Source organism: Haliotis rubra, unplaced genomic scaffold (genome assembly GCF_003918875.1).
Source record: "Haliotis rubra isolate DU_JTF1 unplaced genomic scaffold, ASM391887v1 Scf301, whole genome shotgun sequence".
Classification (NCBI taxonomy): Eukaryota; Metazoa; Mollusca; class Gastropoda; order Lepetellida; family Haliotidae; genus Haliotis; species Haliotis rubra.
This window is the reverse complement of record NW_025766971.1, coordinates 165674-237762: the sequence shown is the minus strand read 5'-3', so window position 1 is coordinate 237762 and position 72089 is coordinate 165674. Positions and strand designations below refer to the sequence as shown.

Genomic DNA, 72089 nt, shown 5'->3' with positions numbered 1-72089 from the left:
GTGGTGAAGACAGGAGTCGGTAAGGTGCTATGCTATTGTGATCAATTTTAGCTGCAGATATGTGTGGTTGAATTCTGATTCCAAGTGGTGGAACCAGGCTTGGCAGTTTAGGAAACAAGTTTTCATAGAGAGGGTTGAAAACACAATTGTATGCTGGATTGGACTGATTTGAACGTAGTTTTAGTGATATACTGCAGTGAAAGTTTAATGCGGCGTTGTTCAAGGAAGGTTCGTTTGCCTCTGCATATAGACTGTCTACGGAGAGGTCCAAAGCTCCCAGGCAGAGCCTCAGGCCTTGGTGGTGGATAGATTCTAATTTTTCTAAATTGCTTTTGCAGGCTCCACCATAAACAATGGAGCCGTAGTCTAGTTTAGAGCGAACTAAAGATCTGTACAAGTGAAGGAGGGTAATCTGATCCCTCCCCACTCTGTATTTGAAACGACTTTTTAGTAAGTCCAGAGCCTTCAAGCACTTGGTTTTCAAATATTTTATGTGTGGCAAGAATGTCAGGTGGCGGTCCCAGGAATTTGGCCTCTTCTACTACCTTGATGGGAGTACCATCTAAAGATAGGTGTTACGCAGTGTTCTATAAATAAATATTTCAAAACTGTGACTAATCTATTTCAACTTTACTTCTGTTTTGTTTTGTACATTTGTATACAGATTATACACTATTTTGTATTGCACATATGTATACAGATAGTACTCTATTCATTTACTACAACGCAAAACTATTATTGGTCAGTTCGTCAAAAGCCCGACCGCTAATGTCCGAAGTTCTATCAAATAATGTTGAAAACTGCTATCGGAGAAACCGCGTGCAGGTTCAGCTCCACGTGTTTCACGCAATCAAATCTTCCGAGAAGTACATTGCGTTTGTGCGAATGTTCGTTTGTTTGAAAACATAAACGCACGCGAATATTCTATGTTTACACACACAGTTCTCCCACAACAATAGGTCTGGATCCTTGTGTGGTCTGTATTTACGACAAAAAGTGAATACAATTTGTTTTGGATTTTGAAAACTTAAAAGCCATTTTCATTGGCCCATTTTTGGATGTTGTTAAGGCAGAGTTGTAGCTGTAGAGTTTGAAATCGTCCACGGAAAGGGACCTATCAACACAACTGTTCAGGACGTTAGTGAGGCTGTTAATTTTGATGCTAAAAAGGGTGACAGACAGGATGCTGCCTTGAGGGACGCCCTGATCTTGGTGGAAATAATCAGACAATGTGGAACCTACCCGTACTTGAAATTATCTGTCGTTTAAAAACTGAGATATGAACTGAGGTAATCTGCCCCTCAATCCATTTAATGTAAATATGTTAAGATACCATGTTTCCACGTTGTATCGTATGCTTTTTCTAAATCGAAGAAGATAGATACAGTGTGTTGTTTGTTGACGATGGAATTTTTGATGAAAGTTTCCAGACGCACCAGATGGTCAATGGTACTTGGGTTTTTTCGGAAACCACATTGGAGGTCACTAAGGAGGTTATTGGTCTCCAGGTACCAGATTAATCGATTGTTGACCATGCGCTCCCTGGTTTTACAAACACAGCTAGTTAGTGATATAGGACGGTAGTTTGAGGGATCGGTATCATCCCGGCCAGGTTTTGGTATAGGGATGATAATGGCGTTGTGCCACGAAGGAGGAAAGTTGCCGGTTGTCCAAATGTCATCAAATATATTGAGTAGAGTTTCCAAACTTGAATCAGGAAGATGTTTCAGAAGCTGATAATGAATATCATCAGCTCCTGCTGTAGCGTCGTGAGCCTGCCCCAGTAGTGTCGTAGAGTGTAGTGTCGTAGAGTCTAGTGTCGTAGAGTCTAGTGTCGTAGAGAGTAGAGTAGTGTTATGTTGTGTAGTGTAGTATATAGTGTAGTCTCGTATAGTGTAGTGTAGTGTCGTAGAGCGTAGACGCTACACTCTACAAGACTACACTCTACGACACTACACTCTACGAGACTACGCTATATACTACGCTACACCATACGACACTACACAAGATAACACTACTCTACGCTATACGACACTACGCTCTACGAGACTACACTCTACGACACTAGACTCTACGAGACTACACTATACGACACTACTCTCTACGAGACTACACTATACGACACTACACTATACGAACCTACACTCTACGACGCTACACTCTACGACACTACCCTCTACGAGACTACACTATACGACACTACATTATACGACACTAGACTCTACGACACTACACTCTACGACACCACGTTCTACGAGACTAGACTCATATGACACTACACTATACGACACACTACGCTCTACGATGCCACACTCTACGAGACTACACTTTTACGACACTACGCTCTACGACACTACGGCTCTACGAGACTACACTACACCATACGACACTACACAACATAAAACTACTCTACACCATACCAGACTACACTCTACGAGACTCAACTCTACGACACTACGCTCTACGACACTACACTCACCCACATAACACTAAACTCTACGAGACTACACTCACACCATACGACACTCACACAACATAATCTCTACTCTACACTCTACGACACTACACTCTACGACACTAAACTCTACGACACTACTCTCTATGACACTACACTCTACGAGACTACACTACACCATACGACACTACACAACATAACACTACTCTACTCTCTACGACACTACACTCTACGACACTACACTCTACGACACTACACCATACGACACTACGCTCTACGAGACTACACTACACCATACGACCCTACACAACATAACACTACTCTACACTCTACGACTCTACACTCTAAAACGCTACACTCTACAAGACTACGCTATATACTACACTACACCATACGACACTACACAACATAACACTTCTCTACACTCTACGAGACTACACTCTACGACTCTACACTCTACAAGACTACACTATACGAGACTACTCTCTACGACACTACGCTCTACGAGACTACGCTATATACTACACTACACCATACGACACTACACAACATATCACTACTCTACGCTCTACGACACTGCACCATACGACACTACACAACATAACACTACTCTACGCTCTACAGCACTACACTCTACGAGACTACTCTCTACGACACTAGACTCTACGACACTAGACTCTACGACACTACCTCTACGAGACTACACTATACGACATTACACTATACGACACTACACTCTACGACGCTACGCTCTACGAGACTACGCTCTACGACACTACACTCTACGAGAGACTACACTACACCATACGACACTACACAACATAACACTACTCTACTCTCTACGACACTACGCTCTACGACACTACACTCTACGACACTACGCTCTACGACACTACTCTCTACGACACTACACTCTACGAGACTACACTACACCATACGACACTACACAACTTAACACTCACGCTACTCTCTAAGACACTACGCCTACGACACTACACTCTACGACGCTACACCTCATACGACGCCACACTCTACGAGACTACACACTATACGACACTACACTATACGACACCTAGACTCCTACGACACTACACTCTACGACACTACGCCTCTACGAGACTCAGGACCATACGACACTACACTATACGACACTACGCTCTGCCGATGCCACATTCCCCTACGAGACTACACACTTTACGACGCTACGCTCCTACGACACTACGCTCTACGACACTACTCTCTACGACACTCACACTCTACGAGACTGCAACACTACACCATACGACACCTCACACAACATAACACTACTCTACTCTCTACGACACTACGCTCATACGACACTACACTCTACGACACACTACACCATACGACACTCACGCTCTACGAGACTACACCTACACCATACGACCCTACACAACAACATAACACTACTCTACGGTCTACGACTCTACACTCCTAAAACGCTACCATCTACAAGACTACTATATACTCACACTACACCATAATGACACTACACAACATAACACTCTCTAAGCTCTACGAGAGACTCACACTCTACGACTCCTACACTCTACAAGACTCACACTATACGAGACTACTTTCTACGACACCTCACACTCCTACGAGACTACGCTTATATACTACACTACACCATACGACACTCACACAACATAACACCACTCTACGCTCTACGACACTACACTCTACGTGACTACTCTCTACGACACTAGACTCTATGACACTAGACTCCTACGACACTTCATGCTCCTACGAGACTACACCTATACGACATTACACTCTATACGACACTCACACTCCCTCCGACGCTACAGCTCCTACGAGACTACGCCTCTACGACACTACGCCTCTACGACACTACGCCTCTACGACACTACTCTCTATGACACTACACTCTACGACACACTACGCTCCTACAAGACTACACCTTATACGAGACTACACAACATAACACTACTTCACTCTACGAGACTACGTGTATACGAGACTAAACCCTATGACACTACTCTCTATGACACTACCTCTACGAGACTACACTACACCATACGACACTACACAACATAACACTACTCTACTACCTACGAGACTACACTACACCATACGACACTACACCATACGACACTCACACACAACATAACACTACTCTCTACTCCTCTTACGACACTACGCTCTACGACACCACACACCTACGAGACTACACCTCACACCCATACGACTCCCCTACACAACTTAACACCACTTCTAACCTCTACGACACTACGCCGCCTCTACGACACTACACCATACGACACTACACTCATACGACGCTACACTCTACGACACTCACTTCTATGACACACTACGCTTCTACGAGACTACACTATACGACATTACACTATACGACACTACACTCTACGACGCTACGCTCTACGAGACTACGCTCTACGACACTACTCTCTACGACACTACGCTCTACGACACTACTCTCTATGACACTACACTCTACGACACTACACTCTACAAGACTACGCTATATGAGACTACACAACATAACACTACTCTACACTCTACGAGACTAACGTCTACGAGACTAAACTCTATGACACTACTCCTATGACCCTACTTCCCTTACGAGACTACACTAGCACCATATGACACTACACAACATAACACTACTACTCTACTCTCTATGACACTCACACTCTACGACACACTACTCTCTACGACACTACTCTACGACACTACACTCTACGAGACTACACTACAACCATACGACACTACGTGACACAACATAACACTACACTACTCTACTCTATGACACTACACTCTACGACACTCAAGCCTCCCATGACACTACATACACTCTCTACCACACTACACTACCTCTACGAGACTACACCTTATATACCCACACTACACAACACAACATAACACTCATTTCTACTTTCTACGACGCTATCCCTCTACGACGCTATGCGTTGCCTCTACGACACTACACTCTACGACACTACACTCACTACGCTCTACGAGACTACACTATATACCACACTACACAACATAACACCACTCTTACTTCTACGACACTGCGCTCTACGACACCTTCACACTCTACGACACTGAACTCTACGACACTACACTCACACTCTACGAGACTACACTATATACTGGTTACACTCACATAACATTACACTACTCTACACTCTTACGGCACTACACTACACTATACGAGACTACGCTTATATATATTACACTAGCACCAACATAACACTACCTCTACGACACTACACTCACACTCATACGAGACTCACACACTATATACACACACTACACAACATAACCTCTACTCTACTCCTCATGACGCCACACTCCCCTACGTGACACTACACTCTACGACACCTACGCTCTACGACACTCATTACTCATTGCCACAATACGACACTACAGAAGGCACACTACACTACTCTACACTTTACGACACTACACTTTACACTGTACGAGACTACATTATATACGAGACGCTACACAACATAACACTACTCTACACTCCTACGACACTACACACTACGCCACTACACTACACTATAAGAGACTAAACTCTATGACACTACACTACACTATACGAGACTATACACTATATACTACAGCTACACCATCTGACACTACACAACATAACACGACTCTACTTCTCTGAGATGACACTACACTCTACGACACTACACTACACCATACCATACGAGACTCTACACTATATACTACACTCACACCATACGGCACTACATAACATGACACGACACTACACTCTACGACCCTACGCCTTCCTACGACACTGACCCCTACGACACTACGCTTCTACGACACTACACTACACTATACGAGACTACACTATATACTACACTACACAACATGACACTCACTTTCTACACAAAAGAACACTACACTATACGAGACTACACTATACGAGACTACACTATATACACTACACTGCACTACACCCTACAACTTCTACAATGTTTAAATGCCAATCAGCCAGAACGCTATAACAACACACGCGCGTGTACGCACGCACGCGTATAGACATGCTGTACTCATGCATATACTTACGTAGGATATCATTGCCTAGATTGAGGCTTGCTGCTCCAGGTTGTGCGTGAAAGGAAGGGCGTATTTCTGTGAAAACAAAGATGAGAGCATGACGTTACCTTCTGTATCCGAAAGAACGTCAAGGGTAAAACAGGGGTAGCCTAGTGGTTTAAGCGTTCGCTCGTTACACCTGGGTTCGATCCTCGACATGGATTCACTCTGTGAACCCCATTTCTGGTGTCCCCGTCGTGATTTTGCTGGAACATTGCTAAAAGCGGCGTTAAAACGTACCGACTCGCCTCACTAGAGGAATCCACTCTTTCTTAATGTACAACGCTGAAACTCTAGCTTCAGTAACAGAAATCTAATATCAAACCTTTCTCTGAGTTGTCCATGTCATCCAGGGAAGAGAACAGTGTGGTGTCCGTCTCCTCGGAGATGTCCCACATCAAACTTCTTCGATATCTGATCCGTCAGCGTCTCCACCAGACTGTCACTCTTTACAAAGTCAATGTAGGAGAGTTGTTTAAATTTCTGATCCTGCGAGTAATACTCTTCTTGAAGTTTATCAAGTTTACTGATGCGATGATCGTCTTCATATAAAACCTTCATCAACTTCTAAAAATCTCGTCTGCAGCTTTCTTCTTTTGGAAGAGAGGCGTCAGACGTGAGTTTCTCAATCTCAGAATCTCATCTAGCTGTTTCTTATTTTGACGCTCTAAAGCATCTGATATCATTTTAGAAACAGCATCATATGCAATCCTGACCTTGCTTTCGAGTGCCATTTTCTCCAGCTCGAATTTCTCTCGGTTTTGTTTATACCTTTGAACACAGTCTTGTAATCAGCTTCCTTTTCTGCAGGTCTTGTATAATGTCTTCCATCTCACGGGTCTGAAACAATTGAGTTAGTGAGTTTAGCAGTTTCCGGAATAGGAACCACAGATTGAATGGGAACCATCATACGAGTATCTTGTTTAATTTTAGAGTATTTCCAATTTCCATTTAGGCATCGGTTCGGGTTTTGACAAATGTTCAGACTTACCTTGTGTTCGTTGCCTTTTTAGGTCTGAAACAATAATTGTCAATACTGTATATTTGTATAGATATAAAACGTCAAAGCGAGAGCATATTCATTCTTCATTATCTGAGGAGCAACCCATGCTTATCCTAATATTCGATTAACAGGATCGGATGGTCAGACTCGCTGATTTGGTTGACTTACATGTCATCGTATCCCAACTGCGTAGATCGATGCTCATGGTATTGATCACTGGATTGTCTGTCCAGACTCGATTATTTACAGACCGCCGCAAAATAGCTGGAATATTGCTGAGTGCGGCGTTAAACACCATGCAGCCGAACAAAACAGCATGATGGCAGATAAAACAGTGTGCGTCACATCAACACATATAAACAGAGTGAGTGAATTTAGATTTACGCCGCTTTCAGCAATACTCCAGCAATATCACGGCAGGTGATTACCAGAAATGGGCTTCACACATAGCACCCATGTGGAAATCGACCCGGATCGAGGCTACCTCACCGCCCCCGTGATTATGAAGAGGGTCTGTCCTTGTAATTTACCTGTTCTGTTGATGGAATTCACAAGCCTCTCCTTCCAACTCTCCGACTTACAGACGTCAATGTAAGTCAATGTTTTCAGCGCACTGGGGATCTTGCAGGGTTTCAGTAGTATTGGAATAATGTCTCTCTTCTCCTCCACCGACATTGACACCATTATGCCAGTCTCCCACCGCCATTTCTGGTGTCCCCGCCGTGATGTTGCTGGAATATTGCTAAAAAGCGGCGTAAAACCAAACTCAGTCAGTCAGTCAGTCTCCCGCCGACACCAATCACTATCCATAAAGTATGGGGACATGATGAGCACATATTTCGATGAGTTTTCAATAAATTCATTGATATTTTCCATAACAAGTTCGCTAGGGGAAAGTAACTCTATGGTCCACACATTTCAGTCCGATGTCAGGAGATTCCAGATACGTCATCAGCGCTGTTGAAGCTGATGAAGGCGTCATACATCTTACCATCTGATGGGGATGTGGGGTTGAGGTCCTGATCTACGTTAGTACTTCAGTCTGCAGACGCCTTACATTGGACAGTCACACTTGAAGATTACACGAAAGAGCTCACCCTGACATAAGACACGAATGGAGTTATTTGACGAATTACATTTTAACATATGGTATATTTTTCGGATTACACTTTCTTAGTAAAGTACAGATTTTAGTACTTTTTGTAATCGCCAGCACACAGAGTCAGCCGCCTAACCTGCTCAGCCACCACGGCTTCCGCTTTGTGTGCTGGCGATTACGTGCCTCAGGGTGTGGGTTCAGATCCCGGATGGTACTCAAAGCCAACAAAAGAACTAGAATCTGTACTTTTACTAAGAAAATGTAATCCCAAAAATAACATATGTTACATTTGACCACTTTCTAAATGGCATTGTGTATTCATAGGTACATGTTTTTGTAAGCATTGGGGTAGGTTTTAATCAGCATACATGCGCTAAATACCTACTTGGAAAAATACATTATTCAGAGGTAAGTTTGGTTTTGTTGTTGTTAAACGCTTGCAATGGGTAGGTAAGAATTGGTCTTCCACCAAACCATGCTTGTCGTAAGAGGCGACTAACGGGATCGGGTGGTCAGGCCAGCTGACCTTGGTTGGCGCATATCATCGTATCCCAACTGCGTAGATCGAAGCTCATACTGTTGATCACTGGATTGTCTGGTCCAGACTCGATTAGTTCCAGACCGCCGCCATATAGCTGGAATATATAGCCCCTTTCCGTAACCTCCAAGAAGGCTTGTCCCGGAATAACACGAGTTGGTCACGAATGGGAGCAATTTATCACATTCCATAAATGGCAAGTGTTCTCTGTTTAGAAGCTGTTCGCCTCGAAGTTTCAACCATTGTTTTTTCAGGCAAGTCGCAAGGGATAATAAGTCCTTTATTAGTATCAATAGGAAACTAAAGTGAGTGCATATGCCCCCAAAATATAAGACAGAGGCCAAAATATTGTGGGAAATGTGTGGCCTTACGCCTTAAACATTACACACAACTTTTATGCAGTACACTGGTGTTTCGTGTATTGCATGCATGCGATGATGCGTGCGTGAGTGCGTGCGTGCGCGCGGTGGTAGTCTGTCCTTCACAGTCCCCTGAACGCATTACTTTCCCTTACTGCCAAGTCACCCCGCAAAGCTTAAGCCCTAAATGAAGCAAGTCTAGATTTCCTCACTGGGGCTCCTTTTCATTTTAAAATGAGTATATTTGTTACTGGCAAAATTATATATATCTCAGAGATCAAGCGTTAGTTTAGAGTGGTGGTGGTGGTTGTCCAAATGCAGTTAATCTCGTCCGAACGTGGGCGTTTTTGGCATTTTTGTCCGTGTCCGTTTTAATGCCGGTTTATATTGCTGCCACCCATACCGCAGGTACGTGGGATAGCCTTGTGGTCAAAGTGCAGTGCCCACAGCCCACCGAATACACGGGTTCGATTCCCCACATGGGTACAACGTGTGAATCCTACTCAGGTGCCCCCTATTGATGGCATACCAAAGCGGCCTTACAAGACCCGGGTCTGATTCCCACATAGATACCGATGTAGAAGACCATTTCAGGTGCCCTCTATTGATGGAAATTTACTAAAGCGGCTTACAAGACCCGGGTTCGATTCCTACATGGATACCGGTGTGAATCCCATTTCAGGTGTCCCTATTGCTGGAATATTACTAAAGCGGCTTACAAGACCCGGGTTCGATTCCCCACATAGATACCGATGTAGAAGACCATTTCTGGTGTCCCCGCCGTTTTATTGCTGGAATATTGCTAAAACCAAACTCACTCACTCACCAAAACCAGCGTACAACCTTATTTCTTCACAGTTAAACACGCACCCATACAAAGTATACTACTACCCATCCAGGGCCGTAGGTAACTTTTCTTAATAGGGAGGGCATTATCCATTGACAGAGTGTTAGATCAATACTTTGATGTACAAAAATAATCTGTAAACAGATTTCTAGTGGGGCAACTGACCCCTGCCCCTGGGCTGCCTACGGCCCCGCCATCAAAAGTTTAGGACTTATTTTTATAGTGCGTCTGGCTCAAAGGAAGCGGACCGATGAATTGCAATCTAACTCGAAAACTAATAAACATATAATACTAAATGAAGTCTGCGCTGATCATAATCAAAACATCCGACCAACTCTGTGATGTTTGCAGAATTTATGTCCTAAAATTTAAAAAGTTGTTTAACAACCTATCATTTGAATTTTGACACAGTTCACTATTTGTTACGAGGGAGGAGTGCAGAGAAAGGGGGCAGCCAGATGTTAGAGAAGCACGTGCACAAGTGCCGACAAAGTTATTGATTCATTAACCTGTTCTGTGCCGTCTCCATCCTTTCTCGCACACCTGGCTGTCCCTTTCTCTGCACTCCTCCCTCGTAACAAATAGTGAACTGTGTCAATATTTTAATGATAGTTTGTTAAACAACTGTTTTATTTTTAGGACATAAATTCTGCAAAAAAACCACAGAGTTGGTCTGACGTTTTGATTATGATCAGTGTTTCATTGAGTATTTTATGTTTATTAGTTTTCGAGTTAGATTGCAATTCATCGGTCCGCTTTTGAGCCAAACGGACTATAGTGTAAATGTAGCCACTTACTTCAGTCAACTGTTCTAAACTAGATTTTGCAAAATATTCCATACTGTTTAAAGGTACTGTTTACACGTGAACTGATGTATTGTAAAACAAATTCGTAACGTTGAAAAGATTATTGTCATGAGATCAATAAATGATGAAACCCAGTGAAAATTGGTGAATTCTTAACAAAACTTTACACCAAAACGCAGCTGTTCACATGCACGATATTTGCCAGTGTATGAAATAAGCCAAAACCCAGCCCGACATTTAGGCTGGTACCTTCTAAAACGTACCAGCCCAGAAGATATTTAACCAGTCCTTCTTAAATACTAAATAGACAGTGCCAGTGGACATGTTTATCTGAATATTTTATTCCACCCATCAATCGGGCTGGCTAACTGTAAAATTAGGGACCGTCCGGCAGAAATCTAGCCCGTCTCGGTCGGTCGGACGTGCCTTATTTAATACACTGTCTTTGCAATACGCTTTGTCAGCAATTAGATGCATGATCCTCGTGCAATTCATCTGCATAAGGTTTGCAGTTGGTTCCCCAAGGTAGTGGAGAAATTCATCTTCGATGTAACCGTATATACATAACATATAGTGAGTGCTTTAAGTTAGTCTAAACTTTTGATGGGTAGTATATAATATAGCGGCTCCATATCGACCTCAGCCCTTTACTACAATGCCTGGCAGGCGAACAACTATCTTTTAACATCATTTGGTGAGACACGGTCAGAGGATCCAACCACAGGCCTCCCGCTCCAGGCAGACGCTCTTTCCACAGCACCAAGATATATGAAAAATTTTGAACCACATATAATCTAAAAACTAACTTTCTAGATTATTGCGGAGTCATTAGCGCAGTTAAAGCCTTCTTCAAAAGCAACCAAATCCATTTAGAAAACATCAACAAAAAAGTCAACCCAATACAACCATATATATTCAACCTTCTGACAAGACAAACAACTGGTTGTCAAGTTTATTACAGGGTTTTATTGGAAACAAAAACAAATCGTAATCAACACCGTAATCAATATGCCAACATTTCGTAAACGAAATTGAATTGATATAGATACTTGGCACAACTATATCCATATTCCCTTTCGTTGTACAAAAGATACAGATCTCCAATGGTTTCAGTACAAACTGCTTCATCATATTTTGCCAACGAATAGTAGACTTTTTAGAATGAAATACATTGACCATAACCAATGTAGCTATTGCTCAAATTCTATAGAAACAATACCCCACCTCTTTTATGATTGTAGCAAGGTTACCCATATATGGCAGAAACTCCAAGATTGGCTAAATGATAAACTGGACTCAAATTTAAATTTCACTAGACAACAAATTCTTCTTGGATTCCGTCATAAACATAACGACCCAATTAATGTGATGCTCATCCTTTCAAAAGTATTATTTTTAATCGTAAAACATCCGGAAATATGCCAACATTTCAGTTTTTTATGTTGAAAAGGCTTCCCTCAATATTACAATGTAACCAAATATTCAGCAATGTTATGTTCCAGAATCGACGCTTTTGATAAATTCTGGTCGGCATGTCACGACCTGTTTAACGACTGATTTATTTTTGTATTGCCATTGCTACATGCCCTCTTCCCCTGCATGTTGGGAGCCCATTTGCAACTGTAAAATGGTATGAAAAAAGATATAAAAAAGAAGATATTTGTACATTACACAACAATTGAATGCAAAATGGCCAATACGTCATATGTACGAGATCTGTATTTTCTTTGTTTGACAACTGTAAATCTAAACAGAAAACATTTGAAAACAAAGTGGTCAAATGTAATATATGTCATATCTGGGATTACACATTCTGAGTAAAGTACAGATTCTGTGGTGCATTTGTTGGGTTGGATTCGAACCCACACCCTCAGGTTAGTCTACCATATAATCCATACAACTAGCGCGGCTTCCACAAAAAGTCGGAAGTCAGACAACTGGTAGTCTAGGATTGTGAGTGTGTATGTGGAGTGTATGTGAGAGTGTATGTATGTATGTGGAGTGTGAGGTATATATATATATATATATCTCTCTCTCTCTCTCTCTCTGTGTGTGTGTGTGAAAAGGACTGGTGATAGCCATCAATGATTTAGTTCCTTCTCAACATTGCTCTGGTATCATCAGGACATTTTAACCCTACGCCAGTGATCACTGCCAACTTTACAGATCCATTCTTAGGAGCAAACACAGCGAACTGGGGAAGTGAACTCTTCCACATCCCCGATCTGGTCCACACTGGTTATCTCCCCTTCTTTGTGACGTCATAAACTGTCAGCCCCTGCCTGAAAGTGTCCAGAAGGAAGCCCAGTTCTATGGTCGGCCACTTCCCTCGTTGATTCTGTGTAAAGGCCCATGATATACAAGAGATGTATATCTTGATGTAGAAAGACAAACACCTTTATGCGTCACACATTGATATGCACGGATGCTGACGACACAGCTTGCAGCGGATCCTTCCTGGCTGTCATCAAACACGCCATCTCTGGAGACAGGGCCACCTCAAACACCGACTGCCGGCCGTCCAGTTCCTTCTCAGGTCGACCTCCAGCTTGTTCTGCCCAGTAGTACATGCCCCCCTGCTGTCAGCGTCCGTGACCCCCTAACACCCTGTAGGTCTTGAGTCTCTCATGTCTGATGGATGATGAGGTTGGGATGGTGGCTGGTTAGACAGACCTCCATCAGACATGAAAGAAGACAGCAGTACTCACATACTGTCTTGCCATCATACAGGAAGTAAGGACCTGAAGATATATCCAAATAACTAATAATTACCTAAATGATAGACTATTATTTCTTATTTTCAATTTTCCAAATGTGACGGTGACGTAATGATGTCCGATAACCAGTATCGTGCATCGTTTTTGAAAGAGCCGGGGTTCAAACCTATACACAGATGGGGTGTGGCCTCCTCGCCTTGTCCAAAGCTGTCCTTAGATGCAAAAGCAATGTGAGTATTAAAGCACATATCCAGGAAATATTACAAAACTGACTTACCGGTTCAGGCTGATATTAAGTCATAGTATAAAGAGAAGTATGTTGTGAAGACCCACAGCAAAAAGTATGGATGCAGAGAGTCTACAAAACATACATTTTGGAAACATATTTCTCATTTTATATCCTAGATTTGAATTTTCCACTGTGTCAGTCAGGTGGCCAGAGGAGGCAAGGCTCCATAGTAACAAGCCTTGGCGTGGGTAAATGTTTCATTCTGGGGTTTCATATTTCAGGGCAGGCTGGGAAAATGCCCTCCCCCACTTCCCTTGACGCTACGCTGTGCAGGGCTAGGGTTGTCCACTTATCTGATGCGCTGACATCTCTTTGCTGAAGATTTTATGTTCAGAATATAAGTAAAATTTGATTTTCATATATGCTAATCAAATTAATCTCTTCTAGTCATCAAAATATGCAGTGAAAGGGTTGCTGGACACTACACTACAAGGCACGTTTATTCTAGTAGTAAATTCCTAAGGTTAACCTTTGACATCGCTGTGGCTCTTTGCCAGGCACCCATAACCCATCGTTACAGCCTTGTCACTCACTGGCTGATAACATTTTCACTGCTGAGGGGTAGCAAATGGGAGAGACTATCTTCGAAACCCACGGGGGTTTTGGAGGTTTTGCGCCCCGGCCTTTAAAGGTGAACACTTGCCTTGCCTTTGCAAGTCTTTATGACAAATGATTCATGAACACTTGCTCCTGGTATAGTTTTTAAAATGGACGCAGCTTTAAGCACAGATTTGTTACGATCTTGCCTTTATTGCTAATATTTTGGAAAAGATTTAACATGGTCATGCTTTTAAGAAATACTATTTTAGGTGCATATTACCTATACGTTGGGTACATATTCATGACATAACCACATGACCCTAACGTTCTGTTCAATAAATGATGAAAGCTTGATGGATTGATAGATTTCGTCATGAAACCACAAAATCAAATTCACCTCTTTGTCGATATTTTCTTACAACTTACATCTGATAATGCTGCGGTTGTTGATCTCTCTTGCCTGAGGGAGTATCGCTCACGAAGGGTGCATTTCTGCAACAATGGATTATTACACATCTTGTAAAAGTCACGTCAATCAGTTTGAAAGACATACTGTATCCCATTTTAATGGTTAAATTCATTCCACGATGACCTATCGGTGCCACGTATGTAACATATTTTAATGCTGAAATCGTCTCCTTATTTCTGATGTTTGTGGGTATTTCTTTTAATAATTTCGATTTTTTCTCTTTGGTTCGATTATATTTTCATAATTTCCATTCGTAGATTTATGCTACTAAAATGACAATTCATTAGTCTTGGGTACCTTGGAAACAGGAATAGCTCCGAGATGGAAAATGGGATGAATGGTGCACGCCCTCCTTATGAAAAATGTGTAATTTCCAGAGGATTAGGCCCACAACACATGGAGATGTGGGGTAGCCTAGTGGTTAAAGCGTGCAAATGTGTGAAGCCCATTTCTGGTGTCTCCTTACTAAAAGTGATAAGGCAATATTGGCTAAAAAGCGGCGTAAAACCAAACTCACTCAATTACAACACATTTACCAGGTCATCTTATTATACAGGTGATACCTCAGAAAGTATAATCTGAAAAAATGCATCCGCATGCAAACGAGATTATAAATTTAGAGCAGTCCACATCACACAAAACTTGCTCCCCTGGAATTGTAGCCAAAATCCACAACGACAGTGAGAATATCATTTTAACTTCGTCTTATTTTGAAAAGTGTAAATTATAATCAGCTGAAAATATCCAACGATCAACTTGGAGTTATTTTTTCATTTGTAAATTCCACTTACGGCACCTTGAATTTTTTAAACATTTCCAAGTGATATTTTAGTGGCTCCAACGTAAAGTACTAGACACATCCAGATGGATGAAACATTCAGACATTTCTCTGACGATTTATGTTAACCCTCTTTCTGGACTGGTATTTCCCTTAACGTTAACTTTTTGTATTAACTAGAAGACCCTCCGCCGTCCAATAACCCCTGGTGAGAGGAGCAGGAAGGGAGCATCGACCTACGCAATTGGAATACGATGACATGTGTCAACCAAATCAGCTAGCTTGACCACCCGATCCCGTTAGTCGCCTCTTACGACAAGCATAGTCGCCTTTTGTGGCAAGCATGGGTTGCTGAAGACCTAACCCGGACCTTTACGGGTCCCCGTATGAGAGATTCGTCAAAATTCAGGAAAAGGCTCACTTAACACCGACATTCTTTTCAACAGCTATATTTTTTTTATTTTGCAACGATGAATTCAATTTTAAATGCGTTTTTACAAGATATCCAAAATGATAAACGATGTAAACTTTTATACAAGATACCATGCAGGTACTTCGTTGTACAGGTACTCAAAGTTACAAACTAGTCTGTATATTCCAATGCCCGTGTACGATATCAACATATTTGTTTCTGGTCAGACTAACAGCTAGTCTCTGGAAATAAACTTATTTTACAGAAATAAGTGTTTGGATTAAAATAAAATACAATAAAAGTAGCCCAAGGATTTTCTTCATTTTTCAGAAACTGCGATAATCTAGACCTGCACACATTCTAGACTTCCATGTGCTACTTTGGGTACATAATTGTTTCAGGGTCTGTATGGCAGGCTATTTTGTGGCATACACGAAAAGCTAATGGTTCCATAAACACATTAAACACATAAAGTCAGCTTCATACTTTAAACTACATAAAGCTGTACTGAAATATTACATTTTTGTAAGAGTGGACAAAACACGGGCTGTGTTTTTCTCAAGGTCACGTCTGTGTTTTGACGGCATGAATAGATAATTATACAAGTACAATTACACATGGGTATACAAGCAAAGCTCGGTATATGTATGCGTATCAACTGACAGCACGTGTTTACAAAACTCTCCAGGTATATGTCTCCGTCAAGAACCAACCAACCAACCGTCCAATCAACGAACCAATCAATCAGTCAGTCAATCAGGTCACAAAGCATTCACACTTTTTACGAGAAGCATATGTTACTGAGAGCTTCTTACTCGGAAACTGCAAGGGCGTGAATATAAGATATTCATTCGATGTGTTGGTATATATAGTATTAGTTACACAGTGTTTTGAAAGGGTGTACGGGACTGTAAGACAATTGTAAAGTCCTAAGTTCGTGAGGCCCAACGAAATACGGAAATTTAAAGGGTCTTACAGTCCCGTACGCCCTTTCAAAAAACCATGTGACGAATTTATTAGAGATAACTCGGGAGTTTTTTTATCAAAATTATAGAATTTGAGGATTTGTTATGTATAAAGAAAGTGATGAGAATATATAAATAAAGTGATGAGAATACCGAGCGTACAGTAGTACGTATATAAGAAGAAGTTTCTGAAATAATCACACGACACGGATCTTCTCCAACATGTTTCACTTTTATCTTCAGGGAGAAGTGATATATATATAAATATATATATATATATATATATGTCGGTACATATTGTGACATGGTACACGACAAGATCCGGGTTAGAATTGCATTTTTTCTTCAGCAACCCATGCTTGTCGTAAAAGGCCACTTAAGGGATCGGGTGGTCAGACTCGCTGACTTGGTTGACACAAGTCATTGTATCCCAGTTGTCGAAGCTCAAGCTGTTGATCACTGGGTTGTCTGGTCCAGACTACTTACAGACCGCCGCCATACAGCTGGAATTTGCTGAGTCCGTCGTTAAACAACAAAACAACCAATCTCTTGACATGATGATGATGGATATTTTGTTCTTAGTAATGTTATGGGTATCAGTTTAGTTGATCGATGCTCCTGTTGTCCAGACTCGCCGAGATATCGCTGAGTGCGGCGTTAAACAACAAACAAAGATTCAGATAACTCAAAGGACACAAATGTAGTTTGCATAATGTTCGTTAGCGCTGTCATGGTCGAGAAGTAAGTCATGTAAGGTTTAATTTGCAGTCCACAGAAATGTATTGTGGAAATAATACATCAAAACGGGCACGAGTCTACTTTGTGCTTGTTCCAGAATGACACGAATTGGTCACAAATGGTTCTGATCTGTTTTACTTTATGTTCATTGACTGACTGACTGACTGAGTTTAGTTTTACGCCGCTTTTAGCAATATTCCAGCAACATCACGGCGGGGGACACCAGAAATGGGCATCACACATTGTGCCTATGTGGGGAATCGAACCCGGGTCTTCGGCGTGACGAGGCAACGCTTTAACCATTAGGCTAACCCACCGCCCCCTTTATGTTCTCTATGGTCGGAGAGTAATATTAGGAATAAGATATGAAGGACATTTACGTATATGCGAATTAAGACCGGGTTAGAATTGATCTTCAGCACCTTTTCCTAATAGGCGACTAACCTATCCCAATTGCGTAGATCGATATTCATGATGTTGATCACTGGATTGTGTTGTCCAGACTCGATTATTTACAGACCGCCATATGGCGGGAATAGTGCAGTGTCCAACAAACAAACAAACAGTTCTGGTTAACTGTGCGTCACTTATAATAGTGTACTCAATGTGTGAGAAAAGTCAGATCTGACGGAGGTGGAATGCCATTTGGATCTCAACAACAAATATAAACGACATTGTGAAATCTACCATGATCAGCCGCTTCAGCACCAGCGTCAGTCAGAGGCATCTTCTGCTATACTGAATGAATAGGAACTGTCGATACAGCCCATTCAGTTTGTACAAAGATTTAATAAAAACAGTTTTAAATTAACATGTAATTTAATAACAAACTTGGGGGATAGACTGTTGTTTTACGGAGGGGTGAGAATAAGAATTTAATGCAAAATGACGAATGCGCCCACAAAGACGATACATTACATTTCAGGAGGCAGGAAACGGCCAATAGCGAAATGGTACAGCGAAATGTCTGTTTATTTTCATACACCATGTCGGCCGTTTGAGAGGAACAATAAATGCTACATTAATCTGTCAAGCTGTATTCTCAATTCCAAGCCCTAAGGTACATTTAAGTGCAGCTGCTACTGAAAATACGCTCAATGACTGATTTCGCTTTATCAGCATCATCCCAAACTCTTCTTTGATAATAGTCTTGTCATTTGTGCCGACAGATCTACTAAGGCTGCATCATGTTACGCTGATACAGCGCTCCGTCATGATGACACCCCGTGGAAATGAGCCTCCGTTTCCTAAATGTCTCGTAAATAACACCCCCACGGCTTGTCAAATCTCCTTGGGTTTATCTACTTTTAAAATCTACACGATCGCCTTGTCATCATTGCTGTCAGACCCGTGACGTCATATGACAACACGGGAGATAACTCTTGTTGTTATTGTCTAGTATGGTAGTTGTAGCAATGATCAAAACTGTAAGACTAAATGAATACGTCATAGGGTGTTCAGTGTGAACTATGAAGGAAACTGAGTCACCCTGCTCCATCACAGCGGACGCTTCCCATTGTCCTCCCAAATCACACGACCCCCCTGACGACAAGCAAAGAGGCTGTGTCATGGATATATGGCACCACCCCATGATTCACCCACGGAAAGTGTCGCAGAATGACAAGGTTCCCGGCTAACCCTATATAATGGCACAGACTCAGTGGTCAACACAGCAGCTGAACACACGCTGACCATCCACATATCTCTATCTGAAAGGTAAGCGGTTTTGGTGTTATAAGAATAAGGTGTTATCCATGTGGAAATCGTGTTAGTAAATATTCAGGATTTAGTTTGGTTGCTGCGATCACCTCACAGGGGCGTAGGAACGGTTTTCAGAGCGGGAAGGTGGGGTGGGGGGTGGGGGTGCTAATTTATGAAAAAGTATGGTAAGGTAGATGGTTTCGTCTTGAAAAAGTTGGGAGGCTAACGGCCCCCACCCTCGTTCTACGCCCTTCCTCAACCCTACGACTGTCGTAAGTTATGTTAAAGTATGGGAATTGCGATCACCTCAACGCTACGATCGCTTTGTATTGAGTGAGTTTAGTATTACGCCACACTCAGCAATATTCCAGCTATATGGCGGCGGTCTGTAAATAATCGAGTCTGGACCAGACAACCCAATGATCAATATCATATAAAGCATCAATCTGCGCAATTGGGAACCGATGACATGTGTCAACCAGGTCAGCGAGCCTGACCAGCCGATCCCGTTATTCAGCTCTTACGACAAGAATGGGTTGCTGAAGACCAATTCTAACCCGAATCTGCATGGGTTCTTGTTCTCTGAACTGGCTATTAATGTTCGAGTATTTGATGCTATTGGACGATGTTTTTCTCACCACAGGGAAGGTGGGGTAGGCTAGTGGTTAAAGTGTTAGCTCGTTACGCCGAAGACCCGGGTTCGATTTCTCTCATGGGTAAAATATGTGTCTTTGCTGGAATATTGCTAAAAGCGGCATATAACCATACCCACTCACTCACTCTTTTCACCACAAACTCTCAATATACTCTTTAACATGCGTGTGATTTCAACCGCGATTATTTACTTTTGCACCCCATGGAGATTGGTCGAGACTGGTGATCGTTTTGAGTTTGAGTGAATTAGTTTCGCTACTTGCAACAGTAGTTCAATAACATTGTATCATCCAAAACTATGTTCCACAGGAGATATCGCTTGTGTGAGACCATTTTGACAGTAGATTTTGTACAATGCCTGACAATGCTATGACGTCATCAACTTGATGACGTCACAATGCCATGACATCGCTGCACTGCAAGTCTAATGGAAGTACAGTGTTGAGAGATGTATATTTTTCATTGAAAATAAATTAAGAATGATTTTTCATGATAAACAGAATCTCACCCTCGTGTCTACTGATATCAATTATATCAACACTCGTTGATAAAGGTAGAAATATCCTCGGCAAGCCTCGGGTATTTGTAACTTTATCAACTCGTGTTGATATAATTGATATCAGTAGACACTGAGTGAATTCTCTATATCTTAATCTGCGAGAAAGTCAAAAGGATCTTTGGTAAATAACCATGGCACGCGGTGAATCTGGGATTGGAACCCATGCCAAAGAATCACGGCACGCCTAAATGACGACAACCTGGACAGCGTTTTCACTGTCCTGAGGTCGGCTCTGAACCAGGACCAATGTTCTTTAGAATGCTTTGTATTGAGTCTGTTCCTCTGATGTATTCAAACTAGCTTCATTTAGGACCAACATTAAACTAGCTAAATATATTTAATATATATTCATAATATTAAAACTTTAACTTTTATTGCTTATTCAGAAGCATGCAGTCGTCAATCGCCCTTCTGTGCCTCGTACTGGTGTGTGCGCACTCCACCATGTCCAACGCCCAGGACACCCAGGACACCCATATCCGCCAGGTTACCCTGGACACCCATGTCACAACGGTCACACAGGTCACCACAACGTCACGTCATAGGCCGTTTGTGAGTGTTATCGTCGATGGACTGACCAGCAAGTTCAGTAAACATCTCGCGTCTATTTTTCGACCTGGACGAGGACGACTTCAAGGACATCCTGAAAGCTCTGGGGAAGCTGAAGTTGGCGGTACTGAAGGCACTCCTGAATAAATTCTTTGATTTGAAGGACAAGCACCACGATTTCAGGAAGCGCACAGAATGTTCAGAGAGCGTCTCAGATGATGGAATCTTTGGAGAAGAATATCCAACAGCGGGATATCTTGGATGGACTGACCACCAAATTCAGCAAATATCTGCCCTCTATTTTCAAGCTCGATGAGGACGACTTCAAGGACATCCTGAGAGGAAGCTCTGGGGAAGCTGAAGTTGGCGGTACTGAAAGCACTCCTGAATAAATTCTTTGATTTGAAGGACAAGCACCACGACTTTGGAAGTGCACAAAATTTCCAGAGGGTGTCTCAGATGATGGAATCTGTGGAAGAGAATATCCAACAGCGGGATATCTTGGATGGACTGACCACCAAGTTCAGCAAATATCTGCCCTCTATTTTCAAGCTTGACGAGGATGACTTCAAGGACATCTTGAAAGCTCTAGGGAAGCTGAAGTTGGCGGTATTGAAGGCACTCCTGAATAAATTCTTTGATTTAAAGAACAAGCACCACGACTTTGGAAGTGGTGAAAATTTCCAGAGAGTATCCCTTTTGATGGAATCACTGGAGCAGAACATTCAACAGCAGGAGTTAGCTAGCGGTAAGTGTTGTGCATTACAATGTCAGGTTTACCGTTAACAATATATAATGAGTGAGTGAGTTTTACGCCGCTTTTAGCAATATTCAAGCAATATAACTGCGGAGGACACCAGAAATGGGCTTCACACATTGTGCCAATGTGGGGAATCGAACCCGGGTCTTCGGCGTGACGAGGGAAGGTTTTAACAACTACGCAACCCCACCTCCCCCTAGAAATGTATAAATTATTCCATCCCATAATAACGGCTTCGCAAGTCAGCGTGGTTTCGATTATTTCTCTTGGTCACTTAGAACTAATCCAGATCACATTTACCTTTGTTTGAAAATATGTATCAGAGTATCCAATCAATGTATTTCCCTATCGTCGTTCATTCATGGAGTCTAGGAATACTCAGAATACAAATAACATTGTTTCATGTTGATGACAGTAGAAAATGTTGAATTGGGCCGGTGGGCGAGCTGGAAAAGGTGCCAGCCTAGTGATCCAGCAAGCTTGAGGTGTCGGGATCGAGACCACCTTGACCACCCCTCGAGTCAACTTTGTGTGCAGACTCTTTTCAGTGTTGTCACAACCCCTAGTGTACAGTACACATCCCTGTTTAAAAGAACCCACGACGTTGGTATATGACCAGATGGTGGCCACATGAATACATGCAAACACCAAGTTGCGGGTACAGCAACGTGCAGTGAACTAAGTATGTGACTTGTCCCAGTCCACTCAGCTGTGAATGGGTACCTCGTTAGGATGAGAAGGCCACAATAACTCGGTGCGCCTAGTGGCTGCAAGAGCTGTATGATCCCCAGGGAGTTGAGATTGATAACTGACATCCAATGATCGAGGGAAAAAATAAGCGCCTTGAGCAAGCACTAGTTGGATATGTGCGCTATATAAATATCATATATAACTTCACTCTACATATTGCCAGTGAGAAATACTTTATGTACCTTTCTATGTAGCTTACGCTTCTATGATGTGGTTTGTTTTTCTTATTTCAGGGGCGTCTACAGCTTACGTCGCCATAACGTCATTGGCTATTCCTCTGCTGGCAGTTATAGCTTAAAGTTATAAACTGATAAATCATCTGTAAAAAAATAGTGCCGTGATATAGGGAAAATAAAATGCTATTTTATAATATGTTATGTCTGTGTTTTCATTCTTGCGTGACAAAACAAAGTTATTAATCATTAACGATTCTGTGTAGGTTCACGTCACTTGAAGTACAATTTCAGTTATATCAACTTGGGCCCCGTTCCACAAAGCGACCGTAGTGGTAAATCTATGTTAAAGTATGGGAGTTGCGATAACCTCAGTGCTACGACTGTCGTAAGTCTATGTTAAAGTATGGGAGTTTTGCGATAACCTCAGTGGTACGACTGTCGTAAGTCTATGTTAAAGTATGGGATTTAACCTCAGTGCTACGACTGTCGTAAGTCTATGTTAAAAGTATGGGATTTGCGATAACCTCAGTGCTACAACTGTCGTAAAGTCTATATGTTAAAGTATGGGATTTAACCTCCAGTGCTACGACTGTCGTAAGTCTATGTTAAAGTATGGGATTAAACCTCAGCGCTACGACTGTCGTAAGTCTATGTTAAAAGTATGGGACTTGCGATCACCTCAGCGCTACGACTGTCGTAAGTCTATGTTAAAGTATGGGAGTTTTAACCTCAGTGCTACGACTGTCGTAAGTCTATGTTAAAAGTATGGGATTTGCGATCACCTCAGTGCTACGATCGCTTTGTGGAACTGATTATTAATGTGGAATGAGTGAGTTTAGTTTTACGCCGTACTCATTAATATGCTAGCCTCTGACGGCGGTCTGTAAATAATTGAGTCAACCCAACCAGACAATCCAGTGATCAACACCATGAGCATTGATCTACGCAATTGGGATACGATGACGTGTGTCAAGCAAGTCAGCGACCCTGACCATCATTGATGTAAGCCGAAGTAGATATATCACCACTTGAGTAAAACCAACGACCGTTTTGTATGGAATTCCTTACAAACCAAGAAAAACTGTCACGGAGAATCGAGACCCATGACCATAGTTTTCTCATCTCCCCATATCAGGCACAGCTATTTGCGCTCTCTCCGTACATGTACACATGTATGTTTAGGTGTAGATTATTTTGTTAACAATGACACACTCACATTGTCAACAATGAGACGAATATCAAATATGAGTAGATTACAGCACTCAACTCAAAAGCGTGACAATAAGTGAAAGGTATTCGCTTAACACAAGATAATTCACATCGGTTCCTATACGTTATCGATACATACAGTGTATAATTACATACTTATAGCTTTGCATTGTGGTGGTTTTGTATGAGGAGTGAGTGAGTATGGTCTTATGCTGCTTTTAGCAATATTCCAGCAATATCATGGCGGCGGACACCAAATTGAAATTGTCTTTCTAAAGTCAAGTCGCTGGTCACAGGCTGGTATCCTCATTGGTGTCAACAGTCAATAGCTGTTGGCAGGTGATGAAATAAAGGCTGATCTGGTCTGTGTTCAAGCGTCTACTTGTGAGTGAGTCTAGGTTTACGCCGCTTTTAACAATGTTCGAGCAATATCATGGCGGCGGACACCAAATTGAATTGTCTTTCTAAAGTCAAGTCGTGCTGGTCACAGGCTGGTATCTCATTGTGTCAACAGTCAATAGCTGTTGGCAGGTGATGAAAATAAGGCTGATCTGGTCTGTGTTCAGGGCGTCTACTTGTGAGTGAGTCTAGTTTTACGCCACTTTTAACAATGTTCCAGCAATATCACGGCGTGGGACATCAGGAATGGGCTTCACACATTGTACCCATGTGGGAAGCGAACCCGAGTCTTCGTCGTGACGAGCCAACGCTTTAGCCTCTCTGGACTACCTCACCGCCCCTGTTGATTGGGGAAATCCTGTGAATCAAGATCAGACAATCCACTGATTGACAGTATGAGAACGATCCATACCGTCGGATATGGTGACACGCATTCCACCAAGACAACTCGCCTGACCACTCGATCCAGGGTTTCACAGTGACCAATTCTGTCAGGATCCCCACGGACTTTTAAGAAACCGGTATAACCTTGACAGACAGGTCCAGTGGATCGTCATGGATGTTTTGCCAAAAAATACAAACACTGACATTTGTTCTAGACAACATAAGCATCACAGGAGAAAAGAGACAGACTGTCAGAGGAACGTTATCAGTGGAATATTTGACTAATTCAAAAGCCAATGCTGTGTGTGTGTGTGTGTGTGTGAGAGAGAGAGAGAGAGAGAGAGGAGAGAGAGAGAGAGATGATTTTAAAGAGAGCGTCACCCATTTTGTTCTGAGGGGAGCAGGGTGGGGGTGATAAATTCTGTACACACGTACTGGGGGTCAGCATATTTTGTACATAGGAATATGTGTAAAATGATACTTAGAAATCATGAGGGTGGGGGTGGGGGTGGGGTGGGGTCATTGATTTTGTACTTGACATTTTGTAGATAGAGTTTTAGGGAGGTCATTCACATTGTACGTGCTTCTCCGCAAAATCATCATCACCTCCCCCTAGCCAAAATTATGAACGGTCCCTTACGATACCGGCGCTATATTTCACACCTACGATACTGGCGCAGACATCCACACCATTGTTGAGTAACAGAGTTTCAAAGTTCACCTATCTGACACGAAATCTAAAATGTCCGTGTCAAAGGAAACACGATAAACCCTTTAAAAGACTGTTATAAACATTCCGTATATATCAGGTTTAGGTATCTAATTAAATTGTCAACTGACCTTTGGCTCTTCGTCGGCTTGACCATGTGCGTGACCGCGTGACCAACCGTTTGACACTCACTCATCTAAACAGGTCTGTGTCAATTACATTACTTACGTTGTATATATTACTATATTACCTACGCTGTATTTACTATCGTACCAATTGTATTAACTTTCGTACCAATTGTATTTACTATCGTACCAATTGTATTTACTATCACACCAATTGTATTTACTATCACACTCATTGAACAGGGTTTTTTTTATAACGAAAAAACTTACATAACGAACGAACGGATATAACGAACTGTTTCTTTTCGTCCCGGACACCTTCTGCAAATCTTGGTCAACCAACTTCGGTTATAACGAACTACATTTTGTGGTCTCTTCGAGTTCGTTATAACCGTAGTGTATAGTATAGGGATATAAAATGCACTGTTCATAGAAACAGCTTGTGCAAATAGATTAACAGTGAGTGAGTGAGTCTAGTTTTACGCCGACTTTAGCAATATTCCAGCAACATCACGGCTGGGGGACATCAGAAGTTGGTTTTACAGATTGTACCCATGTGGGGAATCGAACCCGGGTCTTCTAAACATCACTGTCCCTATAGATTTAAAAGGAAACAAGGTAACATTTTTAAGCTGCACTGAGAAAGATCGACTTAATACAAGGAAGAAGTATAAATTCGTGTTATCACAAAGCGTTATGGTGTGCGTTAAACAAGCAAAATATGGAAGCTTACACGTCCTTATGGATAAGGGCGGTGGTGTAGCCTACAGATGGTTAAAAGCGTTCGCTCGTCACGCTGAAGACCGGGTTCGATTCCCCACATGGGTACAATGTGTGTGAAGCCAATTTACAGTGTCCCCTGCTGTGATATTGTTGCAATATTGCTAAAAGTGTATAAAACTAAACACACTCACTCATTATGGATAATAACATCTTGTCCATGGCTAAGATAATCATCAACTAGGTCGTTTTCTTCGTTATTGCATCACCAACTTTTAGGGAATGCTGAGTTAAACGTTAAAAATCAATATAAAGAATAGGTGAGGTGGGGTGAAATTGGGTTTAACGTCGTGCTTGAGAATATTTCGCCTATATGACGACGTGCATGCCGTGTCTTATGTGTGTTTGTATGTGCTTTGTACTAGCTCCAGACTGAAGCTGGTTTTATAGTAAGCTAGCCCGCGAGAGATACTCATGCCGCAGTGAAGCATCGGATACTCCCACTCAGACACATTATACTGACTCCGAGCCACCAGGCGGGTACCAATAAGTACCATATGTTAACGTCTTTGGTATGACGCGGCAGGGGATCGAACCCGCGACCTTCCGCTCTCCGGGCGGACGCTCTAACCACTATTCCAGCAATATCACGGCGGGGACACAGAAATAAGGCTTCGCACATTGTACCTATGCACATGTGGGGGAATCGAACCCGGGTCTTCGGCCTAATGAGCGAACTTGCCGCCTCAACCACAAGGCTACCCACCGCCCTGTACAAATACGATTATATACCAAAGCATGTATGAAGAAAATCCACTATCATATATTGAATTTATGACGACTGATTACAAGGGCTGTACGTTATTATCGGAAAACCGCAATATGCTTCAAACGTATTCATATTGCAATAAGATTTATCTGTGTACCGGTATATTGGGTAAAAAATGCATCGACATTTGTTATTATGTCTATGGTTTAATCTAAAGCCGAGGACGCAAACGTATACTGCAGAAACGGTTTACACAGTTTACAGCATATCATGATAGTTCTCTTTGTGTGAATGTGTAGATTAAAAGGAAATAAATATGGTATAAAATGCAACTTCAACTCTGAAACACAATATACATGAACAACGGCATATATCTTGGGGTACGGAGTGATAGGTTGGATGGTTTGTTGTTTAACACCGCACTCCAGCAATATCCAGCTAAATGGCGGCGGTCGGTAATTAATCGTTTCTGAACCAGGAACTCCAGTGATCAACAGCATGTGTCAGCCAAGTCTGCGAGCCTCACCACCAGATCCCGTTAGTCGCCTCTTACTCAGCATGGGTTAAGACCAATTCTAACCCAGATCTTCCACTACGGGTCTTCAGGGTCTCTTGCATCTGAAATCATTTTGTCAGTAAATTATAGGATATTTATATAGCGCACATATCCACGCACTAGTGCATGCTCCAAGGCGCTGGTATTTTTTTCCCTCGATCATTGGATGTCAATCTCAACGGCACATCGCATTATCAATCTCAGCTCCTGGGGAGTATACAACTCTTGCAGCCAAAAAGCATTAAAGCATTAATACACTCTGTCATGCACAATCTTGTTGGGTGTGCTGTACATTCTTGCGTGCACACACACGTACAGGCATTGTTACAACTATAGTCTGTTTAAAATGATGCGGATGAATCACAATCTAACTCCAAATCGGTTCATGATCAAACATTCCTTTCAACGCAGAATATAAGGAAAACATCAGACCAACTCTGGAAAAAAGTTTCGCAACGTTTGTCTCCAAAATATAAAGTTACTCCTCTACAGAACCATGTGACAAGAAACTGATAGATTCCGGTCCGGAAGAGTTTTGATACAACCCCTAAATGTTGACATCTGCACGTGCTTCCCGTCCTTGAGTAGCTGTTCCTACAACAGTACCACTGTTAGTTTACCCTCGTAAAACTTCACGGAAAATCGCAATTTCTGGTGTCCCCCGCCGTGATATTGCTGGAATATTGCTAAAGCCTAAAAGCGGTGTAAAACCCCAACTCACTCACTCACTCACTCACGGAAAATCAAAAACAAAATCAGGATAGTTTGTTGCGTAACTTTTTATTTTGAGGGCAAACGGTACGAAACGTTTTCCAGTGATTTGTCTGATATTTCCTTACATTCTGCGTTGAAATGAGTGTGTGATCATGAACCGATTTGGAGTTAGATTGTGATTCATCCGTATCATTTTGATCCCAACAAACTTTTTATACAAAGAAATCAGTGGGTGACACAGCATAGCTGTCTCACTGTTCGCCTTAATATATGTTTTAGTCATAAAGCATTTCACTACGTTATTCTCTTGTTCCAGCATCCACTAAAAATACATACTAAAAACAATTATGTATTTGTTATTGTCCTTATAACGATTTACATGTGGACATATTCGTAAATACACATCTACCGTCACCACAGATAACTCCTTTTATCAGGACCTAGTCCCTGAAACACATTATTTTCCCTAATGCCTAGCCTTCTCTGCAGTGCTAAAGCCCTAAATAAAGCAAGCCTAGATTTCCTCAGGTTCAGGAATCTCTGGTCTGCCTAGGGCTCCTTTTCAATTTAAATGGGGCTTGTTTGTTGCTATCAAAATTATATATATTCAGACACTAAGCGTTAGTCTAATCAGGACCATGCGCACGCACGTTTCCTATGAGACCAATGGACAAATGCAATAGTCAAATGTATATCTTTGAAGATACAAAGTAGTTATAGAGCATCTTCTGGATCTGGACCAAGTGTTATTGACCGAACAAAACCGTCACGCCCGAACTAGCTCATCGTTTCCTGTCCTAATTGTGGTCCTCCCTATCCAGTTCACAAGTAGAATACCACATCCACTTACTCTTATCTACATACATAATCTGCTGGATCATCCTGTCTAAGTTACTATCATGACGTCATGAGAGATATGACTTTATGGTTGTGGTGATTTGCTAGTGAATCTGATTGTCAGAGCCAGCACTCTTCAAGCAACATCATGGCGAAATACTCGATGGTTGTTGTGAACTTGACGGAAGCCACGGAAAGAAAGCGTCACATGATGCATAAATAGGAAGTATCCAATTGTTCCCCATAACCACACAATCCTCCTACGAGCACAAATGGCATGAGTAATTACTATCTGGCACCCTCCCCCGACAACCGCTGAGGAAGCAACGTGGTCGCATCATCTCCGACTGTGAGGAAGATGGGTCAAGGCTGTCCTTATATAAAGGATGTGGAGTCAGAGGTCCCCGGCAGAAGTTCCTCGATCTACCACCGTATAACACTGGTAAGTGTTTGAAACAGTAGAAATTATTGACAAAAGATATATTACAAATTGTACTTTATGTAGTGCACATGTTAGTAATTGTAAAACTCTTCTTCTTTTTGAGACATTTGAAAAAGTGTAAAAATCATATTATTATTCTAATCTGCAATGTTTTAACTTTATTAAAATCTTTAATAAAATTATGCAATAATACAATGCGGTATCGTCAGTCTTGTTTATATTGATTGTATGTTCTTGCTTGCTAGAATCATTAAACGTAAATACTCTTGTGAATATTGAGGGGCGGTGGGGAAGCCTAATGTTTAAGCATTTGGTTCGATTCCCCACATTGGTAGATTGTGTGAAACCCATTTCTGGTGTTCCCCGCCATGATACTTCAAAATGTCCTAAATGTAGCGGCAAGAATCGTTACACGTGCTCTAAAGTACTCTCACATTACGCCGATACTGAACACAGGCCCTCGTGTCTTTGCGAGGATTAAAGATTTTTTAAAAATTGTTTTTGAGATGACCCCCGACTCGAAATGCTTCACAGTGTAACAATATCTTTTTAATCTTTAATCCTCGCAAAGACTGCGAAGTCTAATGATCTGAAGTCATTACACTGGCTTCCGGTTGAGGCAAGGATAGTATTTAAAGTACTCTGTATCACATTCAAGAGTCTGTAAGGCATGTCACCCGAATATCTAAGCGAACTGCTAACCCCCTACAAACCACCCAGACAACTGCGATCTGAAAGCAGATTCTTGTTGAAAACTCCTTCTTATAGACTGGTCTCTTATGGAAAGCGTTCTTTCAGTGTTTGTGCTCCATCGCTGTGGAATGAACTGCCCCTCGCCTTAAAACTGTCCCCATCAGTTGATGTGTTCAAATCACATCTTAAAACGCATCTCTTTTCGCTGCACTATTAACTCTATTCAAACATTATTATTATTTTGTAGCGCTTTGAGCACCCACTTAGTGGCTGGACTTAGCGCTATATACATTTCCATTATTATTATTATATTGCTGGAATATTGCTAAAAGTTGCGCAAAACCATACTCACTCACTTTTAGATGACATGCCCTGATATAACTGAACTATTGTAGATTTGTTAAAGTTGCATGTCATCGCACTTCGGCGGTGTGGCTCATTGCTCATAATGTCAATCACTTGATTGTTCGGACCTAAAGATGAAGTTGGCATATTGTAACATTCACTCGCTTACTTAGCATAAACCGAATATATCAAGAGTAAGTGAATAAACATTTAACATCGCATCGGCAATGATTCAGCCATATAGAGACCAGGAGTATATCAAGAAGCTCCAAGCACTAACCGTCTGTCTGACAAATTGGTTCGGAATAGCGGAGTCCAGATTATCAAGGTTTTGCGGTTAAAATAAAACTTCAAATTGTTCTTCTTCAGAAACATGAAGTCTTCCATTATCCTAATGTGGGTCGTGGTACTGTTCTGTGTGAACGCCCAGGACACCGAACCTGGAACCGTCGCATCGAACACAGCGTGAAGGGTATTCTGGAGGGCCTGAAGTCAGGATTTAGCAGAACTCTGGGTTCCGTTTTCGGTCTGGCAAAGGATAAGTTCAAGCTGGTCCTCTCCGGTCTGAAAAAACTAAAGAAGACAGTGGCCAAAGGAATCCTCAACAAGTTCATTGACTTGCGAGACAAGCAGCATGATTTCGGAGATGCTGAAAGTGCACAGAGGGTGGCCCAAATGATGCAGGTTCTGGAGACCAGTGGTCAGTGTATATCACAGATATGATAGGGACGGTGGGGTAGCCTAGTGGTTAAAGCGTTAACTCGCCACGCCGACGACCCTGTTCGATTCCCCACATGGGTACAATGTGTGAAGCCCATTTCTGGTGTCCCCCGCCGTGATTTTGCTGTAATATTGCTAAAACCGGCGTAAAACTAACCTCACTCACTCACAGATATGATAATTTATATATATATATATATATACGCACATATAGATATACATGTATATATTGATCATTAAGATATAAGAATATTTCATAGACAAACAAACTGGGGCCTGTTTTATTTGTCTCTTTTATTCAGTCATTCATTTACTCACTTGGATATTTATTTATTTATTTATTTATTTATTTATTTATTTATTTATTTATTTATTTATTTACCTTGTTAAATGAAAATAAATGTTCTTCTAGCTTGGGGTAGCCTAGTGGTTAAAGCGTTGGCTCGTCACGCCGAAGACCCGGGTTCGAATCCCCACATGGGTACAATGTGTGAAGCCCTATTTCTGGTGTCCCCCGCCGTGATGTTGCTGGAATATTGCTAAAAGCGGCGTTAAACCATACTCAGTCAGTCAGTCTTCTAGCTCATTAATTTAATTTAAGCTGTTAACATGTGCAGCATAGTATATCCCTGACATACCTACAGTTGTTTTGCAGGGTTAAGACTGACGACGATATATTGTGGAATTATCACTGATAATATATGTTCTGTTCTAGGGGCATCGACGTCATACGTCACCATGGCGTCCTTAGCGATTCCACTCCTTGCAATGGTGGCGCTGGGGTTGTAAGCTTATCTGGACTCAAGAACCTCTACTGGAAATAACTGTATAGTGTTGCTGGTCAACGTTTTGCGTATCGAGATCAGTGCCACGATAATCGCACTGGCAAGTCGCGTATCCATGGTAACACAGTATGAACTTGAATTGTAAAATACTCCAGGTACGATACATCTGGAGTGTTTGAGCTGTTTGTGGACTCCAATACACTCATAGTGACGAGTTTCCATGCATTGTTTCGCGTCCTCACTATCGCTAAGAAATGTTTCGTTATAGCAATAAATACTTTTTTTGGAATAAATTATTTTGTGCTAGACTCATTTGTGTTCTATTTTATTTTATTGTGTATATCTTATTTAGTATTGGAATCTCACCCAAGGACGTATTTTATACAATAAATACATATACTCGCATGTTTGGTATATTGATTAACACTAGATATATATTGATGACCCTTGGTCATATATCGACATTCGTTGATTAGATTATAAGATAAATATGCAAATGAGTTTGCCTCGCAGGAACTAATTTCAATGTCCATACGCCAATGCAGTGGGTTCCAGTGGAGATGCAATATTCCAGCAACATCACTGCGGGGGACACCAGAAATGGGCTTCACACATTGTACCCATGTGGGGAATCTTCGGCGTGACGATCTGACGCAGTAACCGCTGGGCTACCCTACCGCGTGCGATTATTAAGGTGTAAATAGTAATGCATGTTTCATACAGCCTGACACAAGGCAGACACGTCTTATTTAATACTGTGATACACCTTTGGAATGGAAGGAGTGAATGAGTTTGGTTTAAGCCTCTTTAAGCCAGTTATGCAGCCCAAAGAAGGCCCTAATGAATCCCCCGAGCATGGGTATGTTGCTTAAAAATGAATTAAGTGCGAATCGGGGCATTACAAAAATACTTTGTTGGCTAATGCGATGTAATACCACCACATTGGCACTTATATAGTTAAAGCTATGGTTAAAGTACTGTCGGAAATGCTAGAAAAATGCTTTTTGACTTATTTAAAATTCAGAGGTATTACAGTTACTTAAATAACAAATATCACTTTAGGAAACATCTACCTAATGTAGACCGAGGGAATAAATTTTAAGATATGACTTAAAATGTGTTTTTACTGATGAAAATACCAAAAACTTAAAAAAATAACGGGTAGTTGTTGTTTTGGTACCATATTCTATCCTGTAAACTGCCCTTTTAAATGCATGGGAATGTTAAATCGATTGAAATAAAAATTAGGTACTCTATAGGCGAGTTGATATATTGACAACATAGTACATTTATCACCTTTATCAAAGTATTAGGGCTAAAAAGCATTTTTCTAGCATTTCCGACAGTACTTTAGTTATTCTCACTGAGCATGTGGGAATCTACGATTAAAAGCCACAGTCAACAGATCATGATTCCATCAAGGGACGCAACTCTGTACAGTGATTTGAGGAGATTGAAAAGCGATTTAATGTTCACCCATATGTATTCCATTGCACGGACATTCTGTATGTTGTTCCACTTTGATTAAATAACACTATAGAAGTCGACTACTATCACAACTCAGAAAAGAAAACAAACAGCTATCTAATTATCAGATTTTTTATATTTTTTTTCGTTTGACATATATAGGTACAAAAATCCGTGTCAGATATATTTCAATATGTGTGCTGTAAGACATGTGTTAATTTTGCATAAAGACTGGTATATTCTTCAGCTTCAGTTGGAAAAGCAGATTTTTTTATCGAAAGTGAACCTAAATAAAAAAGTTAAAACAATGTATTTTCAAGTATTCTCTGGGTCGTTTTGAATTTTTCACCGATGACCCCTGTTCATACAGGAACAGTTAATACCTGTTTAAACTCAAAACATTAATTTAAATAAAAAAATTAATAAATAAAAACTTAAACAAATAATAAAAGCTTATGTATACAAAATATGTAACTATAGTATGTGTGATGAGGTGAAATTGGGGTTAACGTCGTGCTTGAGAATATTTTGCTCATATGACGACGTGCATGCATGTGTATGTGCATGTGCAGCTTGTACTAGCCCAGACTGAAGCTGGTTTTATAGTGCTAGCCAAGTGAAATACCAAGCCGCAGTGAAGCATGAATACCCCACTCAGACACATTATACTGACTCCGAGCCGACCAGTCCTTGTTGTACCCATTAATCCCGAACGCTAGGCAGGGACCAACAAGTACCATATTTTAACGTCTTTTGGTATGACGCGGCCGGGGATCGAACCCGTGACCTTCCGCTCTCCGGGCGGACGCTCTAACCTCTACACCACGGAGGCGGTCAACTTTAGTTTGTAATACGTCTACAAAATAATTGAAAATATGTAACTGGTACGTATACTGTATACAATATATATAACCCACAACAAAATATTTTATATATGTATAATGAACTGTTAAGCCAGTTTTGTCTTCGCATACACTTCTAGAATGACATCTGGAGCCCCAACACCATGTACAGGATCCTGACGCCTATAAACATCAGGATTGCAGGCAAACCCTGGATTTCCTTGGCACCTGCGAATGACACAAAGGTGAAACTATGAAAATAACACAAACAAAATACACAATCGCAACCAGTAACCCTTAATCGCTAGACAACTAGGGTGGTTGGGAGCCGTGTCAGGAGTTCGAATCCCTTAACCGACACTTATACAACTCGTAAGTCCCATACTTGTCTTCCTTCATTAAGACTGACTGACTGACTGAGTTTAGTTTTACGCCGCTTTTAGCAATATTCCAGCAATATCACGGCGGGGGGACACCAGAAATGGGCTTAACACATTATGCCCATGTGGGGAATCGAACCCGGGTCTTCGGCGGGACGAGCCAACGCTTTAACCACTAGGCTACCCCACCGCCCCCCTTCATTAAGACAATCAAAGGGGAAAGCGACTGTACCATGTTTATGTCCATACACACTAAGGGCAGTTTGGTATCTTAGAGGTTAAAGCTTTCGCTCGTCACACCGAAGACCCGGGTTCGATTCCCCACATGGGTACAATGTGTGAAACCCATTTCTTGTGTCCCCAACCGTGATATTACTGGAATTTTGCTAAAAGCGGGGTAAAACTAAACTCACTCACGCATGCGCAATAACTCCCCCCTTGATCAGTAAGAATTACCATACAAACTACACTTGAAATATCTGTGATCCTATGGCCATAATGAATGCAAGGGATCTCATTATTTTGCAATAGTCAGATTTGTACATTTAACATTTTTCAAATTCTCGATACTGCATACATAGCAATATTACCTAAATAAAGGTATGATACATTAAGGATGACAATTTCACGTCTTTATTATGTTGTGATGTGACGTTTCGGTATAGATTCGCCTGAAACGCTTTCCTTAAGCGAGACATCGATAGACAAAAGCACTGCTGTCCCGTTGACTAAAACGTCAGTGATTACAAAGGAATCATTTTTTTAAAATCTCTATAATGCAAAGGGTAAACTGAAGACACACCTGATGTCAGCGCTTGCTGGTATTCATAAAATTTTCTTTCCAGCTGGGCCTCTGTCATACAGTCGGGAGTATTTGACGAACCCTGAAAAATATTACGGAAAAATTCCCCTACAACTGGTATTGCCGCAGCTAGTACAGAAGCTCTCTTTGGCCTCCTGCCATCATGACTGTTCGGCTCCTCGCTCATCACGTCAGAATCTTGCACGTGGTCTTCTCTGTTCTCTGACGTCATCGCGGACTTCATGTAAGAGCTGCGATGCTCCTGCACATGCGCTGCATAAGCATTGAGAGAGGAGGATGCTGATTGGCTAAGTGGAGCCTGGGTCTTGACTTGATCTTGTACGGGCTGATTTCGTTGGCTGATCGCTGCCATTGCCCATACTGAGTGTGTCGACAGGACAACTAGGACCTGAACTTGGGTAATTGTCCGCATTTTCTGTAATACATTAAAGATGGAAGTAAGGCTAGGTTGTTTGTTTGGTTGATTTGTTATTGTTTGGTTCTTTTCTTTTTCTTTTTTCATCTTTTTTCTTCTTGATCTCTAAATCACCCGTCCTGACCCTCACCCCACCCCCCATCCCTCTCCTACGTCAAGAGTTCATGGGTAGACTAGAACAAGTCTCTGCGTAATAATTAACAGTTTAAATGATAATTTCTAAACAATATATGAATATAATTAAGTCCTTGTCCCTCTAACAGACTGACGTCAAAGTGGAATGTCCGTTATCTAGACTCGCCTCTTTAAAGAATAGAATTACTATACAGCCTTTTTATCGAGTATCTTTGAATGGGATGTAAAGAATTAGGACCATACTGATACTGACAGGGATAATACGTTTACAATATCTTGATATACTCAAAGGTAAAGAAACGCGATCATATGGGTATATTGACATCTGACGCTTAGTTATAATACTTATGATACTTTGAGGCTTTAAGTTTCTTAAAACAATCAGCAAGTTCCCAATTTTGAGAATTAGAACTTAAATTTTCTATCAATCTATATATTTTTGTAGTAATCTTTAGAAAGCGTCTGGACTTGACCAATGTGCCATGTAACACAGAGGAACGTTTGAAACGTTTGAAACGTTTTTTTATAAGTCTACTTCTGTATCTGATACGGGTAATTGGGTCGTCAAAGGGCACAATTCAGTGTGCAGAGTTGCGTCCCTGGGACACCCAAGAATATTTTGGGTTCGAATGGTTTGCCCAGACTATATTTCTAGGTTTATCATCACCAAACCCTGTATCACCGCAGTGGTAAACGCCAGCCCCCAACACACATTAAACCGACACGCCGTGCTATATAACTGGAATGTAGGGAGGGTGACGTAGCCGAATTCGCCTTGTGGTTCGCCCGTCACGCTGAAGACCAGGTTCGATTTCCCACATGAGTACAACGTGTGAAACCCATTTCTGGTGTCCCCGCTGTGATAGGTTTATCAGCACCAAACCCTGTTTCACCGCAGTGGTAAACGCCAGGTCTCCTTCCCCAACACACACACATACACATTAAACTGACACGCCGTGCTATGTAAATTGAGTTCGCCTAGTGGTAAAGCGTTCGCCCGTCACGTTGAAGACCCGGGTTCGATTTCCCACATAGGGTACAGCGTGTGAAACCCATTTCTAGTGTCCCCCGCCGTGATATTGCTGGAATATTGCTAAATGCAGAGTAAAACCACACTCACTCACTCATTCACTCATAGAGGCATAACACCAAGTTCACTCATATGTTTAAAATCGTAATATAATATGCTCGCATTACATTTAAAAACTTACCTGAGAAGCTCTCCGTGACTCTCTCTCTTTGTGTATGAAATGGTGTCCAATTTGCCTCGCCTTTATACGATAATTTTGACTGTCAATATTGGTTGACTTCCTGTTAGTCATGACAGAAAGTAGAATAGTCACTATTATGTCACCTAGTAATTGTGTAAGATTGCATTCAGGTGCATTTACTTTCCGGTCGATTCCCGAAGAATTGCGTTTTTATTGAATTGGTGCATTCACGTTTTCCGGTCGAGTCACACCTATTTCACCCCTACTTAACCCCCAGCCCCTACCGACAATAGCTGTCTCATCGGGATGTTAGTGACGGTGTCATGTACGACATCACCATCACCACCACCACCCATAATACCATCATCATTTCCAACACCACCACTACCAACCTCCTCCTCCTCATCATCATCATCATCATCATAACCGTCATCATCATCACCGCTCACCATTATTTCTTATTATGAGTAAACATACAACATTATGTGAATCTCAGTGTTCAGTCTGTTAAATTTCAAGCTACAAATTGAGTTAGAGATACATATCCACCTTGGCAAATATAATCAAGCAGGATTGTTTGAAAATGTAGTTGTTAGTTCTCGATTTCCATGCAACTAAAATTATCGATACTACATACATGGAAATGCTACCTTTTCGTTAAAAATATATTTTAAATCTGATTTAGTAAAATTATTAATCACTCGATGACACTTTTCATTGTCGCCTGCTATTAGAGGCGACTTCCTGTGCGTGTACAACCAGTTCTTTTAGTTTTTTTAGCGAGACATTGTCAGCCACAAGTATTGCTATTCCACTGACTAAAACATCAAAGATTACAAAGACATATTTAAAATCAAACCTTTTTAGTGTAAAAGTGTAAACTCGTCCAGAGTGAGTGAGTTTAGTTTTACGTCGCACTCAGCAATATTCCAGCTTTATGGCGGCGTTCTGTTAATAATCGAGTCTGGACCACACAATCCAGTGATCAACAGCATGAGCATCGATCTGCTCAATTGGGATACGATGACATGAGTCAGCCAAGTCAGCAATCCTGACCACCCGATCCCGTTAGTCGCCTCTTACGACAAGCATGGGTTACTGAAGATCAATTCTTACCCGGATCTTCACGGGTCAAACTCGTCAAGAAGTAAGGGGACCATAAAATGCATTACATTTACAATCCTATAGCTTCACTATGCTGAAAATAATCAACTATGTATGAACTAACAGGCTGTTAGGTTTCCCATTTGTAATATGATGACGATATAACCTCAGACCATGAACGACACAACATTGGTGGACATTGCTAGCAAATGAGTTATCAGAGATCCGTGACGCATTCATGTACACTGTCAGGGTATGGTATATCTTTCCACAAGGTATATGTGTACACTATACGCTGAAACTGTGTGTAAGGGCAGCATTTATATTTTCTGTGTTTCTCATCGCCCGACCGACCATTTTAATTTTATTGCCGACCTCCCCTAAAAATTGTCTTTTTTCATTCCAACACTGCCGACTCGAACCGAAAACGTACCGCCTCGTCATATAAAAATGTAATATCTAAAATCTATTAATCAGTCGCTGCCACAAGTCCAAACAACGCGAGAAATTGAAATAAGAATTACAATAAATGAGAAATAAATGAGAAGCAAGAACATTATTCAGATAATATTGTCTTTATTATTTTTTTTTCCGACCGGCCAACCCACGTTCAGAATTTGGGGGCTACGTGAAACACATAAACAAAAATGATGCCCTAATTGTGGGCAACGATCATGATGCCTGGTTTGGTGACAAAATACATGTGCACTTAAAAAACAGTGTCCAATCAGCGCGGTGGGCGAGATGGCTAAGGGACCAGGCTAGTGATCCAGCGAGGTTGAGGTGTCGGGATCGAGCCCACCTGTGACTGGGTGTAAAAACCTTGGAGTCAACTTTCTGTGCAGACTCTTTCAGTGTTGTCACAACCCCTAGTGTACAGTACACAACCCTGTGCACTTAAAAGAACCCACGAATCCGTTGGTATTTGATCAGATGGTGGCCACATGAATACGTGCAAACACCTAGTTGCGGGTACAGCAACGTGCAGTGAACATGGACAAAGTACTGTGACTATGTGTCCCAGTCCACCCAGCTGTGAATGGGTACCTCTTTAGGATGAGAAAGCCACAATAACTCGGTGCGCCTAGTGGCTGCAAGAGTTGTATACTCCCCAGGGAATTGAGATTGATAATGCGATGTGCCGTTGAGATTGACATCCAATGATCGAGGGGGGGAAATACCAGCGCCTTGAGCATGCACTAGTGCGTGGATATGTGCGCTATATAAATATCCTATAATAATAATAAAAAATAATAATATCTTCGTTATCATGAGCCCGATTAATCTGTCGTACAGACCCTGAAACAAATATAAGCAAGAAAGCCCATGCAAGTCTAGAATATGTGGCAAGGCTAGATTTCCATAGTTTCAGTTCTGAAAAGTCTCTGGGCTTCTTTTCATTACTTTTAATAAATATTATTTATGAACCGTCATTTCTGTAAAATATATAGAGAATCCCACCCACAGATTAATCGGGCTCATGATAACGAAGATATTATTATTTATAAAAAATAATAATATCTTCGTTATCATGAGCCCGATTAATCTGTAGTACAGACCCTGAAACAAATATAAGCAAGAAAGCCCATGCAAGTCTAGAATATGTGGCAAGGCTAGATTTCCATAGTTTCAGTTCTGAAAAGTCTCTGGGCTTCTTTTCATTACTTTTAATAAATATTATTTATGAACCGTCATTTCTGTAAAATATATAGAGAATCTCACCCAAGTGTCTTCTGATATCAATTATATCAACACAAGTTGATAAAGTTACAAATATCCGAGGCTTGCCGAGGATATTTTTACTTTATCAACGAGTGTTGATATATTTGATATCAGAAGACACGAGGGTGAGATTCTATTTATCATCCAAAATCACTCTTTGTTAATTTTCAATGAAAAATGTACATCTCTGAACATGGTACTGCCATTAGACTTGTAGTGCAGCGATGTCATAGCATTGTGACGTCATCAAGTACATGACGTCATAGCATTGTCAGGGCATTGTACAAAATCTACTGTCAAAACGATATCTCCTAGGAGATATCGTTTGATCTCACACAAGCGATATCTCCTGTGGAACACAGTTTTGGATGATAAATACATATACATGTATGCTCATTTCAGAGACTAGATGTTAGTCTAGTGCTTCTATGCCTCGAAAAAGTTCATGTCTACATCAGTATGTCATCAAAACCAGTAATCATATATATATATATATTTCATGCATTTCATCATAAACTTTTGCAGTGCATATACTATCCAAAAAAAGAAACGCATATGCGTTTTGTATTTTTTAAAATCTATTACCTATTGTGTTCAAACAGTCGTCACAATATGTACACAAAAGTGTTGATAACATGATTTTACACAATTGCACATTAGTGAAAATTCGACTTTACCTGAAAATGTTGTTTTTTTATGAGATTTCTTACCAGAATTAAAAAGGCATCGCCACAACGCAACAGAAATCACCTTCCAGTTGAAATTGTGCAGCAAAGATCATGGACTGTCTGGCTATAAAAATCCAGATTACTTTCGGAGATTGGCATCCGTTTTGAAGGAGTGTCAAGCTCAAATCACTACGCCAAGTCTTGACGCTGCGACACGGAACATCGCCATTGAAAGAATGCACGTTCGAGATTACCAATTTTCTGTTGCCGGGCGTCTGAATGTAAGTCTTACACGATATCACGGCTTGCAGCTCGTTACAACCAAACAGGTATAACAAATGACCGTCCCCGTACAGGCAGACCTCGAGTCACCACTGCAGCCCAAGATCGGTACATCCGGGTACTACATTTGCGTGATCGTACTGCCAAGGGTGGTTGCACAGCAGCCAAGGTACCTGGACTTCGGACAATATCCGGTCAAACTGTACGGAACAGTTTGAGAGAGATTGGACTGAGAGGCAGGAGACCCGACGTCGGGACTATGCTACGTGGTCACCATCGCGCTCAACGTCTCCGTTATCTAAAATTATCCACTTGGTTGTATAGACATTACCTTCTTCTAAACTGATGTAAAAATCATTTCTTAAAGTCTATTTGTGGACGAGTTATACATGTTTGAAAATACAACATTTTCGCAACAGATTTCTGGGTTATGCGTTTCTTTTTTGGAATAGTATATTTTTGTAATAATGACATTGCTGTCTACGGTATCTTATATGGAATAGGTTTAACTTAATGGTTGCAGCCATTACTATGAACAATGTGACATGACTTTCTATACTGGCGGACAAAAGAAAGTATACACGTATATTTGATGAAACTGAAGATGAGCCAAACCAAAACGATTATTCGTTGGTGATGTATTTCACAGTTTTATAGTTGAGTTTTGCGCCTTACTTTTACATTGCTTCAGAGGAAATTGATATATATATATTGATATATATATATATTAAATCCAGTATTTAAATGTTTTCTATTTTCGGACATTTAATTTTTTTGGCGATCGTAAAACCGTTTTTAATATATACGTGGTGAAATGAATCACGAATGTTAAAAAGTTATTTTACAGGATAGATAGTTCCGAAAGATAATCCCATATTTCACAATATGAAAGTCACAAAGTGGTCATCGATATTTCTGGTTGTATTTGTTTTTCACAGGGAAATACACGCGATGGTTACACTAGTGCTCAATATAACTACTATGACTGAAATATTTCCTTAATGACGCACTCTAAATTTGCCTTTAAGTAGGGGCATAGATGTAGCGACGGCCAGTCTTCACGATACGCTTCAGATAATCTCGCACACACGAAGCTTCGTCTGTCACAAAGGTAGGGCTCTTTTGAGGTCTTTATTGAATGCATTTCCTAAGATTTTGTTCGTTCGGTCGTTGATTGATTGACTGATTGATTGATTGATTGATTGATTGGTTGGTTGGTTGGTTGGTTAACTAATTAATTAATTAATTGACTCACTCCATTCATTTATTTATTCATTAATTGTTATTGTCTATTCATTTCATGTTTCTCTTCCCCATAACGGCAAAACAGAATTGTACAAAATACTGTATATATAACAACAATCACAAGATAGTTTCTATAATTTCAAGCTGTATACAAAATTATTCAGCCACAGATTAGTTTTTACACACAGATGCATAATTACAATTAACAACTGTTCCGTTAATTTTCTGTTACATGACAAACAAACTCTGTGTGTGCTTTATGCGCATTATTTTATTCCATTCTGTCTTTTACATAACAAATTATTGAAAGAAACATTGGCATTACTCCCTTGCAATTGTGTTGTTTACAGTGTTGTTCCAATGCATTTGTGGCTTCACTTTCTGTTTGGACACGTAATTATTTCAGCAATCATGATGATCCTTCGCTGCCTATTGCTCCTGACTGTCTATTGCTTGCTGTCCACCCCGGGAACAGGAGCAAATACTATATCACAGTCTAATGACGTCATCATCTCATCTCCTTATGACGTCAGACAACCGCACATCGGGCCAGATGACCACAGCAGAATGCCTTTTCATCGAGTCATCCGAAGTCCTAAAGGATTTCTACCCAGAAAAGGATTAAAGACATTCAAGACTCAAAACATTCAAAACACTCCAGGAACTTCACTAAACAAGAAAGTAACTGATGCAAGCAAGCTGTTTCTATCCAAATTCCGAAACAGCGCCAACAAAGTAAAGGTTCAGAACAAATTGTCCAGCCTATTCAGATCCGTTTCAAAAGGGTCAGTTTCAGCAAGAAAGTCTCTGACATCGTTACTGCCAGGCCTACTGGGTTTGGGCACCTCTGGCGCTGGCCTTGCAACTGCCATTACCCAGTTACTGGCCGTTACGAGAAACCAACACAAACTAGAGCTCCCCAGCGTGTCTCCCCTTCAGCCTGGCGAGATACAGTCTCTGATGCAAGATTTAGTTGGTTCTGGCGCTGGTGTCAAGAGGAATGATATCATCGTGTCTGCTGTATGTGTACTACTGTGCGCAATGGTTTATCGTGGCTAAATATGGATCACAAATATGATTTGGGATACCTTTTTCTATCGTGAAACATATTTGACTGCAAATTCTTTTATGTGGGTTGAGAAAGCGTGAGGTCATGATTGTAATACAAATGAAAAAATCTCAAAACAAACCACATCTATTATCTACATATACCATATTTTCTTTCGTAAAACCTATGTTCCTGGAAATTCTTGTATGTGGGTTGAGAAAACGGGAAGTAATTATTATAATATAAATGAAGAAAATCTATTAAAAACACATCTATTATCGACATGTACATTTATAATGTTAGATTTAAAGACATATCAGTGATCATGGAGGCGTATATATCGCTATGGTTAGTAGAGTTAGGCTTCCATAGGGACTTCGGGTAAGAACAAGTCACCAATATCTCACACAGATCGTATAATGGAATCGGGTGGAGAGATTATTCATGGGGTGTCTGAGATTATTCATGGGAGCGGTGGGGTAGCCTAGTCGTTTAAGCGTCCGCTCGTCACGCCGAAGACCCGGGTTCGATTCCCCACATGGGTACAATGTGTAAAGCCCATTTCTGGTGTCCCCCATCGTGATATTGCTGGAATATTACTAAAATATTACTCACTGACTGACTCACTGACTGACTCACTCACTGACTCACTGACTCACTGACTCACTCACTCACTCACTCACTCACTCACTCACTCACTCACTCACTCACTCACTCAATCAATCAATCACTCACTCAATCACTCACTCACTCCATATCAGTATTCTTTGTTTGCGTGCGGCATGTCCGTAATCTTGGGTTCTTCCAAAGTGGTAAATTTGTAAAACCTTTATCGTCGGTTGGGCTGTTTCTCACAACTTTTTTAGCACCTTTATTACGTCATGGCTTCTAGTTTTCACAACCCTCTTCAACACCACGTGGATGGGAGTTTCACCCCAGACGCAGTGAAACCCTGATAAAATTGGCGTGACGTTTACATTTTGCTCTTGTTTTTAAGAGGTTTTTATTTTTATTTCTATTTTATTTACTTTTTACTTTTTGAAGCCCAAAGGAATCGTTTTGGGTCATGTTTTAAAGATGACACTGGTTGTTTTCTGGTTTACATTCACATTTACAATATATATTCGTAACTTTATAGTTAGATGTCTTTGATAACGGTTTTTCTTGCGTTGTACGCATAATGTCACATTATGACACGATAACATTTTTCATAATTTGATTAATCAAAGCATACAGTAATGGCAATTAACACATTTTCATGTTTAGATTGGTACTCCAAGTACTAACCCTCAACATTATCATATAATTGTTTCCGCTAAAAGACACATTATATTTGCACATTGAAAAAAAAAATTCGAAATTAAAAATTTGTACAAAGATTTTAAAAGATATATTCATAATTGAAAAATGTATATCAAAAAGAAACAATGATTTTGTTGGTTTCCTTTATTCCCAATATTTGATCCAAAATGATTTTCTCTTACTTTGAAATGTGATATGTAATACACATGTATATAAATATCAATGTTGTATCTGATGTGTATGTCATGCTTGTATATTTGGAAACAATAAAAAATGCTTTAAAAAAATAAAAACAACATTTTGTCATATTTTATGTTTAATTCGTTAGAATGGTATACTGTATGTCATTTTAATTAGTTCGACTTTTGTATGCACTTATGTTGCCCCAAAATATACCAAATGCCCATGGGTGTGCATGGATGTATGGAGCGGGATCCAAAGTTTAGAGGCAGCCCACGAAGATTTTGATGTTGAGCACACTGCCCTCAGTATGCCTGGCGTGTCTGGGGTGGATCTCCTCATTACTGAGCTCAGTGAATGAGTATGGTTTTACGCCGTTTTCAGCAATTTTCCAGCAATATCACGGTGGTGGACAAGCGCAGCAGACCCCGGGAGCCAGGCTGGAAGAATCTTAGTGCCACACCAATCAAGCCTAGCTGTGACAGCGTACGAGTGAGTGAGTGAATGAGTGAGTCGTTACTTTTAACAATATTCCAGCAATATCACGGCGGGGGACACCATAAATGGGCTTCACAATTATATGCACGGAAATGGGCTTCAAAATTGTACGCATATGGGGAATCGAACGCGAGTGTTTGGCGTGGCGAGTGAACGCTTTACGGACTAGGCTACCCCACCGCCCCCAGCGTACGAGAGATACGAGTGTTAACAAGTAGACCCAGGATCCGACAAGATGTCTTCTTATTTGTATGCAAAGCCGTACCCTCTTGTTGTGTTATTGGGCGATCATTGCACGCATGGCGTGTTTATATATTAGGTTTCTTGTGAGATTTGTTTGGATGATGTTTTACATCCTCTTTAATATGATTAATAAATACAGCTCAACGCGTGGTTGTTGTGTTGGACAATCGGAACCGCCCCTACTGACTCACGATCCCTCGAATCGGTAACATGGGGTTTAACGTGGCGTTCAAGAGTATTGCAATAATATATCGACGTTTCTCTCTCTCTCTCTCTCTCTCTCTCTCTCTCTCTCTCTCTCTCTCTCTCTCTCTCTCTCTCTCTCTCTCTCTCTCTCTCTCTATCTCTCTCTATCTCTAACTCTCTCTCACTATCTCTCACTATCTCTATCTCTAACTCTCTCTCACTATCTCTATCTCTCTCTATCGCTATCTCCCTCTCTCTCTCTATCTCTATCTATCTCTCACTCTCTCTATCTCTCTCTCTATCTATCTCTCTATCTCTCTCTCACTCTCTATCTTTATCTCTATCTCTCCCTCTATCTCTCTCTCTCTATCTGTCTCACTATCTCCTCTCTCTCTATCTCTATCTCTCTCTCTATCTCTATCTCTATCTCTCTCTCTATCTCTCTCACTCACTCTCTCTCTCTATCTCTCTATCTCTCTCTATCTCAACTCTCTCTATCTCATCTATCTCTATCTCTCTCTATCTATCTCTCTCTCTCTCTATCTCTCTCTATCTCTTTATCTCTCTCTCTCATCTCATCTCTCTCACTATCTCTATCTCTCATCTCTATCTCTCTCTCTATCTCTATCTGTCTCACTATCTCTCTCACTATCTCTATCTCTCTCTCTCACTCTCTCTCTCTCTATCTAACTATCTGTCTCTTTCTCACTATCTCTTCTCTCTCACGATCTCTATCTCTCTCTCACTATCTATCACTCACTATCTCCCTCTCTATCTCTCCTCCTCACTATCTCTCATCTATCTCTATCTCTCCTCACTATCTCTCTCTCACTATCTCTATCTCTATCACTCTCTATCCTCTCTCTCTCTCATATTTCTTCTCTAGCTCTACCCTATCTCTCTCACTATATCTTTCTCTCACTATCTCTATCTCACTCACTATCTCTCTGTATCTCCCTCTCTCTATCTCTCGCTCTCACTATCTCTATCTGTCTATCTCTCTCGCACTATCTCTATCTCCCTCTCTCTCACTATCTCTCTATCAATATCTCTCTCACAATATCTCTCTACCACCATCTCTCTCACTCAATATCTCTCTCACTATCTCTCTCTCACTATCTCTATCTCTCTCGCTATCTCTATCTCTCTCGATCTCTCTCTCACTCACTATCTCTCTCTCACTATCTCTATCTATCTCTAACTCACTATTTCTATCTCTCTCACTATCTCTATCTCTCTCTCACTATCTCTGTCTCACTATTTCTATCTCTCTCTCACTCACTATTTCTCTCTCATATATTTCTTGTAGCACTACTGCGTGTGCAGAATATTCATGCATACTTACCAGTTTGGTCTCACAGAGTTCAGTTTCTGTTGTGGTGTACAATAGGCTCAGAATGATTATACGTTATAGTCCGTGACTTTCATGTTCATTTTGTTTTGACCTCACACTATGAACGTTCATGGTCCAATGAACACACACAGAAAGTGAAGGTCTATATCCTCGAAAAAGCGTACACAGCCTTGCGCATGCTTCACACATTTCTGACAGCAATCACCAATACTTGTACTCTGGAAATTAAAAATAATTCATCAAATTTTCGAAATACACACTAAAATCAGTGAAAGTAGAAATGCTTCAAACTATAGCAGAGCTTGAACATAAACACGTGCTCTTTGTTTGTAAACAGTGAATAACTATTTATAGCGACTAGCGTCATCCCATAGTGCCTCTCGTGACGTCACGTCCGTAAACAAGCTTCGCGTACCCCAGCTCTCATTGTCCAGGGGTTCCAGATATTTCTACAATATTCGAAAGGATTAGGCGAATATTCGTCACTCCTTGGTCTCACACAAACGCCCCGACAGTCAGAAAGACGTGCTCCTGAGTGGTAGGTGGTGCTAATTCATGTATGCCCTTATACTGGAGAAAATTCCTCCTTGGTTTCTAGGTCACGGATGCAAAATGATGCAGACGAATTATGTTATCAGCTGATTGTAGGCCAGGCCCTCGTGAATTTCGTGCTTGGTTTGAGTATAATAACATTTCACGGTTCAAAGTTCTGGTTCTGTATTTACGGGCTTTTGTTTATTTTCTTGCCGATGACATTGATGAGGGTGAGTTAAAAACAACAGATGCGTTACTGTTATTCAAGGCGAGAAGGAGGATGGGTTGTGCCCAATATGCTGTACATACGAATACTAGGATATTTATAGATCGCCTGTACATTTGACTTTGATGTGTGGGGGGGCATTGGAGAAGGGTGTAAATTCTTTAGCATTTTTTCGGCTAAAATTCGTATCTAGCAGTAGCTCTTGAATCAGTATTTCCTACATGTATGCCAACATGGAAGTGTTGGCTTATTATCGTGTACAGAGTTGTTGATTGTTGATCAATTTTTCTGCTGACCTTAAGTTAACCAAATAATCAATGTCTATTATAAACACCACCAGGTGTGGAACAAGTGTCCATATGTTATGTGGTATTGAAATATTGCAATTTTATTCAATATTTATGATGTAATGTACACCTTAGGGCATAGCTATTGATGAAATTATTATTGATAATGTTTAATAAATAATTCTGCTGATGTTTGGTACGAATTCTTATTAAAACCCTTTTGTGTGGAAAATGAGAGTATTTAACATGTTTGGCCCTGATAGGCACAGCCCCATCAAAACTGTTCAACATAAATTTTAATTTCTCTACTTATTAGGACAAGTTGATAGTGAGACTCAAGTCTTATCCCAACTTTGGATAACCATTTAAAGTCTAAAGTCAGTTTTTGTTTTGTAAGGATATTTATTCAATCAATGAAGATGAGAGAAAATGTATTAAATCAATTATTCAAAATAGACCGTATTGGTGAAAAAATAAAACAGTTATTTCCATAAAACATTTGTCGGCCAGTCTGAGTGTTTGAAAGATGAGGGATCATTCACAGATAGATCTAATTATAATGTTTAAGCTTTGGGGTTCTCTAAATTTAAATTCTGTAGGATGATTATCAAGGACCTTTGGACCAATTTATAAAAAAATATTTTAAATATGACAAATATCTTTAGATATATTCTGTATGTATTCTATGTCAGGATGAAAGCAGGGTAATGTATACACTTTGAGACAGGGAAATGTGTCACTAAATGAGGTAGGAACTATCTATAGGATTATTTACACAATGGCCATTATCTGATTGTCTGCCAGCTAAGCTTGAGCTCGTCATGTTCCAACAATTCTATCTAATTACTTTGATGGTGTTCTGGCTATGACAAACAGTACAGGGTGCAGAAGGGCAGATAAAAAAGGAAATTACAGAGCCCAAACAATTAATGGAAGATTTAACAAACATCGCTGTTTGACTTGTCCTGTTTTTTGGCAAATACCCAAAAAGGTCACCCAACACAGCGTGCTCAGTGTTTTTATGGAATTGTCAACTGCGTATATATGTATAAATGTTATACAGTGAGTGTGTGGCAAGGCTTGTAGATCCTATATGTAAGTTTTAAACTGAATTTTGATTTTTAATTTATTTGGATTTTTAAAAACAAGATCAAATGACAAGTATCAGTAAACAAAATCTTCCTGAGTTGCTACTTTGGATTTTTCTAGTGACCGTAAAAAATCCAGAGATTTCAAATAATTACTAAGCTCACATAGCATTGTGAACTTGTGTAATAAACATGATATAGAAATACTAACCACATCAAAGTGTAGTAAGGACATAATATAATTTAAAGAAATAATATGTTCTATTACCATGACTACTGACTTAACATGTTAAGTGATGTGGCAGATGTTTTCATGTTAATAGTGTAAACCATTTTCTACTATGAATTGGAAAATACTTGATTCTGACTCACAAGTTTCATAGTATTGATCCTGAGTCTTTCCATCTAATGACCAATTTCACATACTGATTATTTGCTCAAAGGAAAGTCAGGTGGAACTTAAGAAAAATTGAAAACATGTTGTTTTATACATGTAGTTATGTTGTAGCTTATATTTCAAGAAGTTTTGTTTTAAGAACTAGCTGTGCAAACCTCAACATGTGGAAATCTTTCAGAAATTCCTTCCCTCTCCTTAATCATCTCATACTGACCCATTCTCTTCCCACAGAGGTTACTTGTCATATCTTCCTACGTAACCTCTGTTCTAATACGGCCATATTTCCCGGTTCTCGTAAAATCCCCTAGCGGCAAAAGATCGCAACACGAATTATCTCCCTTCTTTCTATCCAATCAGAACACGTGTTACATCGACTTAGATTCAACTTGACTAACACAAGCAACTGTGGGGCCACAAATATCCCCAATCTGCCGGGGACTTGTGTTGATGTTACACACAAGACGTTTAATGGCTAGCTTGTCCGTGGTCAACGAGGGCGATGGAGACGCCACTGATCCGCCATAACATGATTGAGTTCTGTCTAGAAGAAACGTTTGCGCATCGTGCAGGGGAAGAGGTTTAGTTTTCTCGAAGCATACGGAAATTACCGAGGCCTTGCGAATGATCACTTTTGAAACAACGTCGCTGATTGCACAACTAAATCTGAATGCCTCCAATCACGAGTCTTGAACGCTCACACCATGAAAGGGCCGTATTAGAACAGAGGTTACGTAGGAAGATATGACAGGAGTAAACTCTGTGGGAAGAGAATGATACTGACCAAGAAAATCAGAAGGACAGTGAAATTAAGAAGCTTGGGCCTGAAGCTATATGTATTATTTAATTGTAGTATTTAGCTGTGATTTACGTATCCAATAATCCATACTAACTGAAAACTCTGAATTTCAGAATCCTAAAATCATCTGCCATGGCAGAAAAAGGAGAAAACAGCCCTGAAACTTTGAACAACTCAATCGACGCCGAGGTGAATTCTGATGGGGATGAAAACGGCCTGAACAGTTCAAACAGTGAGATAGATAGCAAGAAACGACGAACACAGACTCCAAGTCCCCACCCAACTGGTGTTCCGGGTTTCATGGCAGCAGGTGAGGTGTCATTTATTTCCTATATGGAGGAGACAGTGGGGTAGCCTAGTGGTTAAAGCATTGTCTCATCAAACCCCACATAGCTACAATCAGTGAAGCCAAATTCTGGTGTCCTGCTGTGGTACTGCTGGAATATTGCTAACACCATACTCCATCACTTCTCTATAGGACAGACCGCCTCCGTGGTGTAGTGGTTAGAGCGTCCGCCCGGAGAGCGGAAGGTCGCGGGTTCGATCCCCGACCACGTCATACCAAAAGACGTTAAAATATAGTACTTGTTGGTCCCTGCCTGGTGCTCGGCATTAATGGGTAAAACAAGGACTGGTCGGCTCGGAGTCAGTATAATGTGTCTGAGTGGGGTATTCATGCTTCACTGCGGCATGGTATCTCAGTGGGCTAGCACTATAAAACCAGCTTCAGTCTTGGCCAGTACAAGGAGCCGCACATACCCATACACAAGCATGCACGTCGTCATATGAGCGAAATATTTTCAAGTACGACATTAAACCCAATTTCACCTCACCTCACCTCTCTATAGGACAGCTAAGAACACAAGAATTCTTGGTAAGGACGAAAACGAACATATATGTAATTCAAATTTATTTTATTATTGTTCATTAGGGTGATGGGGTGGCCTAGTGGTTAAAGTGTTGGCTCATCACGCTGAAGACCCAGTTCGATTCCCCACATGGGTACAATGTGTGAAGCCCATTTCTGGTGTCTCCCGCCGTTATATTGCTGGAATATTGCTAAAACTAGTAAAAGCAGTGTAAAACCATACTCACTCACTCACTCACTACTGTTCATTCAGCCTGACAAATGTGAATGCATGATGCCCCTACAGGGGTGGAAATAACTTTAGAATTGCTAGTCTACTCCGGTAAAGTGGCACATGTAAAATCACTTGCCTGATATTTTTTCCACTATACCAGCCGTTTTCTTGTTGATTGTTTACATAAACAACATAATTAACATTGGAATATCAACTGGACACTGGTACAGTGTGATATACAAATTTGCTTGCCCGACAGAAAAAAACACTGGACTCGGGCGTCGGGCAATGGGTTATTTCCACCCCTGCCCTAGAGCATATGTTAGCCAAACATCTATGTGAACTGGGTAGCTTATATGAAAGTCTGTAAAGGCATTTAGAAGATCATCCCTGCTTGTGTTGTGTAAACATATCATAATGCATATACATACTTACTCTATACTCTTATGCATTCAACTGATGAATGAGCAAGGGGTACCTCTGAAGTGTCATGACATTATATAAGAAGTTTTTATCCATTACAAGTGTCATGTCTTCATGTAGCTTATACTCAACAGTCAGCCATAGGAATGAACAACTCACACCAAAATCAGACTTATTGATGTCCTCACCATAATGCCAGTCATTATTTTTTAATATCCAATAATAAAATAAAAAATGAATTAAACACCAACAACGAGACTTATTTTCATCACCATAATTGTCATTATTTTTTAGCTTTTATGCACTTGAGCATGCACTAGTGCGTGGATATGTGTGCAATATAAATATCCAATAATAAAATAAAAAAATGAATAATAAACACCAACAACGAGACTTATTGATGTCCTCACCATAATGCCAGTCATTATTTTTTATTTTTTATTTATTTGTGTGCTATATAAATATCCAATAATAAAATAAAAATGAATAATAAAGCACCAAAATGACTTATTGAGTAATGCAGTGGATATTTGTGTGAGCATGCATATAAATATGTGTGCTAATAAATATCCAATAATAAAAAATGAATAATAATAAACACCAAAATCAGACTTATTGATGGCCTCACCATAATGCCAGTCAACACCATAGTAGCTGTTCATTTTCTTGAGACAGTGCCAAAACCTTTGCGTTTACTACCCCACACTTGTCCCGTGACAATATTTTCAGTAGATTTCAGTGTTAGTATATAGACTACTATCAGCTGAGTTTACTAGATAGAAAATATTTGTGCTGGACTCAGACATAGTGACTAAACTGTCGGTTTGTTACTCTCTTGTCAGTAACTTCAGTGTCACAATAGAAACAAATATGTAGTTGTGTGGTAAAAAGACTTATAGGAAAATATTAATGTCATGATCTTGATTTCCTGTAGCTTCTCCCCCGAAGTTTGTGTCGTTTGAGCAGCTGATGGAGGCAGCCAATGGTGTGCGAAACATGACACTTGCCCATGAGATTGTGGTTGATGGCGACTTCAAACTGGACACTCGCAAGCCACAGAAAGACAGGTATGGCTGTGTGTAACTTGCCCTATCTTTTTTTTTTTTGTAATTTAAATTTTATTTCTGAATCCCTGTTACAGTCAAAAGTAAGCAGTCATGGGATACAGGTGGAATTTTTTACGAAACAAGACAATCCATTCACTCACCATTCACACAAGTACAAGATTATTTTTAATTATCAAACATATTAATAATATAATTAATTCAGTCGTCTTTGAATAAGCCATGATATAAAAGCCATTTCGAGGAAAATTCGTCGTTACAGCTTTTGTTAAAGAAAAAATACATTTTTCAATACTATATCTCAATCTCAACTCACTTCTGAACTGAGCAATATTTGGTAAAACAGAATTGAGCTTGCATTTGTACAAATAATATTTTCCCAATAATATGAACAAGTCAAAAACAGAGTCAGTAAAAACATTTACTATCTTACAAGGGGACCTGGTCATGGCAAGTTCCACTATGAAACGGGGCGGTGGGGTAGCCTAATGGTTAAAGCGTTGACTCGTCACGCTGAAGACCCGGGTTCGAATCCCCACATGGGCACAATGTGTGAAGCCCATTTCTGGTGTCCCCCGCCGTGATGTTGCTGGAATATTGCTAAAAGCGACGTAAAACCAAACTCAGTCAGTCAGTCCACTATGAAGCTACATTATGACTTTTTGGAGCATATAGTGGTCAGGGCTTTTGTTGTATTCTAACTATAAGTGTTGTGTAATTGTTTTCTTGACAAATGTATTAATAAGAATTTACCTCAATATATTTTTGTATTTATGGAAGTATAAATGTAAAGCCGTGCTACTTTCATACACTACACTCACCGTGTTATGTTCATGTTCCATAAATTAATATATTATGGATGTCAGTTCTTAGATTAAAAAGATCAAGTTAAATATCAAGTCAATACTATAGAGGCAATGCAAATGATCCATATCAAATATGCTTCAGTGGCAGTGCATGTATTTCTTTTCCCAATAGTTGATCCATCTTCTGACTGTATATACTGTATAATATTTGCAAATGTATGGCATGCATTTTTTTCACTTTTTCACTTTCCAGTACACTGTATATATCCTGTAAAACACTGTATATATATCCCAACACTGCATATGTTTTCCCCAATGTCTAGTTTCCACTGTACATTGTACATTGTATTATGTAATAATATGTTTAATTGTATTTAGGGAGAAGGTGATCATAAGTGGTGCACTTGTGCCTAATCCCGTTGTCATTTGGACAATAAAATATGTTTAAAGCCATCTTCTGACTCTTTTTCAGTGTTCATTCACAAGTACAGGAAGTGGTACACAAGGCATTTTGGGACTTGCTGCGTGAGGAAATTAGTCAGGACCCTCCAGAATTCAAAAGGTCGCTGGTTCTCATTGAAGAAATAAAGGAGGTAAGTAAACCTGATCCTAGGTGTTATGTAGATCAAGTACAGGAAAACACAGGAGCTTGTTGGGTACAAATATGTAGACTTACCCTACAACATAGGATCTGGCATGTCTTGACTGGTGTAACAGGTTATATCTACACTGCATGTATTCTGGCATGTGTTAAGAGGTTGACCAGGTTTGTTTTTTCACTGTTTGTCTTTCACGCTGCTTGTATGGTGGCATATGGTAAAAGATTTAACAGGTTGTCTTATGACTGTATGTATTCTGCCTAGTGTTAAAGATCTAACTGGGTGTCATTTCGGGATTTATCTTTCCACTGCATATATTCTGGCTTGTGTTAAGAGATTTAAGGAGGCATTGGGGTAGCCTAGTGGTTAAAGTGTTTGCTCCTCACGTCAAAGACCCAGGTTCCATTACCCACGTGGGTACAATGTTGTGAAGCCCATTTCTGGTGCCCCTGTCGTGACATTGCTGGAATATTGCTAAAAACATACTCACTCACCCATTAAGACATTCACCAGGTTGTCTTTGCACTGTATGTATTCTTGGACATGTTAACACAGTGTATGAAATAAGGCCCGTCCGACCGCCCGAGACAGGCTAGATTTCTGACAGACGGCCTAAATTTACAGCTAGCCAGCCCGATGGTGTGGTAAAATCTGAGTGAATTTACCATATCTTGGTGTCTGGTCTGGTTAAATCCATTTTGGGCTGAAGTTACCAGCCCTGATGTCTGGCTGGGGTTTTGGCTTATTTCATACGCTGGTTAACATGTTATCTATAAACTGTACATGTTGGGGCTTATTTTAACAGATTTGAAACGTTAACCTTTCGCTCTTCTTATTTTGGTTTGTGATAATAGATTTAACATGTTATTCATGCCCTGTATGTATTCTGGCTAGGTTATATTTCCACATACAGTCAACTCTCGTTAATCCGACACTTGTGGTTGCAGAGAAATATGTCGGATTAACGAAAATGTCGGATTAATGTATTTGTGTGAAAATATCAATGTTTACTAAATGTCATGATCAAAAGGAGATTTCTTTCTTGATCAATGGCGTAACTTCTACAAGGGGTCGCTTAGCAGCTGGTGTACTCGTGACAAACATCTTGTGATGAAAACTCATGTCGGTTGTAAACATTTTATACAGCTCGCTCTACTGTTATTTCTTGATTAAATCGTCTCAATTAATTATCCTGTGTTCCTAATTAACAAGTGTGATGTTCACTGATGCCGGTGTCAAGCAGCCAGTAAGGCACACGCTAATTACCACTCATGTGTGATTGTTTGTATACGGTCGGATCATCCGACCGGCTGTGTTGATTGTCGGATTAACGAATGTTTTTACAATGTATTTACAATAATCAGTTGCTAGATTGGTGTGTCGGAGTCGGAATGCGAGAATGTCGGATTAACGAGAGTAATTATCACTGTTTTAAATGGTTCCCTAATTTTTTGTCGGATTAACGTGATTGTCGGATTAATGAGTGTCGGATTAACGAGAGCTGACTGTATACTGGCTTATGGTTACAGGTCTTGTTGTCACTGTTGCTACCCCAGCATGTCCGATTACGAGCCCAAGTAAATGAAGTACTTGACCTTGAGCTCATAGAGCAAAAGATGGAGAACGAAGCATTTGACATCCACTACTATGCCGAATATGTAATTGGCATCATGGGCCGGCTGTGTGCCCCCCTCAGGGATGACCAGATCGCCAAGCTCAAGGAGCAGAAGGAAATTGTGCCACTCTTCAAGTAAGACATATGTTATGATGTTTTGATTTACAAACATTTCATTAACATACAGTGAAAAAGGCCAGGTATGAGTTCTTAAATTATTACCTAAAATACTTGTTCCTAAAATTATTGACGATTATGTTTTGACAATTACGTGTAGCACAAAATGGAAGAATCAGAGACAAGAAAAGATAAGAAAGTTGGTAAGTTTGGATAATGCGTTCATTAGTGAACACATTATATATTTATATTTAAACGATATTTTACTTGTTGCAATGAAGAGGCATACAGTATTGCATCCAGATAAAAGGCCCACATAAAAACGCTTCCTGTATCACAATACATACAATATATTACAAGCTATTCAGCTCATTAATAACAGAAACTGTTCAACAACCAGCTTCCAAACATTCTCTAGTATTTCCCAGCTAGATGATAATGGCATCATATTCACAGAGCCATTTAGCCATTATGTCCCTACAACATCCTATCTTCTATCTCTGATGCTTCATAAACAAATGATATAGGGTTGTGATTCGCAGCAAAAAGAAATAATAGCAACTAACAAAAGTATTAAATCATAAAATTTTAAATCAAAATACTTAACTTAACCCACACCAGTGTTCACGGATGGTGTTTCAAAGTAACAGGACATTGGGTCCTGTAAGTTTCAGATGTCGGTCTGACCCATTGAAAATTCAGAGGACACATAGAATAAAATTAAACACACATTTCAGATTTAACATTTGTTATAATTGGCATTAAATTATTAACAAGTACCGGTATAAGATTTACAAACAGCAAACAAGTGTCACATGTCACATATAACAACTTCGGTCAAAGTCATTGTGAAATATACAGTCAGACACTTGGGCCGGCGGGTTGTAGACTTCTATCAGACCTTTTTCGAATCTGCCAGATTTGTCAGAGGGTCAGACGCTATTCGTGAACACTGCCACACATAGCATCAGAAATAGTACAACGCAGCATAGCATAGTATCCTATCACACCACCAACTTTATCCTCAGCATTGTTATCATTATGCCTCTACTGTAGTCAGTGTAGTTTTAGCAGACGCAAAGGAAATAACCTCCTGTTGTTAATAAAAAAAATCAAAGAAGTCACACATGGTTGGTCCTGTGGTTTCCAGGGAGATATTTGAGGTTTTAGACCTGATGAAGATGGACATGGCCAACTTCACGATCCAGCAGATGAGGCCCTACCTTCAGCAGCAGAGTGTGGAGTACGAGCGCAACAAGTTCCAGGAGTTCCTCAAGACTCAGGATGGTATGCTGTGTGGAGTTTTGTTAGGATGGTTGGGAGTGTGGGGGTTAGTTCATAGGACACCGGATGTAGGCTGTGTAGGGGATGGTTAGGAAGATGCTGTATGGGGGTTGCCTGTAGTTCAGCAGTTAATCCTCACTCAGTTTGGTGATATTGAGATAGTTGACAATCTGTGTGTTCTCAAGGCAGTCTGTCCTCTGGGCTTAATGTGATTCAAATAAATATCTAGTTCAAGTAAAACTGTCTTTCCCAGTCTACAGTTTGCACTCCTATGCTTAGGTCAAGTTAGGAGTGAGTGAGTGAGTTTGGTTTTGCGCCACTTTTAGCAATATTCCAGCAATATCATGGCAGGGGACACCAGAAATGGGCTTCACACATTGTACCCATGTGGGGAATCGAACCCGGGTCTTCACCGTGATGAGCGAATGCTTTAACCACTAGGCTACCCCCACCCGTCCTGGTCAAGTGAGGAATCAGCAGTGATTTGTGCTTGTTGCAAATGGTTTGGGTGGTCAGACTCTGTGTCTTGGTTTAGTGTGTCTCATTAAATGCAACAGCATGTTTGCTCATAGTATCCATCCTCGATAATCTCGAGCGTATACATTCCGATAAATCTCCACTAGTACCCTGGATGCTCTACGGCTCGGCCCTATAATTTTATTACCTCCCTTTGCTGGCTTTTTATCAAATCAGGTGTCCATGTTGGGAAGTTGAGCATACCAATTACAAGGCTTCTATCATAACTCACTTTTGCTTTTTTGGTAAACAGTAATGGGAGGAAACAATTAACTTTGAGAGGGTGTGTTCTCGCTTCAACTTACGACAGTTAACTCCCATAAAGAAGTAATCACTGAAATATTGCACCACGACCAAACCTTAGCGGCTGCAGCCACCATCTTTGTTGACACTGGCAAGCTCAGCTGTAATGGCTTATCTGATTGGCTACTGTATAGAAGGCTGAGCCAGCAAAGGGAGGTGATAAAATTATCGGGCCGAGCTGTAGATGCACCAAGGGTACTAGTGGAGATTTATCGGAGCGTATACCCTGGAAATTATCAAGGATGATAGTATCAAGCACCTGTTTATCTAACCAAAGCTTAAATATTTACAGGTTACCATGACATAGGTGGAATATTGCTAACTGAGGCTTTAAAATCAAACAACAATGTTTTCATCAAGGCTAGCCCCTACCAGCCCAGAGGTTGGTTGCCTTGACAACAAATAGTCCATATCAATGCAGTAACTTCTGTATCATTGTGATGAGTTTGACATACTTTTTGATGGGAAAATGCATGTGTTTTGTCAGAACATGGAACAGATGGCTTGCAGTTCACTAAAGTGTGGCTGAAGCGAAGCTTTGAACAACTTCTGGCTGAGGAAGAATCTTCCGGAGAGGGAGCCACTGTAGGGTCAAAGGTCACACCAGCATCTATCATGAATGAGGCATACATGGAACTTCTACAGTGGAATGATGACCAGATGTTCCCAGAGGTATGGATGAGCACTGATCGTGTTAGTTGGGTGTAGTTTCCATTGTTTCAGTATTATTGTTTTTAGAGAAGTAAGAAGTAGTCGTGTTGTAGTGTACTTTGGTGGTGTAGGAAACCTCAGTGATGTAGTGTACAAAGTGTTGTCATTTTCTTACTGTAGCGGACTCCAGGATAGCAGTATTGTAGAGTACATAGTGTTTTATCAACCTCAGTATTGTAGTGATCTCTGTATTGTAGGGATCTCAGTGTTGTAGGGATCTCAGTGTTGTAGTGATCATATGATGTAGTGGCCTTGGTATTGTAGTGATCTCAGTATTGTAGGGATCTCAGTGTTGTAGGGATCTCAGTGTTGTAGTGATCTCAGTGTTGTAGTGACCATATGATGTAGTGGCCTTGGTATTGTAGTGATCTCAGTGATGTAGTGGCCTTGGTATTGTAATGACCTCAGCGATGTAGTGACCTTGGTATTGTAATGACCTCAGCGATGTAGTGACCTTGGTATTGTAATGACCTCAGTGATGCAGTGACCTTGGTATTGTAGTGATCTCAGTGATGTAGTGACCTTGGTATTGTAGTGACCTCAGTGATGTAGTGACCTTGATATTGTAGTGATCTCAGCGTTGTAGTGACCTTGGCATTGTAATGACCTCAGTGATGTAGTGACCTTGGTATTGTAATGACCTCTGTGATGCAGTGACCTTGGTATTGTAATGACCTCAGCGATGTAGTGACCTTGGTATTGTAATGACCTCTGTGATGTAGTGACCTTGGTATTGTAATGACCTCTGTGATGCAGTGACCTTGGTATTGTAGTGACCTCAGTGATGTAGTGACCTTGGTATTGTAGTGACCTCAGTGATGTAGTGACCTTGGTATTGTAATGACCTCAGTGATGTAGTGACCTTGGTATTGTAATGACCTCAGTGATGTAGTGACCTGTGTTGTAGTGACCTCAGTGATGTTGTGACCTGTGTTGTAGTGACCTCAGTGATGTAGTGACCTTGGTATTGTAGTGACCTGTGTGTTGTAGTGACCTGTGTTGTAGTGACCTCTGTATTATCTGTGCAGACTCTACTGATGGACCAGGGCCGTTTCCTGGAGCTACGTGACAAGACACGCCAGCTGACCCTGATGGCGTCCGTGTTGCTGGTAACATACAGTACTGTAGGAGCACCCATAGCAGGGATACAGGACCTCAAGACTACACTCAAGTCCAATATACTCACTGTCATTGCAGCAGAGAAGTAAGTCAAACTTTCACATTAGCCAGGCTGTGGAAATCTGATATTTGTTATTTGCCTCCACCATGACGCAGTCTTAAGTCTGTATGCAGATTTTCTTACCCAATGTCCAGTATTACTTGTATGTTGGTGCGTAATTCTTGTACAAATATTTTAATTCTTTGCCACACAAGACCAGCAAGAGAGTGAGTTAATTCGGGATATTCCTGTCATTCATCAATGCCTAAACACTCATGACGTGTTTCAATTGTACAAAGAGTTCAACGTTTTCATGTCAGTTTCATGTAGATTTGAAGAATGTAGAACTTTTAACAAGATATCAAGGTGATTGTTTTTCATTTTACATAGAGATTGGAAGAAGATGATTGTTTTCCATTTTACAGTTATATCAAGAATGTGATTTTTTCCATTTTACAAAGATTTCAAGAAAGGGATTGTTTTCCAATTTTCAGAGATTTCAAGAAAGTAATTGTGAATGTGGCCGACCAGGTGAAGAAAGATGTAAACGAGTGCCTTGTGAAGCACGGCTTCTCTCAGCTGGATGGGGAGAAAGAGAAGTTTCTCATTGGGCAGATCTCAGATGTTGCTGCTGAAGATCATGCTGTCACTACAGTCATGCGTAAGTTGGACGAAACTTGTCACTCAAATATTTACTGAACACAGGCATTTTGGGCAAAGAGATTGTGTTAGATATTATGTCTTATTAAATTAGATGTTAACAATGACAGTGATGGAAATCTCATACAATAAATAGGATGCTGCATCTTTGATCAGACAAGTGCAGAAGATAGATTACAAGCTTAGATTACTAGCCTATAGAAAATCAGTATTGCTAACTTCTGGCAATCATTACTCAGAGAAAGAAACAGAAAATACAAGCCACCAGTAACGAGTGAAATAATATTCCAGGTTATATTGTTTTAAAGAATGTGACATAGTTAATCAGAAAATCCTATTTGGTCCTACATGCACCTGTTAGAACTGACTTTTCAATTTCCCAGTTTTCTGCTTGACAATGGATACAGCACGAAGTTAAATGCTTCAGATCAACAGAGCTCAGGTCATTGACCTTGTACAAAGAAAATGGATCCCCTTTTCTGTTCAAAATTGGTCCCTGTCCCTAGATATTTCTGCTAATCCGACTTATCATTTTCACTTGTAATTGTCAGTTGACCACTAGGTTGTCAGAATAATCTGAATCTCCTAAAATTCTGGAGGAAAATCATAACATTGAAATTATTGCTGCATAAGAGACACAATTCTCACATTATCCAAGATCATAAATACCGTATCATGTTTATCAGTTTATTTCTTTGACAGTTGAGTATGGTGTCCAAAATAGGTTATATTATTACATTGCAGACAAAAGGATCTGTTCATTCATCAAAGGCTCCATCACTTCCCGCCACACGGAGCCGCTGAAGGTTCCGGCAGGCTACTCTGCCTTCCAGACAGAACTCAGCCAGATGCTGGGTCGCTTCCTGCGTCTTGTCTCCCACAACAGGTCCGTGTTCGGCATGCACTATGCCAACATCATCGGTTCCCTCATCCGCAAACAGCAGGACCTGTCTCCAAGATAAACAACCAAAGGAACAGCTCGTCACTCAAACATCTACAAGAAAACAAATTATTTGTTCCAGACAAGTTCATCAGTTACTCAAAGACGTTTCCTTCAGCTGGAATGAGGATCTCCTTTAGCTGGAAAAGGGATCTCCAAAAAAGTGTATGTCCTTGGTAAGCCAGATGAAGAACAGCATGATCCAAAGACAAGTTAATATATCTCCTCTGGTATTCCAAAAGTGTAGAACTGGTCTTTATTCCAGTAAGAGGTCCTTAGCTGTACAACTTTCATAGTCTCTTTTAAAGTGTTGGAATTTTGATAATCAAAGCTTCAAGATTCCATGCCAGGACGGGCCCTGGGTTATGAGCCCTAAAACCTTGACCCTGTAAATTCTACATGGGTTCATGTTTCTCAATGTCACGGACTCTATTGGTTTAATTATTGGTAGAAACTACCACTGTAAATGATCGTCATTTAAAATACACTGTTATCATTTAATGTAACATCCAAAGGGACCTCCCTTTTATTTTAGATAGAAAGGAGGCCTGCGATTTTAAATCCATGTGTGTCAAAGTTTGAAGATGCGATTTCTCAATAATGTGAAACCCTGTTAGTCTGGACACTACTGGCCAAGAAACTCTGAATTCAGAATAATTTTTATGAACATTTCAGGATTATTTAAGGGACAATTTGTGAATGTTTAAATTGAAATTAGGTTAACTGACGGATTTACTGAGAATAGCACTGTCCAGATTGCCAGTGTTTCACTAAATGTGTTATATATTAGTAGACAAAATGTCTTTGTCCTCATGACGCCAAATTGCCAAGATATTTTGTTAGGAAAGTCTCGCATGGAAACAGTGAAGTAATCCTTCTCGAAATATTAGATGTATTTTCAGTATATCGGAGATGACCCCATCCAAGATCATGGTGTGTTATTTGTTTTTTATCTTCACGTGCGTATTTGACATTTCAGTTATTACCGAAATTTGAATTTCATGAGCATCTGTCCTGTGTGCATTTAATACATAATCTGCTGTAACATCATACTGAGTTGGGCGGTGGGGTAGCCTAGTGGTTAAAGCGTTGGCTCGTCACGCCGAAGACCTGGGTTCGAATCCCCACATGGGTACAATGTGTGAAGCCCATTTCTGGTGTCCCCCGCCTTGATGTTGCTGGAATATTGCTAAAAGCGGCGTAAAACCAAACACAGTCAGTCAGTCAGTCATACTGAGTTATGCAGGGATTCTGTCTTATGTACATATCAAGTCGAAATCACAAGCAGCCTTTTGTATTATCTCGCAAGCAAAAGGGATTTTGCAAATAGGTCCAGGGAGTCGATTCCGGAACGTGTCTGATTGTCATTATTATTTATATTATCATTATTATTCATGACAATAGAAGAAGCAAATGTGATGAACTGCCAAATGTGTTAGTAAGAAAAACTGTTTTGTAATAAGATGATGATGATCTCATATGTGAGGGGGCGACGTGTTACAATCCGGGCCCCGTTACACAAATCGATCTTAACGCTACAACTGTCGTAATTCTAGGTTAAAGTATGGGCTTTGTGAAATGGGCCCCTCTCCTTTCCACAGGTGTAGCATTATCATTGAAGAATAATTAGGTTACCATATGAATATAGACCCGAGTGTTTAGTGGATAAATAAGCTACAGGGTTTCTGATGATTGAGGTGGTGACATTTTTACCTTAACGAAATATGACAGGATGTGCATGAAGCTGAAAAGTTTCTTATGGTGGAACTGTTAGTTCTTAGTGGTCATCACGTTTCTGTTATGATGATGTTTGCTTCTGGATTTACAATGCTTATTGTTTTCCTTAAGGTGCATTTTCATGGTGTGAGTCTTGCAGTAACAATTTGTAGTACACAAACCGTAACAATATTAATTCGCATACAACTGAGTGCAGCTGAGTTGTAAGACGTATGACTTGTCCTAATTCCTACTACAAGTCTCAAGCTCTCAACCACTCAAAATCGCTAAACTCTGTGTCCACCTCAGAGTGATGTCCCTTTGTTTGTCTTGACATCATGTCGGAGACACAACTGAAGAAATTTGGTCTTACAGAGAAAAACTGAACAATCCACTTGTGAACTCACACTGATTTGGGCATTCTTCTGTTTTATTGACTAATACACATTCACATTAATGTTAGTATCTGTTCTTCTCTTGATGAATCCATTTTGTCGAGTCATGTGCGAGAATCTCTTGAGATACGAGTTGTTGTGACTTAAAAACTACACAAAAGGCAAAGTTGTTATGATCTTTATTGTTACTACAAGTCATATGCAACATGTTGTTACTACAAGTTGTGGGGCGGTGGGGTAGCCCAGTGGTTAAAGTGTTTGCTTGCACGCCGAAATCCCGGGTTCTATTTCCTACATGGGTACAATGTGTGAAGCTCATTTCTGGTGTCCCCCGCCATGATATTGCTGGAATATTGCTAAAAGCGGCGTAAAACTAAACTCACTTATTACTGCAAGTTGCACTATGAGAACTCACTTTTAAGGAAACAAGCTGTAAGTCTCACATTGGAGTGTTTTACTGATCCTGAGAAGCATCCTGACATTAACCATTGTAGAGTGAACAATGTGCCAACACACTATGTCTCCTGAACTTGTACCTGTGAGACAGCTATTGGCCTGAATATGATGTTACAAGTTGTATATGTTTACCCCATCTATATTCATGATGACACAGTATTGTTTCAGGGTGTTTTGCATGACATTTTCCTGAAGGACTGAGAATCTGTATGTTTATTCACAGAGCATGTTGTAACAGAAGTAGGGGATTACGCCACAACACGGCGATTGGTGTTTGTCGGAACAGTCGTCTTTACGTTTTCACCTTTCAATATGGTTTTGTCATGATTTACTACAAGAACAAATAACGTTGTTAGCTATTTCATTGACAGAGTTTCATTGCATAGGGTGACAGAAACCTGCAATTGTGGGTTCGAATCCCACATTCCACCTGATAATCTTTCACGGTTTGTTGACACCAAACCCATGATCATGGATTTCGTTTTAGCGTACAAGTTACACACCTGCATCACTTTGCTTTTTCCACACAAACTATGTAGCGTTCCAACACGCTAATATATGCTAAAACTCAAGTATAATACTGTTCAACGTGAAGTAAATCCTACTCACTCACTGACCTACTGAATAACCAGGTTAGTGTAAACATCCCCAGAAAGAATAATAGCAAAAAAATGTGGAAAAGGCATGTTTTGGGTTGTTGTTTTTTTGTTCGTAAGTGAAGGTTGTTATCAAAATTGTATTTATTTTTCTCCTTGCATGAGGGATTGTGTGATATGATGGACAAATTTCACTTTTGTAATACAGTTTGAATCCAGTCCATTTACTTACCGTAATGCAGAGGTTGTGATTGATCTGTTCATTTGATCTAAAACATGAGAGAATTAATTTCTGCAAAATCATAAGCCAGATTTTACGAGGATGAAATGATCCGATTGACTTGAGGAGAGTTGTATTACCAGTAGTTATGCTGTATGATGGTTGTATCCCATAGAAGGTGCTAATGTTGTGTAAATAATGTTGTTTGATAGAGAGAGTTGTCAAATTAACTCTATACCTGCAACAAAATATGTCAGCTTTTTCATTGATATATAACCTGTATATGACATACGACTTCTCATCATTTACATAAGTTAAATACAAAAAGAGGATCTTCTTTCAAATGGTTCTATTCAAGTTATCATGTCTGACCTTGACCTTAATTGTCTGACCTTAACCCTAATTTTCTGACCTTGACCTTTATATTCTCGCCATCATCGGTTTAGTTTGACTTATGATTTTCATCCAAGTACTTTAAAAAGTCAGATTGGTGGTTCAGGAAGGATTATATTTTCAATGTTTTTGAAGAAAAACTGTTCAAGGTATCGGCCCCAGTGTGATTGGAATATCCATGTGGCTATGTGGCCATCTACCTAATGTGTGGACATCTGCTCTTACTCTCTGTCAGCCTTAACAAATCTGTCATTTCTATCATTAAAATAATCTATCATTTTGTATTTTTATATGAATATTTTACTTTTTATGTAACTTCATCAAAGAGTTTTATTGAATTAAAAAAATGGTTGCCATGGTCACAGTACATTTTGATACATATATGTATTTATTAATGTTTCTTCAGATAATGAGAACAATAATTCATCTGCAGTATATATGTTTCATTAGGTTTCAAAATATTAAAATGCTGAAGCCACAAGTTCAAGGATTTGTATTTTCCTACAAAATTGCATTCCTACATTTTTAGGTGATTTTTGTAATGTTCATTATATATCTGACACAAATAGCATATAAGGAATATTATTTTAAAAAATGCAATTAAATGCAATGGAAACAACATTCTGGGAGACAAGTTTTGTGATAAGAGGGTTTTTTTCTATTTAAATAACATAGCCCATCTCCTTCCAATGTCTTTACCTTGAAGGAACTTAATCAGTTACATATACATACATATATATGCTCTTATTCTAACCTATACATAAATATTTTGCTGTGTTCGTGTTTTTTTTCAAAAGAAATTCAAAGTTTACAATGTAGCCAAATTGGATGTACACAGTTTGAATTTCTCTAAATTGTCTCTCAATTGTAACGAATTGCAGATCATTGTGTAACTAAAATCAACAGTATTTTTCTACAAGGGAACATGTGTAGGGTGAATGAATTATTAATTAGAGTGGTAGCTGGATCAGTTTGATGTTCAGCTTCTGATACTGCTGGCCTTAGATTGTTGAATTCTTTGATTATCAATGTTGAAGCTGGTACGGTAATGACATAGGTTGAATTCTTTGATTATCAATGTTGAAGCTGGTACAGTAATGACATAGGTTGAATTCTTTGATTATCAATGTTGAAGCCGGTATGCTAATGACATAGGTTGAATTCTTTGATTATCAATGTTGAAGCTGGTATGCTAATGACATAGGTTGAATTCTTTGATTATCCCAATTGAAGCTGGTACGGTAATGACATAGGTTGAATTCTTTGATTTATCCCAGTTGAAGCTGGAATGGTAATGACATAGGTTGAATTCTTTGATTATCCCAGTTGAAGCTGGAATGGTAATGACATAGGTTGAATTCTTTGATTTATCCCAGTTGAAGCTGGAATGGTAATGACATAGGTTGAATTCTTTGATTTATCCCAGTTGAAGCTGGAATGGTAATGACATAGGTTGAATTCTTTGATTTATCCCAGTTGAAGCTGGTACAGTAATGACATAGGTTGAATTCTTTGATTTATCCCAGTTGAAGCTGGAATGGTAATGACATGACATAGGTTGAAAGGATAACATCTCTATTTACACTGTTGCAATGTTTAAGTGCAGGTGAAATCACTGTTAATCATGAAACAATATATTTACGCACGATCATGCCCTTTTACAAACATTGTGCTGTGTCCTGTTTGTACAGCTTTAATACAGAGCAGAAAACTAGATGCAGGTTTGCTAATAATTTTAGATAAAACGATGGTAATTTATGGATGTCAACATTTGTAATACAACCGACACAACGTTTGGAGAATATTCTTTCACTTCATTTCACCTGATGAAGACGTTGTGTCACAAGTTGACCTCCATAACTTTTGGTACAAAGTGTGAATCCCATTTCTGGTGTCCCCCGCCGTGATGTTGCTGGAATATTGCTAAAAGCGGCGTAAAACCAAACTCAGTCAGTCCACCTAGATATTGCCAGGACATTGCTAAAAGTGGCATAAAACTATACCACTCATTCACATCATAAGTGGGGGATGGGGTAGACTAGTGGTTAAAGCGTTCACGTCATGCTGAACACCTGGGTTCGATTCCCCACATGGGTACAATGTGTGAAGACCATTTCTGGTAATCCCCCACCATGATATTGCTGGAATATTACTGAAAGCAGCTAAAACACATACCCACTCACTCTTTCACATTTAATAACTGTGGCATTCCTGAGACAGCTGTGTAGATATATCTATGGCTACTGTAATTAATGGCAAATGAGGTTTTTAATTTATGTTTCAATTATTGTAAATATTCTTCAAGTGTATGGTTCTGTTATGACTCATATTAATTTTATTTCTGATTGTATATAAGAACAAGAATTAAGATAGATGTTAATAGTCATTAGAGTTTTTATTTTATTCTATATTTGTTAATACTCTGTTGACTTTTATGCTCGATATCATCTCATTTTATAAAGGAATGGTTTGTAGTGTCAATGCTGAGTCAAAGTATTATGTAGCATAATTTAGTTGTGTTTACAACAACTATGAACTATGAGTACTGTGTTCAAATGGTGATCATACATATTTAATTGGAAAGGTGGGTTGTAATTAAAACATTAACTTGTCTGCCAAGCCCCAGATATTGGCAGATCCAAAACAAAAAGCTAAAACAAGAAACAAAGTGTGATATTATTGTCAGGGTCAAATTTCCTTAGGACTAGTTGTGAAAAGCATTTACAAAAATGTAAGAAAAAGCATTTCATTTTTAACCATACGTCCCTGTGGTGTTATTTCTCAGGTGAACAGTTGACCTGCCTGTGCATGTGTTTGTGATAGATGCCTCCATTGAGGAAGGATATGATTTTTTCAAGAATACTTGGTACTTTCACTATTTTATAGTGATTCACAAGCACATGCTCATGATCTGGTCTTAATCAGATAATAGTAGAATCTGGAGACCTTCCTAGTGATTATTGGTATCGTTTTGCCATATTTATGAATTTCACACTGCATTTTTAATTAATCCATTGAGAATTTTTACTTTCACCAAATATAGTCTTTTTATTATTATGAAGACAGAACAAGACAAATCTGTAGGAAGACTGTTTGAACGAAGTCATCCAACCAGATGGTTGTTGACTATTGGACTTGAACAGTATCCAGCCAGAGCACAAATGACTGTCATGGCAACAAAAACAATGCACATTGTTTCTCTGAACCCCGATTAATGTACAAAAAATCCTTTAAAAATTAATTTTTTAATTTTCTTTTGAGAAGTGGGTAATTTGGGAACAATGAAATACCAGTTATAGAGCATCCATTTGGAGCATTAAGTCACACCACATAGTGGACTGGACGTATCAATGCAGTATTATGTGACAGGGTGACTTTTATTCCTATATTTAAAACGGTTTTCTATTTATTCATGTGCTGCCTAAGTTATTTGAAGCTATCAGAAATATATTAAAATAAACTTGTATAATTGTAAATTAAATTGTATTCCAATCAAATATATTCTTATACACTGATTACAATCTTTGACTTGAGAAGTAGTGTTATCGAGAAACTGGTAAATAGGCCTAGTTCTATGGCTGAACCTGCTCGAAATTTTGTTATGGTCAAACAATCATTAAACTGAAAATAAATTTAGTTTTAACATCTATTTATGTGTATTATCACTTCAAATCAAATAGTCATTTGTTTTCATTTGTCCTGATTTTTTGCATTCTGATCAAGAAAAATAGTAGAAACAAATATATACATGGGCCTGACATTATGTTACGCTCTAAAGACATTTGTATTCTTTTTCTAAATGTGATGAATTTCAGTAATATTAAATTATTTTTATTATTTGGCTTTATGATTTACTCTTAAAGAAAAACCGTTATATGGAACATCAGAATAAGAACTTCCAGTTTTATGATGGTTTATAACAGATATACCCTGTAAGATTTTAGTTGACTTTTTGGTAAGCGCCTTTGGGTATGCTCGCCATGCATTTAAATAAATGTCTATAAGGGGAATGACATGCTATATATGAATATGTAATTTATTCCTTTTTACATGACGTTACATTCTGCATGAATCATATATACTAATATGTTCCCCAAACAATGCTTATCAGATTATTTGGATTTTTGACATATCATATATTTAGTAAAAATGTACAATTTTTTGGCGTGTGTCTGTGTATTGTTCGGTCCGAGCCAGTTTGACTGAACTAGTTTCAGTAGCATTGTTCACCGCCCTTGACTGTGATTAGTTGACCTGTTTGTATATATTTCCATTTGAGTGAGTTGTCCGACATTTATTATGAAATAAACTACACTTCAAGATTAGGTTCTTAACTTGTGTTTTTCTGTCAATAACTTCGTATGTGGTTTCTGAAAAGGCAAAAAAGAGAAGAAATGTTTCTAATTGTCTTGCAGTTCATTGAATGATGATCAGGGTTAGAATTGGTCTTCAGTAACCCATGCCTGTCTTAAGAGGCAATGCTCTAACAAGAGGCAGACTAACAGGATCGGGTGGTCAGACTTGCTTGGTTGACACATGTCATCACATCCCAATTGCGTAGATTGATGCTCATGCTGTTGATCACTGAATTATCTGGTCCAGACTCAATTATTTACAGACCGCCGCTTCCACAGCATTTCCACTTTCTAAATGGCATTGTGTATTTCATTGCTTTCGGACGTGGGAGCCGTGCCAATTAACACTTATCAGACTTTTGTTGGGTACACAAAGTCCGCAGTCTAGACTACCAGTTGTCCCGACTTCAATTTTGTAGGTAAGCCAGCGTGGGAGTGGCTGAGCGGTCTAGGGGTCTGACTGTGTTTGCTGGCGATTAGGTGCCTGACTCTGAGGGTGTGGGTTTGAATCCTGCATGGGACTCAACCCAACAAAAGTACTAGAATCTGTACTTTACAAAGAAAGTGTAATCCTAAAAATAACATATGTTAATGATTGCTTGTCTATCATTTTCAGTTCGAAAATAAGACAGTGGAAACAAAAAATGTATTGTAAAAAAACTCCATTAAAAACGTGTCATTCTTAATATCAGGAATTGATTTCGAACATGTGTGTCGGTGGTCTAAATGTAATTGTGATAACTGTCCTTTACATTGTTCAGTATGTGTGGACAATTCTCAGCTCCCTGGGGAACATCCAACCAATGCTGTTAAAACAATGTACCCAATAACGGCTGGACTAAGATATGAACACTAACATAGTGTCATAGTGTCAGCAGTGGAAATCTAAGCATGAGTCAAAACTCTGAAGACTGCCTGTATTTTTGCAACTGCATCTGGTCACTTCCACAATTGCTTAGCGTATATCCATGACAACCCACCTGATTAATAACACAATGACTGGGGTACAATGTTTGAAATTTATTCTGTATAATTATTCAACTCCACAATTATTTACAAAAGTATACAAACACATTTCTGTACAATAATAAATAGTATTCTAGGTGTATATATACATATCACAGTGAAGCTTCAAGTTGGTTATCCAAAATCAAACAAACACACAGAACACTGCCGTACACAATAAATAGATAATATTATCATGATTATTATTCAATGTTGTACACAAACTCCAAAGGTGAAAATGACACACAACTTCAGTCACAGTCCTGATTACCACTGTCAGAATTTCTAAATTCATAAATCTCAATCGGTAGTGAGATTTACCATCCATTACAATTGACAATACCTAAGAGACAAAACATTTAATATTCTCAGAAGGTGAATGAATTTCTTTCCATCACCAATTTCACAATCTTTTTATCCATCTATTCCAGCATCCACTTTCACCCCATACACTACACATATACACCATACCGACCGGATATCAAACGGTTTGTTCCTTATAGCATTATGTAAATGCATTCAGCATCTGTAAAAGATTAATA

General features: G+C 39.9%; 2 protein-coding genes and 2 long non-coding RNA genes across 4 annotated transcripts; 3 read left to right on the top strand and 1 right to left on the bottom strand.

The window, feature by feature from the left end:
• Positions 1–35084: 35084 nt before the first annotated feature.
• Positions 35085–37986, bottom strand: LOC124282737. Its single transcript, XM_046718759.1, has 3 exons — positions 37973–37986; positions 36191–36626; positions 35085–35236 (listed from the first exon to the last, which is right to left on the bottom strand). The coding sequence occupies exons 2-3, from the start codon at positions 36621–36623 to the stop codon at positions 35145–35147; spliced, it is 525 nt and encodes a 174-aa protein (XP_046574715.1). The 5' UTR covers positions 36624–36626; positions 37973–37986; the 3' UTR covers positions 35085–35144.
• A 10213-nt stretch (positions 37987–48199) lies between these two features.
• LOC124282736 (T-complex protein 11-like protein 1) lies at positions 48200–62512 on the top strand. The gene is made up of 10 exons (XM_046718758.1): positions 48200–48342; positions 51246–51442; positions 53572–53704; positions 54980–55100; positions 56636–56856; positions 57989–58125; positions 59429–59613; positions 60681–60856; positions 61306–61472; positions 62216–62512. The coding sequence occupies exons 2-10, from the start codon at positions 51265–51267 to the stop codon at positions 62431–62433; spliced, it is 1536 nt and encodes a 511-aa protein (XP_046574714.1). The 5' UTR covers positions 48200–48342; positions 51246–51264; the 3' UTR covers positions 62434–62512.
• A 1138-nt stretch (positions 62513–63650) lies between these two features.
• Positions 63651–67429, top strand: LOC124282716. Its single transcript, XR_006900228.1, has 2 exons — positions 63651–67195; positions 67294–67429. It is a non-coding gene; the product is annotated as an uncharacterized LOC124282716 (long non-coding RNA).
• Positions 67430–67645: 216 nt separating this feature from the next.
• LOC124282715 lies at positions 67646–68826 on the top strand. Its single transcript, XR_006900227.1, has 2 exons — positions 67646–68095; positions 68142–68826. It is a non-coding gene; the product is annotated as an uncharacterized LOC124282715 (long non-coding RNA).
• Positions 68827–72089: the final 3263 nt, after the last annotated feature.

Bases quoted from the DNA above. Each gene is read 5' to 3' on its own strand.
- LOC124282737 (XM_046718759.1), bottom strand. From the start codon at position 36,623: ATGCGGACAATTACCCAAGTTCAGGTCCTAGTTGTCCTGTCGACACAC. The intron at 35,237-36,190 runs GTGTGTCTTCAG...TGTCATTCGCAG, and splicing joins CCAGCAAGCGCTGACATCAG to GTGCCAAGGAAATCCAGGGT.
- LOC124282736 (XM_046718758.1), top strand. From the start codon at position 51,265: ATGGCAGAAAAAGGAGAAAACAGCCCTGAAACTTTGAACAACTCAATC. The intron at 51,443-53,571 runs GTGAGGTGTCAT...GATTTCCTGTAG, and splicing joins TCCGGGTTTCATGGCAGCAG to CTTCTCCCCCGAAGTTTGTG. The intron at 61,473-62,215 runs GTAAGTTGGACG...ATTACATTGCAG, and splicing joins TGCTGTCACTACAGTCATGC to ACAAAAGGATCTGTTCATTC.